Raw genomic sequence first — 70,322 nt, forward strand, 5'->3', positions numbered from 1 at the left:
GAAAAGGTTGCAAGATGTAAATTACTTTTCCCTCGCCTACTCACTCCTCCCAGAGGCCCTCCTTAGCCTCTGGCAAGCCCCTGCTCCTTTTTGTGGTGATACAACTGAACTCTAGGAAATACACACCAGAGGCACTTTTTTTTTTTTTTTGGTCCAAGGAAGCTCTCAGTGCCGATTCTAGTCTCCAGAACTTAATTATCTCCACCTGGGATCTCTGCTTATCCCACCGAGCCCTGAGGCCCAGGTCGAGAGCCGCCCCTTCCTGTATGACAGTCCCTCACTCCGGCTCCCTCCAGCCTGACAAGTCTTCTTGGCACCGGAGGCCACCCCACCCTGCTTCCACCCTCCTCATATTCTGAAAACAAGCACAGCCTAGATGTGCCCGCGCCAAGCCAGGCCACCAGAGGAGACAAGCCCAGGTCTGGATCAGGTTCCTAGTACTTTCTGAAACCTGGGGTATGAGTTACCTGGGAAGTAGAGAGGAAAAGAGGTTATAAACTTTACATTCTTTCCACTGAAGGAGAAGGGGGGCTAGAAAGGAAATGGCCAGGGATGAAGAGGGTTGCATTTCTAGTTTCTTGGGTCCAGAGGTTCATGTGAATTCAGCTATGTCCCCATGGGGCCTTGCAGTCAACTACTTTCTTGGCAGAAAGAAAAAGATCATTGGACTCATTTGAGTGATGCCCAGAGAGAGCCCAAAACTAAGCCCTTAAATAGCAGTAGCCAGACTGCTTTCCATTTCGCAGACCTGGTTACTCGGCTACCTCCAGTGCTGATCGGTAAATCCCTGTCACAGGATCTCCGCGCTGACCAGTTCTTTTCCAATTAAAGGCACACTGGCCTAGCATCCCACAAGGCCACCACCCCAGGCAGGGTCAAAGGTAACGCTGACCTTACAACGAGGACTTGGGCCACGGCGTGGAGCTGCTTCACGGGGACATTTTAGCTCCTCTGAATGCCACAAAGCCCTCATACCGCAGGGTTTGGATGTCTGGATCACACCCTCCAGAGTGGTTAACAAGATGCCCATCTTTAAGAGGCACTGAGAGGGCCTCATCCTTCTTGAAAGTGAAAAGAAATCAGGCCAGGAGCTCAGAGACACATGAACATAATTTATTAAATTCACCACACAAAGAAGATAGCGCAGGAGAAAGATAACTGGACAGGCCCATGGAAATCAACCAGTCTGAACCCCTGATTTGTTTTATTTATTTATTTTAAAATGTTTTTATTGTTGTTTTAGAGAGAGAGGAAGGGAGAGGGAGAGATGATAGAAACAGTGATGACACAGAAGCACTGATCGGCTGCCTCCTGCACTGGGGATCGAGCCCACCACTCGGGCATATGCCCTGACCGGGAATCAAACCAGCAACCTCTTGGTGCATGGGATGACACTCAATCCACTGAACCAGGGCTCAACCCCTGGTTTTACTACTGAGGAAACTGCACGAAGAAACCACAACACCAATATAGACAAAGCCAGAACGACACAAAAGCAACACCAGACTTGGGCTTCTGGTCTTGAACCACACAGAACCTAAAGACTTCATCTACGTTTGTTTTTTATTTTTCTGTGCCCTGTGGTACCACTGAGGCTTTTCTCCCTCTTGATGCTACAGGAGGAGCCCTAAACAAAACACTAGAGTGGCAGGGTCGTTCAGAGCCAGGACAACAGACCCACATGAAGCAGAGAGGCGTAGAGGGGATCCGGGAAGAATTCAATTCCTCCCCAAGAGTCCTGATCACCCTCTCCCCCCAAACATACATCCAGACCTGAGTCCTCAGGGTGAATATACTTGCCTTCCTGAGGTACCGATCAGGTGTGGTGGGGAAGGAGGAAGAAGCCGGTAGAGGAAAGAGAAAGATTTATAACAATGTCGTTCTGAAATGAAGTCCAGTGGGAACACTTTCCCCAGTGTCGAGCCCATCCAAGCATCGCAAGAGAAGGCTGTAGAACTCAGTTACAGAACCAGTTGTGAGATATAAGCAAAAACACCAATAACTTAGCAAAATAAATACAATGAGAGTCTCGCTGAGATGGATGTAACCCAGTGAAAACAGATTTTCAGCTCTGAGTCAGTCAAGATGACTGAGGTGTACCTCGTACCACATCTTAGGGGAATCCCTAAGACATTTTGGGAGTCTTCGAAGCAGAGAAGTCACACGTAACTGTCTGTGGCCCTACACAATCCTTCTGCTCAAAGCTACACCCTGAGTGCACATCCCCTTCTCCCCAGAAAGTCAGGCTGGCCCGTCGAGGCTGAAGGAGACCCGGGTCAGCATGAGCCGAGGGTGGAACCGGTAGAAAAACAGTTTGTTGCTAAGAACTGCGCTGTGTTTTGCGAGGAACTGGGTTCCCCGGGGACACTCTCCAACATCTGTGTGTCCATCTTCTAGAGCTGAGGCAAATCTTGTCATCTCTTCACTTCTCCCGACTGGCTGAGGGCCCGGGGTAGCTGAACCCCAGTCTACAACAGAAGGGAGGCTCTGCTAAGAGAAAAACAGTAACTACAGGGATGAGGGTACCGCCCTGGCTCCTGCCGGCAGGATACGGTCCGCCAAGGGCTGCAGTGTCCAGAGGAGGCGCTCATCCTCTATCCACCCAGCATACCGAGGACAGGAGCTCAGAAACGGGGCCACAGCCCCAAGCCCCGCGGGCAGCCAGGGAACGGGCAGGAAGTCAAAGTCAGTGCTAGGCCAACAGGGGTGGCGAGTTTCTCCACAGGCGAGAGGCAGCAGCGACAGCATCCTCCTCCTCCTCCTCCGCTCATGTTTCCACCACTCGGATGAGAGGCATGGGCTTAGGGCTGGGGGGCTTGGCTATCCTAACGCTGAAAAGGAAATTGGAAACACTGAGTCCAGTGTTGTTGCCCACCCCTCACTGAGCTGCCCTTCCACCTTCGTCTCTGGAATTCTACGCTTCAGCGCCGGCTGAGCTCTTGGGTTCCAAATGCGTTGAAACAGTCACTGTCAGTGACAACTAAGGGAAGACTTGGGGTGGGACTTTGGTCTGGTGGCAGGGGTGACGAAGAGAGAGGGGGCAGCTAAACAGCTGAGAGGTGGGTATAGCTGTGATTCTTGATTTTTTTTTTTCCCAAAGTCTAGGACTTTTTTTGCACATCCTTTGAGGGGAAAAAAGGCCCTCTCCCTGGAAATATGCACATATTACACATATGCATTGCTGCATACGATTTCAGAGGGTTCAGACACCTCCATTAGCTATCCGTCAGCCTCCCGGGGGTCTTGGTAGCTCTATGCTAACCTGGTCAGAAAATGGTGCCGGTGGAGAATGGGTCCGATCGGAGACGGAGAGAACACACTGGGATTTGAAAGAGCCTTGTCCTTGCCTTCGCACTGCAGCTCTGTCACAGCTCTGCCCCTCTTTCCTTCACTTCCTCCCTGGGCCCCACGCCACGACGCCCACTCACCTGCCCAGATTCTCGGTCTTGGCCCAGGTCTGGGTGCTGAAGTTGGCGTGACTGACCTGCTTCTCTATCAGGTGTTCCATCCGGTCGTGCATCTCTAAATTCTGTGCCACAAGTTATGAGGTTAGAATTCGCCGGCTTCTGGATTGCCATTCACCGCTTAACCCGCTCGTTCTGGTCTCTCCACCTCTGTGTCGGTGCTGCCGTCGCCCCCACCCCCGCCATGGTGCCGCCACCAGGGTGACCCAATCCAGATCGCTCTCGTCCTCCAGGGATGACTCCAGCCCGCTTCCCTGAGGAGTGTTCTCTTAATAGCTCTGTGCCACACTGACCATTTCCTGGATCTCCTCCCTGTACATTTCCTGTACATAACTTCCTGGAGTCAGTTGAGATCTCTACTCGCCCTTGTTGATAATGTTATTCCATAAAGTATTCTTAGGTCTTTTTTAAAAAATTGTATTCTATCTCTAACTCTAGACTGCAAACTCTCTGAAATCAACAACCCTGTCTCCCATGTCTTTTTATCTCCGGCGCCACAAGGGAATTTCACCCGGTGGCTGCAAAGCAACCTTCAGGCAGTCGATGGACAGGGAAGGCTCGGGTAAGGCGGAAGTCAGACCAGGGAGCACTCATTAGCTAATCGAGCCCGTCACCTTGGCCATGGAGAGACTCCCCCTAGAATGCCTCCTCCTGCAAAGCCCAGCTCTGCTGTCAGCTCCGCTGCTGAGCCCACAGGCAGAATGAAGGGCTTGCCTCCCCGCTGCCAGGACGCGGGGCTTGTACCATGATGACAGCTCTTCGGAGTGGGGACGGGTCTTCCCACCGATTCCCGGAAGGTTCTCAGAAATTGCTTTCTGAGCTGAACCTGCCATCCCACATACTCGCCTCCGAGCGGCAGCTGGACGAGACCCCCGACCCCCAGCACCTCCCCCTCCCGGGGGCTGCCCAGTGCACGCACCTCTGCTTCCAGGTAGGCCATTTTCTCCTTGAGCTCCTGGATGCTGGTGTCCTTTGACTGGATCACAGCTTTGGAATTCTGGAGCTGCAAAGAGGTGGGAGACACTGGAGCTCATTTCAAAATGACTCCTTCCACACTCATCGAACTTCACCCCGCCGCCAGGGGAGTAGTCTATGGCAGTCACGTGACTTGCTTGGTTTTTCTATAAAAGCCTCATTTTAGTCAATATTAAACTCTGGATTACCCCAGGTGTAGGGGTAGGGGGTGTGAGGGGGACACCACCCTGACAACCCCAAATAATGGATGATTCCAAAACCATTCCATTTGCCTTTGGGAAATACAACTTCTTTATTCATTTAAGAAGTATTTATTGAGTGCTTACTATACGGTAGGCTCCATTGTAGACAGCGGGGAACAGCGGGGAACAAAGCAGAAAGAGCCTGGCCCTCATGGAGCCGACGTGCAGCAAACATGTCCGGCCACGTAGGGCTCTTAAGTTCGCAAAACAATTCTGCAGATCGGCATATGCTGAGTATGCCACCCTCCAGCTCAGGTGGGGGAGGCAGAGAGTCTGCCAAGAGGTACAGGTTTGATACTCTGCACACAGATGAGCGAGTTTATTGTGACTTGGGAGCATAAATGTGTTCTATGGAATACTTACGAATCTAAGCCAAGCTCCCCAGGAGAATGAATGAATGAATGAATGAATGAATGAATAAATACATAAAAGCGTGGGCTTGACAGGCAAGCAGGGCTAGACTCAATGCAGTGACTTCCAGAGGGAGTAGCCCACAGCAGGGAGGTCCGACCCTGCTTACCTGCTCTATCATTTGCCGGACTTTCCGCTGCTGGCTCTTAAGCATGTCATCCAAGTGGTGGATCTTCTCCCGCAACCCGGCCACTTCCTTTTCCAGGTTAGCAGCCCTGGGGATAGAGAGCAGAAGGCTGAGGCAAGGCGGAATGATCCTTTGTCCACCCAGTCCCAGGAAGAGCCTTGGACTCAGGGTTTCCATCTGGTGTGATTCCCTCTGCCCGACTCCGCAGTGGTCTGCCCTAAGGAGTGGGTGGGGGGACATCACATTGGCAGCATCACTAGAGATCATGTAGCCCAAATGAGGAAACTGAGGCTCAGAAAGGTGAGAAGTGGCAAGTCATTCTGGATAGTTCTAGAGGGCAAAACCAGAACCAGTAGATAGGTGTCCCAAGGGAGCAGTTCTTGTGTAAACGCAGAAAAGACTTTCTCGGTATTAAAGCTGCCAGAAGTGGACAGCCTTGTACGTAGTGAGCGCCTCATTCCTGGAAGGAATCAAGCAGGAGCTGGGACTGTGACACCCAACACCATCACGCTGGTGGCAGGCATTCTCTATCAAGAGGGAGAACAGACTTGAGGCTCCTCAAAGCCTCTTCAGACAAGTCTGTTTCTAAGTCTCCCGATTCCTAGACACTGCTGTTGCCTTTGCATCTTCTAAGCCAGTGGTCGGCAAACTCATTAGTCAACAGAGCCAAATATCAACAGTACAACAACTGAAATTTCTTTTGAGAGACAAATTTTTAAACTTAAACTTCTTCTAACGCCACTTCTTCAAAACAGACTCACCCAGGCCGTGGTATTTTGTGGAAGAGCCACACTCAAGGGGCCAAAGAGCCACATGTGGCTCGAGAGCCGCAGTTTGCCGATCATGGTTTTAAGCAAACTGGGCCAAGATCCCCAAGGTCAGGCGGCTGGGGAGAGTATCTCAGAGCTTAGCCCTCTAAAACATTCTGGTGCCTTCTCTCCGGTTTTGCCAGAGGAAGCAGACAAGTGCCTGCTGTTAGAAGGAGAGCAGTTATGGGGGTGGAGTGCAATGCAATCGGAGCCCCCAACATCCTTCCTAATTTCAAACATTCCAAGCTTCCACCCTCAGCTCTCCAGTTTCCACCCTCTCCGTAGCCTTCCATGGTTGTCCTAAAGGAGAGAAAATGCCCCAGCAGACAGAGGTGTCCAAGAAGGCAAGGATCGTGTCTCTTAATCCTGGAATTCCTTAGAAGGCCTTTCAGGTCATGTCTGTTGAACTTAAAAAGGTCCAACTCATACAATAAAGATCAGACCCAATATGCTGATGCTAAGTTTGATCTACTATTGGAGATCTTACTCATCAATTGCCAACAGCATAAAGAATTTCCAACTCCTTGAAAGTCCAGAATGGCCCAATATTTTCTCTGTAGGTTTCCCTGGTCTGAGACCTCCAATTCTCTCTGATCAGAGGGAATATGCAAACCCCTCTAACCCCGAAGTGGAATGGATCTCAGAAATCCCCTATGTTGTCTTTTTCGAGGTTACACAGTCAGTTGTTGAGGAAACTGGTGTAAAAACCCCCCATCCACATCCAGGGAAACAGCCTGTGGGAGAATGTGCTGCAATGGCAGACGAGTTTCCAGCTCTTGACCTTGGCTCTCAAAATAAAACCCTTTTTGAGGTTATCATTCCATGGAGAATGAGCTCCCCGGAGATGGCAGCTTCCCACACAGTATCTCCCTGGGCGGGGCCCACCTGAGCTGGCACTCGGTGAGTCAGAGCTGGAAGGTCTGACGTCAGCACCAGCCTCTTCCCCAGGTCTGGCCACCCCGGGAGCTCCAGGCTGCACGGCCCGCCCTCCCCTCCCCGCACCCCAGCTTACGGTGAACAGGGCCCTTACTTTTCCTGTTCTGCTCGGCAGTCAGCATTCTTGCTCCGAAGCTCCTCCAGGGCCGCCTCCCCTTCCCTGACCTTCTCCAGTAAGGCCTGATGCTCCTGGAGGGGCCAAAGGGAAGGAAGTCTAGGATGAGGAGATGGCAGCAGATTCTGCATTTGGGGTGAGATGGCCACGAGGGCTGAGGCTCAGCCCCTACTGCAGCTGGGACAGTGCCAAAGAGCAGCAGGCCAAGCTGGTTTGATGGGGTACCCTCCACTGCCAGGGAGAAGCCTTCCCACCCTCAGCACACAGAAACTTCCCAGCCTCACCCAGCTGCCGGAGGGAGAGCCTGGCCCTCACTCTCCAGGCCCACCTGCCAGCGGTGGCTGCCAATCCCTCAGAAACCAGGCCACCGGGCTCCTTAAGAACGAGCTTCCAAAGCCCATAAGGCAGCTGTACAAGAACCCAGCTCCATGGAAATGGGCTCAACTCTAGCCAGCAAGGGCTGAGGTTAGATGCGAAAAAGGCCTTTCCTACTCCAACGCTAAAGGACACTCCGCAAGGCTCCCAGTTACCGTCTCCATCCCGAGCAAGCGCCTCTGCAGCTCTCTGATTTCCACCTCTTTCTGCTCCGCTCTGTCCTCTGCTCTCTGAAGGGCCACGTGACTCTGCTCGGCTTCTCTCTGGTATCGGCTGAGTGTGACCTAAGACACAGGATGGGGATGTATAACAGTTGGGGGGGGGGGGTGCGGGGGGGACCAAACGTGGATAAAAGCCTTAGAAAAGAACCTAGGAACTTGGGTGTGGTGACAGGAGAAGGGGGCAACTCTGATGAGCACGTGGTCACTGTTCTAGGACCACTTGGGAGACTAGCAGATTAACTCCAGGGTCCATTGGCACGTCGTTGGTCAAGGTCTTCAGAGTAACACGTGGCAGTAAGCACCACTTTCCAAAGGCTAACTTCTTCAACATGCCCACACGTCCTCCACTGCCCCCCAGTCACCCAACACTGACTCCCCCACTAACGCAAACACAGAGGACCCAGGGGAGCATTTCTCCACGTCCTCCCTTCTGTTCCCCAACTCGTCCTCACCCTCACTTCAAGCCACACTGCAGTCTACATATGAAGACCGAAGACTACTCAGCACCAGGAAGAATTTGTTTTTTTATCTAAGATGATAAAGTAATTTTAAAGAATGCAAGCACAGTTTTAGGGTGAAAAGTAAAGTAGGAACTTGCTTCCTTTCCTCCCACATGCATTTTGCCAACCCCTAGTTATCCTTCCGGGCTCAGCTTAGACAGCCCTGCTTCCAGGGAGCCTCCAAGCCTGGACGAGACGCCACAGGACGCAGGGCCCCTCCCTCTTAGAGCACGGAGCAGATTTTGCCAGTCACTCATGTGTACCCCCCAGGAGACCATCAGCTTTATGATGGCAGAGATGGAGACCATTACATTTCCAGAGCTCAGCACGGTATCCACCAGTCACTGCTCGATCAAATCACAAATGGAACTGATGCTCCTCATCTAGCCCAACCCTCTCCTTTCCCAACTAAAGGTCAAATGACTTAGTCGAGGTTACACAGCTAGAACCCTGTTACTTCATCACCCATTTCAATGCACCCAGTTACCCCACACTGACCCCCCACTCAGTTACTAAGAGAACCTCGGTAATCTCGGGAGAGCCTAACCAGCCCTGGGAAAACAGAACACCGGAAGCCAGTTTGTCCAGCTCCTCCCCAAGTCAGAACCAGGGAGGAGAAGGCAGAGCCCAGGAGGGTGGGTGACAGGACGTGTCCACGCTGCACACCAGCCCCGTCCAGAGCAGACTCACTGCAAATCCCTCCTGACAGCGAGCAGCCAGTAGAACGAGAAGCCAGGCTTAATGGCAGGTTGTTCTCATGGCCATTGACAACCTTGCCCTTCCTACCCCCGGGTTCAGCAAAGTAGACCAGAGTCCAGTTCATTAGTGGAGACTGAGAATACCCGACATTAGCTGGGAGCAGGCCAGCCCCATGGGCAGGAACCTAAAACAAGGCCTCTCATTTCTGTACTCAGGGACTGACCCTCCTACCCACTGTAGGATCACAAAGGAGAAGGAGAACCACACTGCCCTGCTACATCTTCCTGTAACTCCAAACAGCCCTGCCCTAAAGCAGTGGTCGGCAAACTGCGGCTCGCGAGCCACAGGCGGCTCTTTGGCCCCTTGAGTGCGGCTCTTCCACAAAATACCACGGCCTGGGCGGTCTATTTTGAAGAAGTGGCGTTAGAAGAAGTTTAAGTTTAAAAAATTTGGCTCTCAAGAGAAATTTCAATCGTTGTACTGTTGATATTTAGCTCTGTTGACTAATGAGTTTGCCGACCACGGCCCTAAAGGAACCTCTTCATCATAAGAGTGTGCCAACCTCCCCCCGCGGGAGGACCAACCCAAGGAGTACCCGCTGTTCGCAGGTGGGTGCTATGTACCATGGGGTTAAAGGGCAGCCCCTCCTGAGAAGCCATGGGCATGCGGCTATAGCTCAAGCTTTGAAACCCAGGGCGAACACAGCCCTCCAGGTGTGGCCCACACCGACAAGTACTTCCCAAAGCGGATCGCTAAGAAAAATACAGGGTATCTTACATTTCTAAACCCTTTAGAGTGATCAATATATTTACATATAGTATCAGACTCAAGCCACACGTCAAACATATTTCACGACCACTTTTTTTACAAAAGTTGAAACTGATGCTTAGGGAGGTCAATCCCTTACACAAATAACACGTCAGCTACTGCAGAGGCAGCCGGTCATTCTCAGTGACCGTCTTCCTCCCCCTCAACCCCCCCAAACCCTCAGGCTCAGGAAAGAGAACAGTTGGGTGGCCTTCCCCTTTCCACCAGCTCTCAGCACGTCTGGGCAGGGCGTAATTCTGTCATTACATATTTATGACATAAATGCCTCACATGTGGATGAACAGCAGCAGGTAACAGATGGCAATCTCACACAGAGCAGTTAGAAAAACTGTCCAGCATTTGCCCACTTGGGGAAGGTATGGAAGAACTCACAGCCTTTTAATAGTGGGGGGCTTTCACTTCCATCTATAGACTTGTATTTTTTAAATCTTCTATGATAACCTAGTATAACTTTTATAACAATAATTGAGATATTCGTTCAAGATGACAAAGCTCCACATAGTAAAGCCCAAAGTCCCTGACTCCCTGAGCACAGTTCTTTCTATGCCCACAAAGGTTTATCCGCTCATCTAGTCCACACGAGGCGCCCATCCTACGCCAGGTGCTGTGCCAGGTGCTGGGGATGCAGTGGTGAACTTGGCAGCAACTGTCCTTGCCTACGTGGTGCCGGGAGCCCAGGAACTCTTACCATGGTACTTAGTGAAACAATGTCTGAATTACCTGCTATCCCAGACCAGCACCACCGCTCAACTTCAGTAGAGCAGAGAAAGAGCTGACCTTTGAACTCTGGGCTAGTCTTGGACAGCAAGAACTCTAAGCATTCAGGAGAGGGAAAAGCAGACAGAAGTGCCCCAGGCCTCCAGGCCTAGCCTTTCCAGTTGATGGCACCAGCCAGAAAGACATGAAGTCCACATGGAGAAAGTCGCTGGTACCTGCACCCAGCAGCCCAACCCTTGGGGCACCTTCTCCCCAAATCCCAAATCTCACCTCAAAAGCCACACGGTCTGCCTGGTGCTGCTGCTCAGCCTCCTGCAGCTTGGCCAGCAAGTCCCGCACGGTCTTCCTCAAGCTCTCGGCATCTTCATTCATATAGGTGTCCACCTATAGCCAGAGCAGGGAAGGGACGGTAAAGCCACTATGCTTGCGACTTGGTAAGAGAAGGTTCCCCCAACACACTCGTTTGGACCATCTTGTCCAGACCACCTTCACAAAGGCATCCTCATCACGCAACGAGTGAGCTAGTCTCAGGCAGCCAGGAGTTCTGAGTCATTCAAATGAAAACACTCTCTTCATACCCTACGAACTCAACTAGCTTCCTATCATCCGATTAATTTAGGACAGAGTCATTTTCATACATACATGGATCAACTGACTGACAGGTATGTCTATGCCGTCCTCATGTGTGTGTCCTGTTTCTATCAGACAAGCTCTCTGAGAGCAGGGATGTTGTGTCCTTTGGACAACAGTTCCCCTAGGACAGGGACTGGGCCACACCCATCACAGGGGAGAGTCCCAAGGCTCATCTTTCACTGTCCTCTGCACCCAGCACAGAGATCAGTATATAAAGGGTTGCTGATGGACGGGCAGATTTAGGGCAAAAGCTCCCAATAAGCCCAGGGACCTGAATCCATGTAGGAAAAGGTCTCATTGATTTTACTGAGTCTCCTGCAGACACACCCAATCATGAGTTGGTGTTCGGGCTGAGCTGGCGTGTAGGGTCTCGCCCCCACCTCTGCAGCACAAGCAGCAGACACCCCATTGACCAGCTCCCTGGGAGTCTGACAGACAAACCCCTCCGTCTTGCACAGTCGGGAGCAGCAACATCTTCAAATCAAAGCACAGCTGGGAGGAGGGGGGACAGGGTCCTGGCCACTGCATCAGTACTTAGTCCTGTGGGCCTTCATTTCTCTAGCTGTGAATCAGCCAGGAGACTCCTTACCTCGCCCTGCCTTACAGGCTGCCTCAAAAACAAGATAATATCTGGTAGGGCTTGGAGCTCATGAGAAGAAAGAGGCTGAACAGATAATGTCATGTGTCATTGTAACTTGTTGCCAATAGCATATTTACCAACTATGGTGATTCAGGTGGAGAGAGAAATCCAAGCTCACCTCTGAGGTGAGTGCTGGAATCAACATTCCAAATCAAGCCTTCCGTAAGTTACCCGGTCAGTTCCCCATATCTGGACCTACGCTGCTGGGCTGGTGAGAACAATTTAAACGGCTCCTGGAGCCGAATTATTATGAGTTTAGTTCAAATGGCATCCTCGGGCCCTGGAGGTTTTGGCTCAATGGTTACAGCATCGGACCAAAGGGTCACAGGTTCGATTCCTGGTCCAGGGCACATACCTAGTTGGGGCATGTGTAGGAGGCAACCAATCAATGTGTCTCACGTTGATGTTTTTTTTCTCTCTCTCTCCCCTCCTCCTCTCTCCTCTCCACTCTCTAAAAAATAGAAAACAATCAATGGAAAAAATACCCTTGGGTGAGGATTAAAAAAAATAAACAAACAAACAAATGGTGTTCTCAGAAGACTAATGACATGGAAAATTTCACGAAGAGAAAAGGGGAGTTAGAAACTTCACATGTTGGAGTTGGAAACAGCCAACAACCAACTAGATTTTAACTAAGCAACGTAAATAGATCTAAACACATGGTATTGGATAAAAAGGAAAACACAGAAAAAGCTCAAGTCCATTATGAAAATCGAAAACACATTTACTAGGCATATTTATTTATTTATTTATTTTTAAAATATATTTTATTGATTTTTTACAGAGAGGAAGGGAGAGGGATAGAGAGCTAGAAACATCGATGAGAGAGAAACATCGACCAGCTGCCTCCTGCACACACCCCACTGGGGATGTGCCCGCAACCAAGGTACATGCCCTTGACCGGAATCGAACCTGGGACCCTTCAGTCCGCAGGCCGACGCTCTATCCACTGAGCTAAACCGGTTTCGGCTACTAGGCATATTTTAAATCATATGTTGAATATATTAGAGTACAGCCACAGAAGGAATTACTACACTGTTATTCAAAAGCATAAGGTAGATCTACATGTACTGTCATAGAAAGAGGGCTATACTATATATACTCTTCAGTTTAAAATAAAAAATAAAAAAGCAAGTAAGGAACAATCATTTACCACAACCCTGTATTTGTAAAAAGAATATGTATGTTATATACATACATTTATACATGTATATTTGTTACATGTGTATATAACAATATATACACATGCATACATACACAGGATATTTAAATATGGTTGCCTATATTTTTTACTAGTAAACACTCTAGAACACAGGTACTCACCTTTGGCTAAACATTACAATAACCTGAAGAGCTTTTAAAAGTCCTGATGTGCCCTGGCCGGTTTGGCTCAGTGGATAGAACGTCGGCCTGCGGACTCAAGGGTCCCGGGTTCGGTTCTGGTCAAGGGCATGTACCTTGGTTGCAGGCACATCCCCAGAAGGGGGTGTGCAGGAGGCAGCTGATGGATGTTTCTCTCTCACTGATGTTTCTAACTCTCTATCCCTCTCCCTTCCTCTCTGTAAAATATCAATAAAATGTATTTTTTTTTTTAAATTAAAAAAATAAAAGTCCTGATGCCCAGGCCACATCTCAGGCCAATTAAATTACAATCTATAGGAAAGGCATACAGGCAACCTGCCCTTTAAAGCTCCCAAGGTCATTCCCAAAGGACAGCAAAGGCCAAGAAGCACTGTTCTAGCAGGATCCACCCATTTCAATCTGTTAACAGTGGATACTTCCAAGGAGTGGGATTAGGGAAAGAGAATTTCTGTTTTATATGTTTGAATTTTTATAGCAAGTTAGTTCTACTCTTACATATGGTGCAGAGTGCGAGAGAAAGCACTAATGAAAGGGGCCAGGGAGGAGGATAGCCTGCCTCCTGGCTAAGCAGCAGTGACCACTGTTTTCCTTGTCACCTACCTCAGGTGGGCTGCTATACAGCGTCGTGGGACTTTGACTAAAACCATTTGGCCTCTCTAGCACCACCTGTTCAAAAGGAAAAACCAAAAACTGGTAGTTAGAACAGTCCCAAGCAACAAACTTCAAAACATTATTCTTCTAAGATCTCAAATCTTAGATAGACAGAGATAGATAGATAGATAGATAAGGAGAATGAGGAGGAGGGAGAAGAGGAAGAGAAGGGAGGGGAGAGGAGGGGAAGGGAGAGGAAGGGCAGGGAAGGGAAGGGGAGAGGGAAGAGAAGGGAAGGGGGAAGGGAATGGAATGGAATGGAATGGAAGGGAGACCAGTGCTATGTGGGAAAATGGAAAGGAGAGAAGTGGAGAAAGGTGTGCTACCTTGAGAGGGAATACTCTAGCCTGGTAGGGAGGATGCAGGAAACCTCAGGCTAACACCTCTCAACAGACTGGAAAACATGCAGGTCCGTGCCTGGCAGCCCAGGGAATACAAGCAGCTGCCTGCCACAAACCATTGCCCTTGCCCCTTAGGGATCCTGACAAGGTTTGACAAATCACAAACCTTAAGGGGAAGGAGCATTAGCTGCCATTCTTTCCAGCCCCAAACCTGATCCTTCATCACATGACTGCTGGCTGTGCAAACAAGGGGCCCGGACTTCCGGGCCAGTCTCTGAGCACTTATGTTCTTCAGTCACCTGACGGAGGCCCTCCCAGAAACAGACGTGAGCTCAGGCAGCCAAAGTCCTACCTTCAGCCAAAGCAAAATGCCTTAGGAGGAATCGGCCACACAGCCAGTGCACGCCCAAGCCAAAGAGGAACTCAGCTGGCACTAGCTTCTAGGTCACGATTCCCCTCAGGAGAATGAGGGCAGGGGCTGCCGAAGAAAGACCACCCCGCCCAAACCAAATGCAAGGGAAGGAGGGACAGGCCAGAATCTAACGTGTGTGTGTGTGTGTGTGTGTGTGTGTGTGTGTGTGTGTGTGAGAGAGAGAGAGAGAGAGAGAGAGAGAAGTCTGCTTCCTGAGGACATTTCTACCCTCAAATTTGAGAAAAGCTGAAAAGCAGGATCCCAGGAGTATCTATCCCAAAAGGCCTCTCCAATTAGTGCAATTGAACAAACATTTACCGATGACCTTCTGCATCCCAGCCCCTGGGCAGGGTGAGGGGAGTGGAGACAGAGGTAAACCCTAACCTTGAGGAGCTTCCCCTCAAGGACAGAGGTAGCGACATACACAGATGAGTAACAGACAAGGAGTCACCCGAATTGAGCAAGAGCAATTTATCAGCTTGGATTTATAGGTGACTATCTGCTTTATCAGACTCTGTATGACAGGAAGACAGATCACAGAATCCTTAGAGGTAAGAGCTTTTGCCAACAAGTTAACAATAATTTTATTGAAATCAGTCCAATTTAGGGGCAGTGTCTTAGGAACAGGGGCACTGATACAGGGGCTGAGATGTGCCTTACCAAGGCTGGGCGTGCTCGGGGAAGCCAGCATCACCTACACTCTCTCCTTTGCTGGCAGTGGTGTTAGCACCCACGGGACAAATGGTAAATGGGACTGCCTGGCACCACCCCGCCTCCTCCGTGGGGACCCAACCCCGGACCATTTCCCTTTACCTGTATCTCCTGTCGGTGGTGAGACTCGCCTGGATCTCTGTCGAGCTTGCTGCTTATATCCTCCCGCAGCTTCTGCAGACAGCTCCTGGCCTGGGAGGGGAGGACAAGGAGTGAGCTTCAGCCTTGGGTTAGAGAAAGAGAGCACCCCACTCACCCACCTTTGCGCCCATCCCCCACTGCACCCCTAGGAGTCAGGCCGGGGGAAGGAGAGTCTCTAGCTAAGTGGGGCTCCAGCCCAGTGCCTCCTACACAAACAACAAAATTAGCAAAACCCCTGCCCCGGGAGCTCACATTCTGGCTGGGGAGGCACGCAACACAAAAGCCAAACAAGTGATATGGAGACGGGGTGAAGGTGAGGAAAAGCTGGGAGAGCAAAGCTGGCAATTCCAGATGGAATGGCTGGGGGTAATGCTAGGCACAGAGCATTTATTAAGTATTTGTTGACTAATAGAAGGGTCAGAAGTGATATTTAACATATGACTGGGCATGGTGGCACTTTAGAGATATGCAGGGAGCAGAAGGGAGAAAATCAGAACCCACAAAAGAGCCAAAAAGTGTGAGATTTAGAGAAATGACCATGGTCATCTCCCCGAGAGAAGGGGTGCCCACCTCCTGGATGTACTGGACCTCACTCTTCAGCTGGTTGATATTCTTCTCGTGGATCATCTTGTCTCCAGACCGCCCCTTCAGGTACACCTGAAACAGAGAACCACGCCGCTTAGTTAAGAAGCCTCAGTTACATCAGTTCCCAGGCGGCCTCACTCAGACACGGCTGGTGGGAGGGTAAACTGTTACACCTTGCAGGCTGGCAGTGTGGTGATTCCGATCAGAAGACTTACAACTGTATTTACTCTTCCGCCTATCAAACCTACTCCTGGAAATTCAGCCTAATGAAATAAATTTAGCCAAACTGGCATAAACATTCATATATAAATTCATGGAAAGAGGGTTGTAAAGGGAATTTACACGTTTTTCTCTACATAACATGCTTGAATACTTTACAATTGAGAAAATGTTTATTACTTGTGTTATATAAGACATACAATTTAATAACATGTTTGGCAAAATACTGTTTATGGTTGCAAAAATATAAACAGACAAATGTCTAACAATGGGAAATTACATAAATAAATTATGGTATCTTAACAGAATACCATGCAGCCATTAGAATACCAGATATTTACATTTATGGACACGAAGATGGTATAAACTACAATTAAATTGGCGGGGGGGGGGGAGGAGGCAAGCAAATTGTAAAATAAAGTATATAATACAATTCTGTTTTGTTGTTGTTTTAATCCTCACCAAAGGGTATTTTTCCATTGACTTTTAGAGAGAGAGAGAGAAAGACAGTGAGAAACATCGATTGGTTGCCTCCTGCACACACCCTGACCAGGGCCAGGGCCGGGGAGGAGCCTGCAACCAAGGTACGTGCCCTTGACCAGAATCGAACCCAGGATCCTTCAGTCAGCAGGCTGACGCTCTATCCACTGAGCCAAACCGGCTAGAGTCAATTCTATGCTTGTTAACAACGATTACATTGATAGAATTATAGGGTAGTTTTACTTTCTTTAAGGGCCATGCATAACTTTAACATATTGACATAAGTTACAACATGGCTAAACTTTAAAAATATGCCAAGTGAAAGAAGCCAGGCTCAAAAGGCCACCTGTTGTATTATTCCATGAAATGTCTAGAAGAGGCAAATCCATCAAGACAGAAAGTAGATTAGTGATTGCCAGGAGCTGGAAGGAGTGATCTGGTATTAATAGTCATGTTGGTTGCTCAACTCTGTGAATATATTAAAAACCGCTGAACACTTTAAATTGATTGTATGATATGTGAACTGTATCTCAAAAAGCTGTTTTATGAAAAGGAATCTAAGTCCTGGCCAGTGCGGCTCAGTTGGAGCATCGTCCTGTACACAGAAAGATGGTGGGTTCGATTCCTGGTTAGGGCACATACCCCGGTTGTGGGCTAGATTCCCAGTTGGGGCATGTTTGGGAGGCAACTGATCAATGTTTCTCTCTCCATCAAATCAATTTTTAAAAACTTTTCTTAAATAAAAAGAAATCACAAAAATTGTTTTAATTTTTAAAACTAAGTTCCATAAACACACCTCCCACTTGTCTCCATCCTCCAACCCTAAATACGGTCAGTAGACAGACACGAAGGAAGGTCATCCCATCCATCCCCATGTCGGGGCCAGCTGCATCAGTCACTACAGACTGACTGGTCTCCTGGTGTTAATTAAGATTTTTCCAGGAGATGATCAGGAGCTAGCATCACAGGTCCGGTTCTTCCTAGTCACACCAGAAGTTCCCTTTGGCAAAGTCAGCCACTGCTGCCTCTCACATGCAGTAGGGAGAAAGGATGGAGGGAGAAAGTGGAGGGTGAACTGAGCTTACCTTAATGATCTCCTCATGTCCATCGTTGGACTCCACCAGTTCTGAGGCCAGAGAATGACTGGGTGAGTGGCCAGACACCATGGCATAGGTCTTCCTGCCCGCCTGAGAGAGAGAGAGAGAGAGAGAGAGAGAAAGAGAGAGAGAGAGAGAGGTGGCTCAGAAACTATATGGCAAGCCCAGAACTTCTGCACCTTGGCCAATGCAGACAACCTGCTCCTCCAGAGACTTGGAGGGTTAGTCTGACTTTCCCTCCAAACATTCATTCCAGAACCTCTACCAGAAGCCACACAGCAGCAAGAACACCAGACGGAGAAAATTAGTAGAAACTGCAGGTTAGTTTCCGTTTTAGTGGGGGTCTCCCCATCCTCCAAAGCAGCACGTGCTGAGGGACGCTGGGTGTGCCGGAAAGGAAGCGCTCCCAGGCAGCGGCAGGGGTGCCCTGAGGCAGCACTGGAATGCGGGGTCATCGGCAAGGGAGGACTGGCCGAGGGGAGGAGGCCTCACCCCACCAGAGACCTCCATACCTTCTGGGCTATGTGTTCAAGTTCATCTCCTGTCAGTTCACTCTGGAGAGTCAGCCTGAGAATGTCCACGCTGCCCTAATAATGACAATGACAGCAACATCAACCTTTATCTTCGGTCTACGACGGGCCCAGGTGCACTTTTGCCAGCCCTGTGGGGTGGGCCTTATTATCGCCATTTCACAGACGAGGAAAGCTGAGGTCTGGAGAGGTGACATCAGCTTGCCCAGGATCAGGCCACCTCAGTGTGGCAGGCTGCCCCTGGGACTTCTGACAGCACTCTGTACCCCACACAGCACACGGCCCCATGCAGCGCCAGAGGGGCCACCCTGGTCCTCAGATTACAGGAAGCGCATTGCATGGACTCCCTTTTCCCTGAAGAGGGCATCCCTGGATTGGTCATCCCCGATCCAGATTTTCTGCACCTGGCAGCCAACCAAGAAGTTATTGATATATTTTACAAGACCAGGATATCTTTCCTGAACCAAACTCCTGCTTCTATGGGCCACACAGAAATTATCCAAATGAAAGAAGGCAAGACAATAGGTATTTACCTGGAGATCAGCCTCATTTCAAAGGAAGAAGCAGATTCCTGCCTGTACACCAAATCTACCATGGTTGTGTAAGACGTTAAGATTAGGGAAAACTGGGTGAAAAACATACAAGAATTCCCTGTACTATCTTTGTAATTTTTCTGTAAATATAAAATAATTTCACATTTTTTTAAAAAATATTTAAAAGAAGAAAGAAAGGGGTGGGGAGGGAAGGAGAGAAAGAGGGAGAGAGTGCCCAACAGAAAAATGGGCAAAACAACTTAATAAACACATCACATAGGAGGATATCCAAATGGTCAATGAAAAAAGGATTCACCCTCATTAGTCATCATCATCAAAGAACCAGAACCATAAGATAATAGTACAAATTACCCATAAGAATGAAAACAAACAAAAAAATCCAAACGGTGGGGGATTTGGAATAATTGAAACTCTCAAACACTGGCAGTGGGATTGCTCATTGTCACAATCACTTTGGGAAATCCACCAAAGATGAACATAAGCCTACCCTATAACAGAGCAACTCCACACCTAGTTATCCTCCCAACAGAAATGCCTGCATATGTTCCCCATAAAAACATATACTAGTATCTTCATAACGGCATTTTAATAGGCAAAAACTAGAAATTACCCTAATAGTCATCAAGAGTAGAATGGATGATTTTGACATAGCCATACAATGGAACAGTATACAAGAGAAAGAATGAAGTAGACCTAGCCGGTTTGGCTCAGTGGATAGAGCATCGGCCTGTGAACTGAAAGGTCCCAGGTTCGATTCCGGTCAAGGGCACATGCCCGGGTTGTGGGCTCGATCCCCAGTGGGGGACGTGCAGAAGGCAGCCGATCCATGATTCTTTCTCATCATGGATGTTTCTATCTCTCTCTCCTCTTCCTTCCTCTCTGAAATCAATAAAAAAAATATATTTTAAAAGCAACTGATTTCTTAAAAAAAAAAAAAGAATGAAGTACTGTACATGCAACATGGATAAACCTCACAGTAATATATATATTTTTTAATTTCTTAATTGATTAAGGTGTCACATATTTGTCCTCATCCCTCCATTCCCATCCCACATCCCTCCCCACGGATGCCCCAACCCCCTGTTGAACTTAACCGTTGGATAGGCTCATATGCATGCACACAAGTCCTTTGGTTGATCTCTCCCCCCTCCTCCCAACCTCCCCTATCCTCCCTCTGAGGCCCGATAGTCCGATCGATGCCTCCTTGTTTCTGGTTCTGTTCTTGTTCCTCAGTCTATGTTGTTCATCATTTCCCCTAGATGAGCGAGATCATATGTCACTAGATATATACTTATAAGAACTGAATGTGAGACGAGCAATAATAGTTATGCTGACAGGCAAATGAATCAGTCTGTAGTGAGTTTCTTTCTGGACCAACAGTTCTTTTGAGACCCAATTTCAATGTCCACCAGTTCCTTATGTGTACATGTCAGCACTGACCCCTCAGCTCTGGATGGTGGACAAATGGTGGTAACGGAGGTCCGACTCCCTCTGGTTTGGTCTCGGCCGGACCCAGGGGCACGGCAACCTCACAGTAATATTAACAAAAGAATCCAGACACCAAAGTATACCTCATGACTCCACTAAAATAAAAAGTATAAAAACAAGCAAAATGAATATATGCTTTAGAAGTCAGGATAGTAGTTACCTTCAGGGTGCAGAGTAGTTAATGCCGATAAAGGGACATGAGGAACACTTCTGTAGTTGCTGGTAATGACTTGTTTCTTATCTGGGTGCTGGTTAGAGGAGTGTGTCCAGTTTGTGAAAATTGCTTGACTGTACATTTAGGACATATGCACTTTTATGGGTGTATGTTATTGTTAAATAGAATGCTTTAAAAAAAAAAAGGCAAACAAAAATGAAATACCCTTACTGTGGCATTAAAATCACCTCATGATGGGGCCTATCACTGTCTATAGCACATAACGCCTTGGCTCCCACCGGTACCCCACCTGTACCCCACACTCTAACCTCCCCAAACTTTCCCAATCCAAGTGTAGAAAGGCGTCCAATCCAAAGCTCTCCTTCTCCTGGTCAGTCTTCTAATGCAGCACACGCTCCCACCTCCCCACAGGTGCACGCATTGTTTTCTCCTCCTGGGTCACCCTCCTTTCTCTCGCCTCCTTGGAAAATTCCCACTCAGCCTTCATAGCTCAGCCTGGTGTCCTTTCTCTGAAGGTCCTACCCCAGCACTCCTCAGCCAGAGCCTGCTCCCTGCACACTACACATCCCACACTGTTCACACGGACCCACCTCATTCCTTCGTTAACTACGTATTCAGTCATCTTCCCCAGTAAAATCCCAAGTTCCTTGACAAGGAGAGCTTATTTTTAGCACAATGCCTGGCTAGACCGGTACTTGAAAGATGTGTTCCAGGCGGGAAGCTCGGAGCCCTCAGTTTATTTTTCTTTTTTCATATATTTTATTGATTTTTTACAGAGAGGAAGAGAGAGGGATAGAGAGTTAGAAACATCGATGAGAGAGAAACATTGATCAGCTGCCTCTTGCACACCCCCTACTGGGGATGTGCCCGCAACCAAGGTACATGCCCTTGCCCGGAATCGAACCTGGGACCCTTGAGTCCGCAGGCCGACGCTCTATCCACTGAGCCAAACCGGTTTTGGCTCGGAGCCCTCAGTTTAGAGAAGCAGTATGAAGTACTGGGGAAAGCGGGCACTAAGAGGAGGGGGAAGTTAAGGGGAGAAATGAGCAAAGGCTAAGAAAGGCAGCTCTCCGAAGAAATAAGAGACCAATGGATATGTAGAAGATGCTCCACCTTACTAGTAGTCAAGAAACTGCAAGTTAAAACACCAGTGTTACCGACTTACGGACTGAGGAAGGGCCAAAATAAGATGTGTGCAAGTGTGCTCACAGCAGCATGCTTGCAATGGCAAAACACTGGAAGCAACCCGGATGGTCCACTGATAAGCAAATGCATGAATCAGCTCTGGGTGTATTAGTACAATGACATTCAGCTGTGAAAATACATGAAGTACAGCTACCTCTATCGACATGAATGAATTTCAAAATTAATTTTAAGTGAAAAAGTGAGCTATAGAATATAAAGGAGCAACAAAAATGTACTTGTGCAGCACTCCTATAATTAAATAGATTTTTTTTAAAAAGAGAGAGAGGAGGGCCAGTACCGAACTTGGAGTCAGAGGTAAGGTCTGAGTCCCACTGACGGCTATTCATCCTTCAGCAAATCACTTTCTTTCTCTGGGCCTCAGTTTCCTATCTGCAAAATGGGAATGATAATACCTACCCTGCCTTTAGGCAGGCAGGGACATGTGTAGACACAGTGTGAAAGTGCTTTGCCAACCATAAATCACAGCCTTACTTTCCCAAGGAGCTCTGGAAAGACTGCAAGGGAGGAGGGCCAGGGCGGGGGGGGGGGGGGGGGGGGGGGGAGGGAATGAGAGGGGGAAGAGCAGGGGAGGAGGAAAGAGTGAGACAAACTGTCTAAATGGAGCCTGTGAATAAATCTAGGGTTCCTGGCACCTCATCCTCCAAAATCAGAGAACCCAGGCAGCAAGGTCACAGACCTCACCGCACAACCCCAATCCAGAGTCCAGGAGGGAACCCGGGCCCCTCTGCTTGGTGGCCCTGGCTGTTTTCTGGAGCTAGAGTGACCTCAGGGCTTTCAGTGGCTCCGGGACTTTAGGAATGCCCCCTAATGTCTAGCAGGGTGGTCCCCACTGGGGATTCTCTGAAGGGCAGGACACAGTGGAGCATTCTTCTCCAGGGGAAACAGGAACAGAGCTAATCACAAGGTAAGCAGCCTCGAACCTCATAAACAGGCCTGGGGAGGCCCAGCCACCTTCAAATTACAGGCGGCCTCTCGCTCTGTTCAAACAAATCTCCTGCTGTGACTCACTGCTCGGAGCGGGAGGGAGGGGTAAACACACAGCTGAGGGGTTAGAGATCTAGACGCTGGGAGATAAATAGCGAGGACCCAGAGGTTCTCACTCTCAGGCTCATGTGAACAGGGAAAGATCTATGGGAAAATCTAGGTTTCCCCCAACCCCACTCCCCAGGCTTCTAGGCGGGCCATGCGGACTGAGGGGTGGGTGAGGGTCAAGGGTCTTTCTAAGAGGAAGTAAGGGAAGTGCAGACTGCCCCTGAGCTGGAAATCAGCGTCCTTAATTCATCTTCACCCTGTAACCCGCTACTCCATTGCGTTGTTCCTCAACCGTCCCTTCTTCCACCCAAATGTATGTGGTCTCTCAAATGACTGCAGTCACAGCCACCTCAGTTGTCCCGCTCTGAGAAATGGGCATAGCTCGCCCCTTGAAATACTGACTCCCAAGAGGCCAGGGTGAGGAAAGCCCCACTAAAATCAAAGAAGAGGGCCAGATGGGGGCCTATCCCCTCTCTGCGGAGGCTCCCAACCCACTCAGCTGGCAGGTGTCAGGTGTCCTTGGTCCTGCCCTCTGAGAGCTCTCTGGGCCAGAAGTGGCCCTTTATTGAGTCTGACACAAGGAGTCATTCCCACTCCTCCCCACAGACGAGCCCACAAAGCAGGTGTCTGCTTTCTGTCTGGCTACCTGCCCAATACCATGGGCTGGAAAACCTCTATTCAGAGGGCTAACGGGTGAGTGGGAGGTGGGATGAGAAAAAGGGACTTAGGATGGGGCAGCCCTTCTCACTACCTGGAGCCCTGGCACGGGACAAGCTGGGCCCTAGCAAGGAGAGTGTTCACATAGAGGAAGGTGGGCTGCCAAGCTCTCAGCTCCGAAGGACATGCCCTTTTGCTGAGCCAGTCTCTCTCCAGGAACCTGCCCAAGTGCCCAGCCAATGTCGATGAAGGCGTGGTTCCTCAGTGCCCCCTCCCCTCAAAGGGCTGGCACCAGTGACCCTGCCCTCTTTAGTCTCTGACTACCTTTTGTCTGTGGTTTTTTTCCCCTTTTGTGACCCCCATTTCCTCTTTCTTCCTTCATCTACCCACTCCAATCCTACCCTATATTTTCTTCTCCTCTTCCGGTCCCTGCTGAGGCCAAGCTTAAATCTGGGCCACTAGCCTCCCTGGCACATACCCATTTCTCCAACTAAACCTCCCCACCCCAGGAAACAAAGGTATTTCACAAGACTCTGTATAACCCAAAGAGGCATATACCAGAATTACCAGCAGGCAGGGAAGCTTGTCCCACCTGCTCTGAGCACACGTGCCTGGAACCGGTGCCTGGAACCGAAACCATCTGGGCGCACACACACACCCACCCTGGAGAAATATGGGCCAATGCTGGTGCCAACTGCATGGTGATTGAGTAAGCCTCCTCTCCCAGATCCTCTGGCAGAGGATTCCCCAAATTCCTGGTTGACCTGGACACCTCAGCTGTAATGCTCCTGAACGTTAAGACTCTGGCAATGAATGAAGGAGATGAAATGGTGTGAGGAGGAATTTATGGCTTGAGCTTGGGGCAGGTGTCATCATGAGTGGAAGGAAGAGTCAGTCACCAAACTTGAAAGGTGCCTCTGCCCAGGAGTTTCTTCCCCACCCAGGTGTCACACAGCCAGGGCTTCCATCATTTTAGAATTCATTCATTCATTCCTTTAGAGTAAGCATCAAGGACTCCAAAGGAATCCGACTTTAAAATGCAAATATTCTGGCCCAGCAATTCCACTTCTAGGTATTTCTCTCCAAGAGAAATTAAAACAAAGGTCAACACAAAAATGTGTCAACAAATGTTTATGGCAGCATTATTCATAGACAAAAAGTAGAAGCAACCCAAATGCCCACCAACATTTATCCAAGATGAACACGTGATAATATAGTCACATGATGGAATATTACTCACCCATAAAAAGGAATGAAGTACTGATTCATGTTACAACATGGATCAACCTTAAAAACATCATGCTAACTGAAAGAAATCAGCCACAAAGAATTGCATACATAACTATGATTACATTTATATAAAACATCTAGAATAGGCAAATCCATAAAGAAAGTAGACTGGTGGTTGTCTATGGCTTGAAGTGGGAGATGGGCATGAGTGATGCTAATGAATCAGTGTTTCTTCATGGGGGGGGGGATGAATGTTCTAAAATTGATTGTCTTGACTGTACAACTCTGAAAATACTGAAAACCACTGTACACTTTAAAGGAATGATTTTTGCAGTATGTAAATTATATCTCAATAAAGCTGTCATAATAAAATGAAGCCCATGGTAAGCCTTCAATAAATCACAACTTTAGTTATATATGCTAGAGGCCCATTGCACAAAATTTATGCATGGGTAGGGTCCCTAGGCCTGGCTGGCTATCAGGGCCAATCAGGGCCTTCCAGCTGCCAGCCGGGGGCTCCCTTCCACGGCTGCCAGCTGTCAGCCAGGGCCTTCCTTCGTTCCGCACCGCCCCCTGGTGGTCAGCATACATCATAGCGAGCGATCGATCTCCCGGTGGAACTCCCATGGGGATAATTTGCATATTAGGCTTTTATATAGAGAGATTTTTTTTTAGAAGAGTGGGGCTCACCCAGCCAGTGTTGCTCAGTAGTTGAACATTGACCCATGAAGCAAGAGGTCACGGTTCCATTTCCGGTCAGGGCACATGCCGGGTTGCAGGCTTGATCCCCAGTAGGGGGCAGCCAATCAAAGTTCCTCTCTTATCATTGTTTCTATCTCTCTACCCCCCTCCCTCCCCCTCTCTTTAAAACAATCAATAAAAACATAAAGTAAAAAGTTAAAAAAAAAAGAATGGGCTCAGGAAAGACTTGGTAGTAAACAAATTCAGCTTTCTGAGGTCCTAAAGGAATGACACCTATTCCAGGGTAAAGACAAAGGTGCAGCAGATGAAAAAAATTCCAAATTCACCAGGGCATCGAGAAAACCTCTCTGATCAAGACTAATCAAGATACAAAATTAGAAGATGAAAAATATGCAAATATCTAAGGAAGGGTAACACTGACGGATTCTTTAAAGGGAATCACCTGTCACAGAGCCCATCATGCGACACCAGCTGCCTCTCCCATGGAGAAGGAAAGGGGCCCAGAGGGGGATGCCAAAATGTGAACCTCGACCATCACTCTGTCTAAGCCAGTCCTGGCTGAGCTGGGACTAGCAGAGGTCACCCAGGTCTTCACCCTGGGTCTACCTACAGGCCCTTCTTATCTTCAGGTGTCTCCTTCCTCCCCTGGCAGAGGAAAGGGGAAAGGAACAGAGAAGAACCAACATAATGAGAAGGAGCAAACACGGACCAGACCAGACAGTTCCTCTATGCCTTGGCCAAGGGTCTCTGGGGAGGCACAGCAGTCTAGTCTAAGCCAGGGAGTAGCAAACAGAAAATAAAACTAATATCTGAGCATTAACCATGTGCCAGGCACTGTGGCTTCCTATGCATTACCTTACTTAATCCTTACAACCTTAGGAGAAGGGTGCAATTATTATCCCTGTTTTACCGATGAGGAAAACGAGACTGACGAGATTAAGTAATTTACCGACGTGATCTTGAGCAAAACAAATATTGAAGCCCTGATAGCCCACTAGGTCAGATTCCCAAAACCAGGCTCTTAACCACATGCTATTAACAGAAATCACAAAAATCATAGTCTAGCCAAGAACTGTGATGCAATTACCTTAAGAGAATGGGAGAAGAAAAAGAGAGGGTGTAAGGGGTGGGAGTATAAACTTTCCTGTAATCCCCACAGCAGGTAATCAATAGATGTCTAAAACTAACAGATCAAAAAGCATCACTATAAACACATTATTTAGAAACATGAGGTAAACACCAGACAAAGGAGTTAAAAGAGTTGAAAGTGGAGAGGACTTGAGGCAGGGAACTACTTGCTATTTTTCTTTTTGTTGTTGTTAATCCTCACCCCGGGGATATTTTTTCCATTGTTTTTTTTTAGAAAGAGTGGAATGGAGAGGGAGAGGGGAAGGGGGAGGAGGAGGGAGAAACTTCGATGTAAGAGAGATAAGTGGACTGGGGCTGGGGCTGGTGCTGGAACCTGCAACCCAGGTACGTGCCCTTGACCAGGAATCGAACCCGTGATCTCTTTGGTCGGCAGTCCTATGAGCCAAACCACTGAGCCAAACCAGCCAGGGCCTTGCTATTTTCTTTTAAAAGCCTTTTGCTATTATTAGATCTTTTAAAAATCATGCATATTTTTTCCTTTGAAAAAAAGATTTTATTTTTTTAAGATTTTTTAAATTGATTTTTAGACAGAGGGGAAAGGAGAGGGAAAGAAACATCAGCTGCCTCCTGCATGCCCCCTGTGGGGATCAAGCCGGCAACCTGGGCATGTGCCCTGAACAGGAGGGATTCGAACTGCAACCTTTGGATGCATGGGATGACGTCCAACCAGCACTGAAAAATTATCTTAAAAGAAAAAGAAAGAAAGTCAGAGATAAGCCAACCATAATCTAATGCAGCGAACACTTGCTGCGTTTGCCACACAACTTCCATCTTCCACTGGTAGAAGCACTTGGGTTTTGCTTTGGAGAATCTCCCTCCTGTCAATCAAGGATGGGCCTGTCATCAAGGAACCCCGTGCCCTAGCCAAGGAGGTCACAGGGCCAACGGCACCCACTTCCTGGAATCTTGAGCAGAATGGCAAAAATACTTAAAACAGCTAGAACCAATCCACCTAGAAGTAATAACCCTCCATTAGCTCCTTCCACCTACATAGGCCCCCGGACTCCCTAGGTTCAGACTTTTTAAGCTTCCCCTTAAATTTTTTGAGCTACCCATTTCCTTCTAATAAATTCCTCTCCTGCTTAAGTTAGGTGGAGTCACTCTGTTGCTTATAACCAAAGAAACTTAATGGGAATATCTAATGTTTGAGGTTGATTTGTGCTTTCATTTGCCAATGTAACTTACTACAGTTGTTTACAAACTTTTGACCTAAAAAATACATTTTACATCACAAGCCAATACACACACACATAATATGTACATATATATATATATATATATATATAACTGAAACAAAATTTTTGCCAAAAACATCTATCCTAACACTCTGAGAGTGTTCATTCTATTTCCTTTTTTAAGACTGTTTTGGTTTTTTTTTAGAGCAGTTTTAAGGTTTAAAACAAAATTAATGGGAAGGTACAAAGATTTCCCATATACCTACTTTTTTTTTTTTTTTTTTAACCAAGGATGAACCTACACTGACACATCATAACCACCCAAAGTTGATATTTCACCTTAGGGTTCACTTTAATGAAGTGAATGGTGTTATGGATTCTATAGGTTTGGGCAATCATTATTTCATACAGAGTATTTTCACTGCCCTAAAAAACCCTCTGTGCTCTATCTATTAATCATCTCCTCACCCCCCAAAACTCCTGGAAACTACTGATCATTTTTATTGTCTCCATAGTTTTGTCTTTGCCATAATGTCATATAGTTGGAATCTATTTCTTTTCTAATACTGGTTCTAACCCACTAAGTTGATTTCAGACCTACTAGTGGTTATGATCTGCAGTTTGAAACATACTGGCTCCTTATATCGGCTGCTTCTACCTCCAACAATTAAAAACAGCCCAGAGAGCCTATGAGCCATATTTCCATGTCCATGTGTGGCGCACTGAGGCACATGGCCTGGCTGGTGGGGAATCGCCAAGAAGAGTCCCAAGGTCCTGACCCTCACCAGGGCACACCAATTGGTTAAACTACAATTGGTGTGCCAACTGATGTCTACACTGCTGACATCAGAAGAAACACCTGTTCATTTACTCACTCATGTGCTCATGCACTGAGCACTCACTCAATGGGGTGCATATATGACAGTTTCTGGGGGCTGTTCAGAGCCATAAATTCTATCTGCAGGCTCGCTCAGAGGAGAGGAATCCAGGACAAAGCCTGTGCCATGATGGAGGGAATGTTTATCATCCCCTCCTGCTTAAGAGCTCAGGAATGTCTCCAAGATCAGATCTAGGCAATGATTATTTCATTCCCAGCTTTGAAGTAAATAACTCCCAACTCCAACCTAGAAAGAAGGAATAAAAGTGATTTTCTGTCTCCCCTTGCTCTGGAGGTCTCTGGTTAGCTTCAAACTATGGTTAGAATTCTTTGTTCATGGTTTTCCTACCAACTTGCTGCCCTACTGGACAAGCAGCAAAACATCAAGGGATGGAAGAGGGTGTCAATTCATTCTCAACACTGCCAATGCCTTAGTCTTAAGACCTTTCTGGATCTGTTCCACAGCAAGCAAAAAGAAGCACAAACACCCCTCTCCTTTTTTTCCTCATGCCCATCGAGCTGCCTCAACCATACCAAAACAGTGAGCAAGAGCAAGCATGGTGGAGGACTTGGAGCTGAGACACAATAGGAAACGGATTTTTTCCATCTCTGCAGCACCCCATAGCTGGGGAGTGGCAGGCTACAGAGACCAGGGATGGGGGTAGGGGGTGGGAGAGAGACTGGGGTGCAGCAGCAGCAAGATCTGTATTGTAAGGTGGTAGAAACAAAGCCTGGGCAGAAACGGAGGGGGACTGTGAACAGTGATCGCCTCTACCCTAACTTGAAATGAGCAACTATTCCGTAAATATTCTTTGAAGAAGAGCCAATCCGGGTGCAGCTGGGTTAGCTAGCTACCTCAGGAGCTTGCTGAGACAGGAAGAGGGGAAGGGAATCAGATACAGAGTGCAGGGTGGGGGGAGGGAGGGAGGGATACAAACTCCCCATGAGGTTGGCTCCCATTTCACTCTCACCCACAATAGCTTGGAAATCGATGAAATAGTACACACCTATTCCGGATTAAGTTCCCCCAGCCGAGCCTAGAAACCCTCAGCCACCAGTTACCTTTCCTCTGCCTCTCGGAGGGGAAAAAAAAAAACATATGGTCAGCCGGGGTAGGGAGAGGACAGGGACAGGGAGCCAGGGAGTGAGGGGAGCGAGGCAGATCGGTGAGCCTTGGAGAACTCCCTTCTCTCCCGCACCCTCAGTCCGTACAGAGACCCTCGCATTAAGTCCCTTCCCTTCCCTTCTCACCCCAGGTTCCGGCATCTTCTCGCCCTAGGCTAGGATGCTGGAGAAGGAAGCAAAACCAATAAACCGCCCCAGGAAGCGATCGGTTGGCCGATTGGGGGAAGGGAGCAGAAAAACTTGCCAGGGGGGAGAAGAAACCCCAGCAGAGAGGTGACCCCCAAGCGGCCAGTGCTATCCCTGCTAGCGAGAGCGTTCCCGGCCTCCCTCGGCGCACCTGGAGTCAGTCCTACAGGCCCCCACCCTCCAGTCTAAGCCCTGGGATTCCACTCTCTACCCTTTGTTACCGATCACCCAAAGCACCGAAAAGTTCTTTGAAGGGCCGCTGAAGTCACTAGGATCCGCAGAAAAGCCTAACCTCCTCCCTCGTGGGGCCCTCAAGTCCAAAAGAGCACAGGGATCTGGTCCCTGGATCTCATTCTCCTACAACCCGATCTACCGCCGACAGGACGCCTGAGGAGCGCGCACCGGAGACCAGCGCCGGACCACGGGCAGGAGCCGCAGTGTCCTCCCCAAGGGCAGGACCTCCTGGAGTCCTCGAGCCTCCGAAGAGTCTCCATCCCGCGACTTCCCAAGAACCCCACTGCCCGCCGCGGGGCGGGAGAAGAGAGACAGAGAAACGCGGCGGCGAGGAGCTGACCGAGCACCGAGCGCGGCACCAGGTGATGTCAGCGAACTCGCCGCGGGGCGCGAGAGCGGCGGAACCGGGAGCCAAAATATAACCGAGCTGAGGAGACGGTGCGGCCTCTTTTTCTTACCGCGGTCTGCTCCTCCGGGTGCACGTCCACCAGGGTACACCAGCCCCGCGTCCCGTTCATCTTCTTCGTGCGGGGGGTGGGGGTCGCCGCACTCAGCCTACAGCACTGCGGTCCGGCGCCTACTGGGCGGGCGCGCGCGGAACCGCCCCCTTGTATAGGCGCGTCGGGGGCGGGGCCTGGCGACAGGACACGCCCCGGAGGCGTCGATCGCCCAACGAGTGGGCGAAAGCGTGAGGTGGGCGTGGCTTCGAGGTTTCAGGGCACGCCCCTCTGCGCTAGCTCAGATTTCCATAAAGGTGGGGTTTGGGCGCTACCAGGAGCTGTTTAACTCAAGTTTTGTCTAACACGTGTGGTTGTACCTTAAGCCGTTCTCCCTTAGTTTTGCTGTCTCCTCCTTTCAACTCGAAGATCAATGTGGGTCAGAGGCAATCACCTTGCCTACCCCTAGAGAATGAATTTTTTAAAAGCTTCCAGACATTCTCTTCTCCCTACTTATAGGCCAGCCTGTAGGCTTTGTGAAGCTGAGCAAATTTCCTCCGCCATAGAAATGCAAGCATCAGGGGCCAGCTCATTCAGACTGGCCTAAGCCAGTCTGGCAGGTGCCCTTCCCTGGCAAGGCGCCCAGGCCAAAGTCAAAGCCAGCTTGGCTCTGGGTGGGGCTTGTTTTGCAGAAGCTATTATAACCAAAGCTGTCCTTATATGGTTGGGAGAGGTGGGACGTGTCCTTAAAAGGAGTTTGTATTCTTAAGAAAGGATGAGCCTCAATTTCTCCAGTGGCATTTGCTCCCCAAGCCCAGGTGAGCATCTTAAGGATCTGAAAGAGAGCATGGCCAAGCAGGACCTTGGAGCCTCTTCCCAGCCCAGCTGCTCTCTGCAGGTGGCTGCTCCACTGGTCTATGGTCCACATGGAAGTAGGCAGGAGAAGGTCTGATCCACTCTTGATTGGCAGTGCTCTGGTGAACAGCTAGCTCCCTCTTCAAGGCCATACAAGGGCAGGGTCCCATGCCAGGTAGGGATGGAAGTATGTCTTTGTACCTGGGAGGTGAATGCCGGGGATATCCCTATGCCCCAAGGGAATAAAACTCAGTTCTGGTGTCTCCTCAAACCCTTCAAAGAAGGCATTTACTGGCCTTGCTATTCCCAGAACTTATTTAGGAGAAAATGAAGGTGCTATAATCCTCCAGTTCCCTAGGTTCCATCTGATCTGTTGTAGAGGGCCTCTAAAAACTGAGGTCAAGAAAACCCCAGCTTCAGCCTCTAAACTGTGCAGTTAAAATGGTTTCTCCATATGTGGGGCCCTCCAAGTAAGCGAGGAAAAAGAATGAGAAAACACACCAAGGGTTTCAGGATAGATATATAATTTTAATAGTTAATTTAAAATAAAAATCAAGGCTAGATTGGTTTGGGAGAAAATATCTGATTTGCAGAACATTTTTTTAAATCATGAAATTACAAGTCATTGGTGAAAACAGCCTTCTTCTTCCCCCAGGCTCCTCACAGAGCCTACTTAGGAAATGAGGTGAATCATCTCCCTTACTCCTCTCCACTAGGGCTTGGCTCTCCTCAAAACCCAAAGGAGAAATAAGTCCTCCATTGCCTCTTCCCATTTCTGCCAAGAGTCGGCCTCTAGCCCATTGGGAAGCCCTGTATCGGGTCCAAGCTCCTGAGACAAGGGTCCTTCGGTTCCCCAGTAAGGATGGGCACATCTGGTCAGAGAAGCCACAAGAAAGGCCACATGGAAGGACTGAAACCTTTTGTCAACTTGTGTAGATAGTTGTCAGTGTTCCCAGGTATGACCATCTTATAAACATGTCCGTAGTCACAGAGGGAGAGGAGGGAGGATGGAAACCCTGAGCAGAACCAGGCCCCATCTCATCATGGCGCCACCAAAGTCCCTCTCAGAGGGGCTCATTGGCAGAGAAGCCAGTAGCTCTCTTGACCAGTTACTGGGGCCATAGGAAAGATAAGGGCCCCGGACGGAAAAAGGCTGGTCCTTGGAGAGGTATGAATGTGCAGGTATAAAAGGCAAGAAGAGCATCCTTATCTCCTCGCTGTGGCTAAGGCACTGAGAAGAAAGAAGGAATTTGGGAATGAAGATGGAAAGGGGAGGAGAGAGGCTCTTCTGGACCCATTTGCTTAGGGAAGATAAAAAATAGGACTGGGAGGTGGGGTTGGGAGGGGGGTCTACCACATGGGCCCCATGACTGTGCAAAGAGGAGCATCGAGGAGCAGGTAGAGCCACGCCAGCGTGTCCATTACCCATAAGGTTCCCCACACCCTGCTCCAGAGTGGGAGGAAAGCAGGTTACAGGAATCAAAGTAGCAGGGTATTTGATTAGGGTATTTCCCTGAGCCTGAGGATTAAGGGCTAAAATAATAAAGCTTTATATACATGGCAATTTCTCTCCCTTCCTGTCCTGCTCAATCCCCCTCAAGCTATCTGCTGACCATCCTGCCGCTGAAAGGGCTCGGCACTTAAGGGCTCAGGTGGCCTAAGATACCCACTCCTCTAGAAGAAAAGGAACGTCTGTCTACCACCTTAGCACTGCTACGCTTTTATCACCACCACTCCCTGTCTCAGGTCGGAATGATTGTGTCCCCCGAAGGAATGAGGACTCTGAGGCAGGGCAAAGCAGGGCTGGCCAGGATAGGCCCCAAGCGTGCTCTCTGGGCCTTGGGACCGCGAGCTAACAGGAGCTGGTCTGCAGGTTGCTCTCCGTAAGCAGCGATGCGATGGACGAAGGATCGTACACACTGTCGAATTCCTCATCTGAGCTCAGCCCTTCGTGTTGGAGGGCTGACTCAGCAGCAGCTGTGCGGGAAGCTTTGCGCCTGAGTCAAAGAGAGGAATGCTGGTAATGGAGGGAGGTAGAAAGATTGAGACAGCTACCCTTTCCACGCTAAAGAGACTCCCAATTCTTCTAAGACCTAAAGCTACTCCCAAGATCCCCCACTAAGCAGAGATGTGGGGCGATGGGGTGTGGAATAGAGGCTGAGATCCTAAAAGGTAATCATACTGGCGTCCAGCCAGGAATAAGTGACTTCAAAGTCCCATCTGAGAGATCCTCTTCTCCCTAAAGGTCGGCCAGGAGAGCCCACCCCCTTCCTGCTCCACTATCCCGATGGGGCAGGGGCAGTGACGCAGCCATTACCAGGAGTCCTTCTCCAGAGCCTTGATCCGGGTCTGGAGCTGTTCATTGACCTCATGCTGCTCCTCCAGCTCACGCTGGGCCTTCTTCCTCAGGCCGTCCAGTCGCTCAATTTCCTCTTCAGCTTCATCCACCTGCCTCTTCAAAGCCTTCACCTTCAGGCTGAGCTGGGAAGGAGACCAAGTCCCCGCATTAGAAAAGCATCTGCTGCCACCATGGCCTGGGACCCTCCCCTGCAGCAATCTTGACGAGGGGTCAGTGCCCCTAGGAAAATGTTGAGCAAGTTCCCAAAGCTCACAGGTTTGTCCTGGGGATTAAATGAGTTAATACGTGTGTAATGCTTAGAAAGAGAAGCTAGCACATCAGAGGCACTGAACACACGTGCTTCCTAGAACTCTTATAATCCAACCCTTCCAGTCAAGTCTCTGCGTTGATACAAGAAAAGTCTAACTTTGGAAGACCCATGAGATGGGACCAACCTTGGCCTTCAAGCGAACGCAGTATGTATTGGCCGCATCGTTGCTAGGCCCCGGCTATGGTCCTTACCTGGTCTTTCTGGTCATTCACATGCTGCCGCTCATCATCAATCTGGATGGACAGCTCTTTAACCTTCCGCTCCAGTTTTCGGTTGGTGGACTGCAGAACCGTCTTCTCCCTAAGACGGCGGGGTAGGGGGGTGTCTATGGCAGTCACCATTTCTAAATTAACCCCAATTTGGCCTTCCTAGTGCCTCCACAGACTCCTCTCCGTCATGAGCCCCACCATTAGACCGGGGAGGATCCAGGGCAGATCCAAAGAACTGGGGAGATAGACATCATCCCCATTTTAGAATTTCTGCAACTCTCTCTCTCTCTGTGTTCTCTATCAAGAAAGAAGGTCTCCCAAAAGATCAGGCCAGATGGGCCACGTCTGAGGTAGAAAATGGAGGGAGCAGCAGAGGAGGAAAGTCCAGAGGGAGAGAGGAAATATGGGTCCATCTCACCTCTCTTCAGCCTGCAGCCGCTCCTGCAACTCCCGATTCTGGGATTCAAGCTGAGAGAGGCTGGTGTGGGGCTTCTGGAAGCTTTCGGAGCTGGCCAACCGGCTCTTCAAGTCCTTGTTCTGAGAGGGACAGGAAGCCTCCACAGTTAGCACTCTTCTGATCCCTTCCACGGTCATCCTACTGCCTCCTGTGATCCATCCCCAAGACTCCCCCTCACCTGTCTCTCCAGGGAGATTTTGTCACACTCCAGGTCCTGCCGAGCAGACCTCTCCTGCATGAGCTCTGTCCTTAGCTGGTCTACCTAGGGGATGGGTGAGAGGAACCAGACTTGGGGAAAGCTGACGGTGAACCACCAAGCTGAGCCAAGTGAGGCAGAGTGACCGTAGGATGCTCCCTGGACTGAGTCCAAAGATTCAGCTCAGAGGTAGACACCGATGCAGAGTAAGGAAGGGGTTACCTGGTCCCGGCCGCGATTCACCCTGTCGGTCAGCAGCTCCACGGTGTTCCTCTCCTCATCCAGCTCTGCCTCCAGCCGGGAGACTTTTTCCTGTGGTGGAGGGACAACAGGATGCCAATCAGGACCTTCTCAAAGCCCAGCCTGCAGACTTTTCTCTCTCTCACAGCACCATAACCTGTTGGGCTCTGCCTCTGCCCAGAGCCACCACGGGGCTTGTGCCCTCTGCTGACCAGGTGTGGCATCAAGGGGCAAGAGTGGGGCCTGCTCTGGCCTTGGCCCCTTAGCAGAATGACAAACCTCAGAATCTGCCGCTCAGTGGGGCAGCCCTATTACCCTATTGGGAAAACAGAGAAACCACCGATCTCCCGTCTGTGCCAGGTCCCAGGCCCCCTTCTTTCCACCCCCCTCCCACCACCACAAGGCCACCGCACAATGTCCCCACCTCAAGGCCCTTGAATTGCCGGGTCCTGTCATCCTGGGAGCGCTTCTTGTTCTGGGCCTCTTGCTCCAGCTCCTTCAGCCGCTGGGCCAGCAGCTCCTTGTCCAGACGGGCTGTGTCCCGATCAGCCTGGGAATCCTGCAGGGCCTGCCGCAGCCTCTGGGTCTGGGCAGAAGGGAAAATGCAACAGCTCAGAGAAGTAAGGTGGGGATGGAGGGATGGGAGCAGTCCAGTTTTTTAGGATTGCCAGTGTATGGTGATAATAAAAAGCAGAATGATTTTTAGTCCCTTTTGTTTCTTCTTTAAAAACTTCCTGCACGGACTGGAATCACCTGAGGAGTTTTTAGACTACTGATCCCCAAGGATTATGATTTAAATGGTACAGGATGCAGCTTGAACATTGGAATTTTTTAAAAATCTTCCCAGGTGACTCTAATATCCATCTGAGTTTGAAAATCCCTGCTCTACAGACAATGCATCCCCTATTGTCTGTACCTACGGTAGACCACTCCTTCCACCCTCCCCCACCTTGGTATGTCACTCTAAATGGTTAGACACTAAACCCGGGTCTCCCAGGATTCCTGGGCCACAGGTTTAGTTAAGAGGCAATGACCTTCAAACCAAGGACACTGGAAGGGTTCCCACCCTCCTGCCACTTAAGCTCCTACCTCATCCTGAAGCCGGTTCAGCCCCCCAGAGGTCTTCTCAGCTTCATTGGCCCACTCCTTGGCCTGGCGCTGGGCGTCTGCCACCTCCCGCCGGGCCTTGTCCTTGTAATCCTCCAGCTGGGCCTGGAGCTGCTGCAGGGCTTGCTTAGAGTCATCCCCCATCTGCTCCAGCTGGGACACACAGAACAGAGCATTCTCAGGACCCAATTCTTCTCTGGGTCCAAGCTCTCAAGACTCTCCCAGAGCTTCCTTCCTGCTGAAGCAGCCCTTTCTTGCTCTGTCCTGGGCCTAGGACTCTGGTATGGCTACTAGTAATGTATAGATTGCCTGGGTTCAAATCCTGGCTCTCGCACTTACTAGCTATGTGACCACAGGCAAGTTACTTATCCTCTCTGGATCTCAGTTCCCCATCTGTAAAGTGGAATAATAATAGTACCTACATCACAAGGTTGTTGGGGGAGTTATATTAGTTAATTATGTAAATACATACAACAGTGCCTGATATACAATAAACCTTAAATGACCTTATTTCAGCAAACCCAAAATTCCAAGGGTGTGCCACTAAGAAAAATTTGCCAATTGAACTACGACATACCATCAGTTATAAGCCAAAACTCAACTTCAGAGATAATAAAATGTGCATTTCAGAACTGAGGAACTATACTAGGTGTTTGCTCTAGTTTTATAATGTAAGAGATTAGGAGGACAACCTTAGCTTGAAAACAATTTACAGGCCAGAGCGCGTGGTAGTCCTCCCCCTAGAGGTGGGCTCCCGCCTGGCCCCCAATATTCTCAAATTTAAAAAAAACAAAAAAACCAATTTATTTCTTTTTCTTCCTTCCTCCTTCTGCTACCCCAAATATAAAATTCCCCCACTGAAGATTCTTACATTTAGGTCTTCTAGAGTTCTAATGGAGAATTCCAGGAGACAATTCCAAGGATCAAGACCATAAAGGAATGGAGTGTGGGGAGAAGGGCAAAAGCACTGAGGGGAGGTAGGAAGGATGCCACTCTCTGAAGATTTGACCTTGGCCTCCCCAACAATGAACTTGAGGAAAGCAAACAGCACACATTCTGACCCACGTTCCCGTCCCCCCGGTCCCCCCAGGCAAGCTTCTGACTGAGCTGGGCCTCTTCCAGAGTCCAGGCGCCCCCTGCCCCACCTCCTTGTTCAGTCGGTCCACAGTCCTGTCCAGCAGGCGCTTCTGCTCTTCCAGCTCAGCCTTGCCCCTCCGCAGCGCCTCCCGCTGCTTCGCCTCCTCCTCCAGGGCCCGGCTCAGTGCCTGCTGCTCCTGCCCCATGCGGGCCAGCCCACGCTGGGCCTCGTCCAGCCGCACCTCCAGTGCCCGCTTGGCTGCTGCCAGGCTCCCTTCCTCTTCCTGGGCTGCATTCAGGGCCTCCTCAAGCCGCTGCTTCTCTGCCTGGGGCGGGGGGATTGGACCAAGAGAAGGCAAAGCTTGGGCTCTAGCCATTTGGAGGTGAGTACCGTATTTCCCGGCGTAGAAGACGACTTTTTAACCCAGAAAAATCTTCTCAAAAGTCGGGGGTCTTATACGCCGGGAAAATATGGTAGGTTAGGAAAATCTCTGACAATGTATAGCAGATTGCTTAAAACCCAAATACGTAGATGGGAGAGAAGAGGAGGAAAAGGGTGAGCCATGAAAACAGGCTCAGATGGAGTAGGGGAAAAAAATAAATAAATCAAGACACAGAACATGCAAAGGTTGGGAGATAAGAGATAAAAATGCCAGTGTGAAGACTGGGACGTTCACACCAAAACACACTCCAGGGAATAAGGCAAGGTGGCCAGAGAGCTGGGAGGCCAAGGGACACACACTAAAGGCAGAATAAAAGCGATGGCTGAGCCCTGGCGGGTTTGGCTCAGTGGATAGAGCGTCGGCCTGCAGACTGAAGGGTCCCAGGTTCGATTCCGGTCAAGGGCACATGCCTTGGTTGCGGGCTCGATCTCCAGTGGGGGGTGTGCAAGAGGCAGCTGGTCGATGTTTCTCTCTCATGGATGTTTCTAACTCTCTATCCCTCTTTCTTCCTCACTGTAATAAATCAATAAAATATATTTAAAAAAAAAAAAAAAAAAAAAAAAGCAATGGCTGAGCCCTGGCGGGTTTGGCTCAGTGGATAGAGCATCGGCCTGCAGACTGAAGGGTCCCAGGTTCGATTCCGGTCAAGGGCACATGCCTGGGTTGCGGGCTCGATCTCCAGTGGGGGGCGTGCAAGAGGCAGCCGATCAGTGATTCTCTCTCAACATTGATGTTTCTATCTCTCTCCCCCTCTCCCTTCTTCTCTGAAATCAATAAAAATATATTTAAAAAATAAAAAATAAAAGCGATGGCTGAGTCGTCAGCCGGGGACTGGAGGAGAAAGGGCCGACGAGGTCACCGGAGGCACTGACCTCCAGCCGCTGCACCTTGTCCCGGAGCCGCGCCTCCGCCACTTCCCCGCCCTCCGCCAGGCCCCGCGCCTCCTTCAGCTGCTGCTCCAGACCCAGGATGCGCCTTCGGAATTCGTCGTTCTCCTCCTGGGTCTCCCGAAGCGTCGTCTCCACCGCTGCCCGACGCTGCCCCAGCACTGCTGCCTCTGCCTCCGCTGCCATCTGAGCCTGCGGCCGCGCAGAGGGGCGGCTCAGACCCCATGGCTCAAGGCTCCTGCCCACCCCCAGGGAAAGCTCCCCACAAAGAGGCCGCGAGACCTGGACTTCCAGGAGGGCCGTGCCGCCCGCCAGGGGCTTCCCTGAGAAACCCACCCCTACGGAGACGCCGAGGGAGTCGCCAGGGACAGCCCGGCCTCCCCTCCCCGGGCCCAAATCCTGGCGGCTCCCACCACACACACCTAGGACCCGGGAGCTGGTCGGTACGTACCCATGCCAGGTAACTTGGCACGCCCTCGGGCTCCTCAGCCCTCCAGACCCCTCCGCCTCCACCTCCTAAGCCCTGTGCCCACTCCCCTTGCCTTGGAAGCCTCTTCACAGTCCTGTCTCAATTGCTGGAGGGTCTTTTGCAGCTGGACGTTCTGCTGCTCCAGGCCCCGGCCTCGGTCGGCCTCGACCCTCAGCTGCTTCTCCAACTCCCGCTCCCGGTGGCGCCCGGCCACCTCCTGGCTCTGCCGCTCCGCCCGCAGCTCCTTAAGTTCCTCCTGTGTCCGGCGCAGCTCCTAGGAGGGCAGGGGCGTGGCAATGGGACCAGAAGGCCAGCCGGGATACCGGCAGGTGGGGGACCTGGACTCCCATACATTGCTGGAGGGAGTGCAACATGGTGTGGCTGCCCGGGAAAGTGGTTTGTAGTTTCTCAGAAAGGGAACCATGGAGTTACCATGGGACCCGGCAACTGAAAACACGCGCACAGGGGTGTGGCAAAAGCAGGCTCACGGTTGTATGTGCAACCCCAGAGTTTATTCTTGCATCATTGTTTACCAATCATTGTATTCTTTTCCGTAAGAACAACTGGAAACCTACTTTTGCCACACCCTGTGTATGCCCAAGAGCATCGAAAACACGTTCATTAAAAATGTGTACATGGCCCTAACCGGTCTGGCTCAGTGGACTCAAGGGTCCCAGGTTCGATTCCAGTCAGGGGCATGTACCTTGGTTGCAGGCACATCCCCAGTAGGAGGTGTGCAGGAGGCAGCTGATTGATGTTTCTCTCTCATCGATGTTTCTAGCTCTCTATCCCTCTCCCTTCCTCTCTGTAAAAAAATCAATAAAATATATATTTTTTAAAAAATGTGTACATGAGTGTGCGTAGCAGCACTATTCCTTATAGCTAAAATGGAGGAAAGACCCAAATGTCCATCAGCGGGTGAACAGATAAACAAATGTGGTATATCCATGCAGTGGAACATTATTCAGCCATCAAAAGTAAAGTACTGATCATTGCTACAACATGAGTAAACCTTGAAAAACATTACACTGGGTGAAAGAAAGCAGACATAAAAAAAAGCCACATGTTCTAGGGATCCATTTAAATGTAATGTCCGGATGGGCAGTCACCAGGGACGGCCCGGCCTCCCCCAGGCCAAATCCTGGCGGCTCCCACCACACACCTAGGACCCAGTAGACTAGTGGTTGCCAGGGGTGGGAGAGGGACTGCTCATGGATATAGGGGTCTTTTGGGGGGTAATGAAAATGTCCTGTAATTCGATAGTGGTGATGGTTGTACAACTTTGTGAATATACTTAAAACCACTAAATTATACACTGTGTAAGGGTGAATTTTATGACATATGGAAGAAATCTCCATTAAAAAATTATGTGGAGCCATAACCGGTATGGCTCAGTGGATAAGAGCATCGGCCTGCGGACTGAAGGGTCCCGGGTTCGATTCTGGTCAAGGGCATGTACCTTGGTTGCGGGCACATCCCCAGTGGGGGGTGTGCAGGAGGCAGCTGATCGATGTTTCTCTCTCATCGATGTTTCTGACTCTCTATCCCTCTCCCTTCCTCTCTGTAAAAAATCAATAAAATGTATTTTTAAAAAAATTATGTGGAATGAGACTAGATGAGGGTAAGGACAAAAAAGGATTCGCTGTTAAAAAATACTTTGAAAACCAAAATATGTGGCACAATACATACTGGTGCTGCCCTGATTTCTTTTTAAAAAAATTAAAACATGATCTCTGGTTCTAATTCGTTAGCTACTAGCGACTTCTGAAATTCAGACAGTACCGTAATTAGGCTAGAAGGTTATATAACACATGGTAAGTCTTCAATGTGAGAAACCAGCAAAACTAATTACAAAGAAAAAGAAAAATAGCACGTTGTCTGGTGTATATTGGACTGGGTCAGTCTGTTTTCCTAATGTATACTTTGTTTATTGGCTACCTACTTGATAAAATATACTTAATGTATAAGTTAAATACTAGGTATTACTTTTTAGCTTTATCTAGCATAAATGTATCAACTGAGAGTATCCAGAGGAATGCCCAGGTTCACTATGTCAACTAATATAGTGAACAGATTTCAGAACATCCTTGATACTTGTTTACTTCATAGCAATATTTTACTTTTTTAAAATATATTTTATTGATTTTTTTTACAGAGAGGAAGGGAGAGGGATAGAGAGTTAGAAACATCAATGAGAGAGAAACATCGATCAGCTGCCTCCTGCACACCCCCCACTGGGGATGTGCCCGCAACCAAGGCACATGCCCTTGACCGGAATCGAACCTGGGACTCTTCAGTCCGCAGGCCGATGCTCTATCCACTGAGTCAAACCAGTTAGGGCCATAACAATATTTTAAATTAAATATCTTAAAAATTTAAGAGTACTTTTGATTTCATAACCACCAAATATATTTGGTTAACCTTTATTATATTTTTCTCCACCAAATATTTTGTGGTAAGCTCAGGCATTTATGTACCTGGAAAATCATCATTTAAAAATATGATTACCTTGATTACAATTAGGCAGTCTTATAGTAAAGGCATGATACGTAAGCATTGATTAATTAATACTTATTAACTGAGCACCTGCTATGTATAGCATTTGAAACCAACATAGTGAATCAAAGAAATGCAGACCTACAAGGAAACTCAGGAGGCCATAAATGTCAGTTCCCTAAAATTAATGAAAATATTTTCTAAGTTTCTAAATCACCCAAAACAATTAGTTGCTTTCTTGTTCTTTATAAACTGGAATATGAAAAAATTATTTGTGTGTTCACTTCAATTTTATGCCCTTAACTTTTATAAAATATCCATGTATGATAAAACATTTAATTTTACGCCTAGATTCTATACTCTCTACGCAGCTTTCAGATTACCACGTGGCTTCCCATTTAGGTCAGCTGGCCGTGCCAATGGAAATATTCCAGTCCAGTCCTCTCATTGTAAGTCAATAAACGGATGCTCTGAGGTTTGTTTCACAAATATAGTTAATGAGTACTCTCTGAGAGACAGAGCAGCTCTTGCTATGTGACCAAGTTAGGTTTCCAAACTTGCAAAAAAATGACCCTGAAGTTTCGCAAATCCACCTAAATGCCGCTACGCATGAGGTCTCTTGGGAAGCAGCCAGCAGCCTCTTGATATATTATTCAACCTGGCCACTGAGAGCCCTTTCCACTAGAAACTTCTATACGCAGTGAGACCAGCCAGCCCTGCTGGGTCAAAGACTGTGCTGGGACGAAATAAGGCTGGGCAGGCAGGGTGGGGCCTGAAAACCAAGCACGAGGGAGATAGCCACATTCATGTGGGGACCCTCGTGGATAGGTGAGGCAGGCTCCTAACACCCCAACCCTCCCTTCTGCCCCCAACGCCCAAATACCTTCTTGAGCTCCTCCGCCTGGCGAGAATCTCCAGCACCGGCTCGGGCCTGCCCTAATTCCCTTTGCAAGGCATCTATCTTCTCCCCGAGCTCCTCTTCCATCTCCTCCTTCTCCATCCGCAGCTGCATGAGTCTGAGCCCAGACAGGTGAATTGAAAGGGAAAAGGGACAGGGTCAGGCCACCTGCCTGGGAGAGGTTAGCAGGACAGCAGGACAATGAAAACCACCTCCCTGGAGGCTAACACACTGAGTACCCAGTCTCAGGAGGGAGGAAGCTGGATATATAAAAAAAAAAAAATAGCAGTTTGAGAAGCAGAGAGCGCAGCATGAGTGGAAAGGAAGTGGGATATGGATGAGAATCATGGATATGTATTCCTGGGAGCAGGGCACGGTCCTTACTCTTGCTTGGTGGCTCTAAGCTCCTCTTTGTTCTTCTGAAACATGCTCTGCCAATGCCCTGTCTCCTCTGAGGTCTCCTCCAGCTCCCTCTGCAGCCCCCGCACCAGGGCCGACATCCTCTGCTTCTCGGCCTCTAACGCTGCATGGTCCTAAGGAAGGGGAGCGTCAGAGGACCAGAAGGCTTAGACGGGAGAGCTCACTTCAAACCAGTGAGTATGCAGAAGGGCAGGCTCAGGCCCAGAGGGCATCCGGTGCACACCCTGACACCCGGTGAAACCTGGTGCAGTGCTAAGGGAAGGTTCTCCCCCCAGGTCATTATCTACACCCCTCCATTATCTACAGCAGGGGTGTGGAACCATTTTTCTGACAATAACTATTTGGATATTTATAACATCATTCACGGGCCATACAAAACTATCAACTTAAAAATTAGCCTGCTAAATATTTGGTCAAACGTTTAATTAACTCACCCCTAATACCTCGGCAGGGCCAGACCAAATGATTTTGCAGGCCTTACATGGCCCACGGGCCGGACGTACCCCATCCCTGATCTACAGGAAGCCTCCTCCCATTATTTCCCCGTGGGGTTTTGGCTACACACACACCCTCTGGTACTTCCAACCTGCACACCCGCCTCTGCCACTCTAGGCTTCCTGACCAAGGTTTTCATCACATCTCACATGTGTCTTTTTAGAGGGAGTCCCATGACATCCATGCAAAGTCCCAAAATACCAAGACCTCCGGGTAGCCCCCTTCCCGGTCCCTGCTCTCGTCACGTGCCTGAGTTGCATCCTGCATGCTCCGGCGAAGCTGCTCCGCGTCTCTCTGGCACTGCTGCCGGACATTCTCCACCTCCTGGTCCCGGGAGGCCACCTCCTCCTTCAGGGCCCCCTTCAGGGCCGTCAGTTCCCGTTCCCTCAGCCTCAGCTGCTCCTCTACCCGCTGTTTCCCCTCCAGGACCTCCTCAAGAAGCTCCCGGGTCTCTAACAAGTCCTGGGGAAAGTGAAAAGTGCAAGTACAGAGGTGACCACCTGTTTAGGACCCACCTAATGAATGCCCAGACATTCATTCAGCCCATCCAAACGTTTTTTACTAAGTGCCTATCATCTGTTAGGCACGGTCCCAGGTGCTCTGTGACCTCCAAGGTGCTTAAGGGAAACCCACCATTCTGGGCTCTATTAGGTCTGCCTACTAAGCACACTGAGGAGTACTCCCCTACTTGGAGGATGCTCTAGCTGAAAGGAAGCAGGGGCTGGGGTCCCCGGCCCACCTCCCTACCTTCATGAGCACTTCCTTCGCAGGCTCAGGACCTTGGGCCTGTTTCAGCTTGTCCTGCAGCTCCACCACCTGGGTCTCCAGCCCGTGCCGTACCCTTTCACCCTGGTCCAGGAGGAGCTTCATGTTCTGGAGCCTAATCGTGAACAACAGGCCACATTATTGAGCACTACGTGTCAGAAGAGAGTTTTCTAAACACTTTACATATATTATTTCATTTAAACCTCCAAGTCTTTGTTCAAACCTTAATAAGAACTCCCCTAGCCCTGGCCGGTGTGCACAATGGTTAGTGTTGGCCTGCATACTGAAGGGTTCCATTCCCAGTCAAGGACATGGACCTGGGTTACAGGTTCAATTCCTGGCCCGGTTGGGGCATGTGTGGGAGGCCATCAACCGAGGTGTCTCTCTCACATTGATGTTTCTCTCTCCCTCTCTCCCTCCCTCCATCCACTCTCTCTAAAAAAATCAATGGAAAAAATATCCTCAGGTGAGGATTAACAACAACAACAACAAATACCTCCCCTAAATACCTTATTTAATACTGTAACCTACTCCCCCATAACCTGGCCCTTCTGATCTGCTATAACTTACTCTACTTCTTACATATGAAAATTTTACTTAAGAATATATTTATTGCCCTATCCCGTTTCGCTCAGTGGATAGAGCGTCGGCCTGTGGACTGAAGGGTCCCAGGTTCGATTCCGGTCAAGGGCATGTACCTTGGTTACGGGCACATAGCCAGTAGGGGGTGTGCAGGAGGCAGCTGATCAGATGTTTCTCTCTCATCGATGTTTCTAACTCTCTATCCCTCTCCCTTCCTCTCTGTAAAAAAAAAAATAAAATAAAATATATATATATATTTTTTTTTAAAATAATATATTTATTGTTTACAGTCTGTTACCTCTCACTAGAAACTGCTTCTGAAGAGCAGGGCTCTTCCTCTCTATGGCTCTCTGATGTACCTCAGGACTCTAGATCAGTGCATCACACGGCATTCATTGCAAAAACATCTGTTGAATGAATGTCTGAATCCTCACAACGATCCTGAGAGGTACTATCATTAACCCCATTTTACAGATGAAAAACCTGAGGCAGAGAGGCAAACCAGGTAACCTAACCCATGCGCCATCACCGTTACTGATAGAGAAGGTAAAGAAAGAGGTCCTACCTGTCTTTACACCATCTCTGCCAGCCCCTTTCAGCTTCTGGAGAATTCCCTGTCTCCCTTTGCCCACAGGCAACCTCGAACTCCAACCTCGGCCCCTTGCAGCCTCGCCACAGCCCCGCCCATGTACCATCAGCTGCACTCACTCCTTGGTGCTCTGCTGGGCCTCCGCCGTCCTCCTCTCCAGGAGCTCCTGCAGGCGGCTGCACTCTTCCGCCTTCTCCTCCAGCTGCCGCTCCAGCCCAGCCCGGGAGGGCTCCAGTTTCTGCCGTTTCTGAAAAGGAAAGGAAAGCAGGTGCAGAGCAGGGAAAGCCTCTGAGAAGGACCGGGAATAATGGGAAGTCCAACATTTATTGACACTCACTGTATAACAGGCTCTGTACCAGGGAACTTACGCAGATTATCTGCACTTAATCCTCACAATAAGCCTTGGTATCTGTGATGGCTTAAAACACATCCGCAATTTTTTTTTTACATTCCTTTCAAAAAGGGAAGCCTCTGGCCTTGAGTATGGGCTGGACTTAGGGACTCTCTTCTAACAAGTAGAAAAAGGGGGGAATGACAAGTAGTTTCTGAGACTAGGTCATAAAAAGGCATTGCCGCTTCCTTCTCTCTTATTTCACTCGCTCCGGGGGAAGGTAGTTGCCATTTTGTAGGGACCCTCAAGCAACCCTGTGAAGAGATCCACACAGCAAGGAACGGAGGCCTCCAACCAACAGCCATAGAATAAGCCATTTTAGAAGCAGCTCCTCCAGTTCCTGTCAACTCTTCCAATAACTGTAGCTCCAGTCAATACCTTGAATGGAACCTCATAAAAGACCCTGAGCCAGAGCTGCCCAGCTAAGCTGCTCCCAAATTCTGGGCCCTCAGACACCGGGAGATGTTTGCATTAAGCTGTTCAGCTTTGAGGTAACTTGTTACACAGCAGTAGATAACTAATACAGTCCAATTATGATCCCCACTTCACAGTCAAGGCAACGGAGGCTCAGAACAGTTAAAGAACTTGCCCAAGGTGTTACAAAGCCCAACACCTGAGGGTGCCGGGATTCGAACTGTTGGTTTGACTCTCAGCTCACCATTTAACTACGACACTAAACCGGAAACAAAGGGAGCTACAATCCACCACTCACTGAGCACCAACAGCACACAGGCCATACTGAAAAGGTTGGAAGCAGTATTTTAAGGGAGGGAGGGGGAGGGGAGAGGGAAGTACACAGACGTTAGAATAAATTAACTTGAGATTTTTAAATGTCTTCTCCGCAACTGACTACCTTGAGCAATTCACTTAACCTCTTTGACCTTCAATTTTCTCGTCATAAAAAGAAGTCCAGGATGCCTACTTTACAGGGTCACTATAATTATTACATAGTATCCAGGAGAGCACCTACTACAAAAATTATACTTAATAAATGACAGCTACTATTACCACCGTCATTATGATGATGATGAAAAGAACTGAGGTAAGTAATTTGCTCAAGATTTATACAGCCAGTAAGTGGCAGGGCCAGGATGGCAACTGCCAAAAAACTCCCGATGAATGCGTGCTTCCTGTCTAAGCTCTAGGGGAGCCCAGAAGTCCTTGCTGGGACTACCACACCCTCTTTTTTTTTTTTTTTCTTTAATATATTTTATTGATTTTTTTTTTACAGAGCGGAAGGGAGAGGGAGAGAGAGTTAGAAACATTGATGAGAGAGAAACATCTATCAGCTGCCTCCTGCACACCCCTTATTGGGGATGTGCCTGCAACCAAGGTACATGCCCTTGACCAGAATCGAACCTGGGACCCTTCAGTCCGCAGGCCGACGCTCTATCCGCTGAGCTAGACCGGTGAGGGCTAGCACACACTCTTGTCTCGCAGGACACATGAGCGCTTGTCCCATGACGTGGAGGAGCCAGCCCAGGTTGAGGTTTTCCCCTCCGTGGTTCTTCCTCCCCGCTGTGCCTCTAGCCTGTCCTCACCTTCACCTCTTCATCCAGCTTTTGCTGTAGCTCCTCCACTTTTCGGGTGAGTTCCCCCTGCCCTGCCAGGGACTTGGCAGAACCAGGAGCAGCCATCTGCCAGAGACACGGTGGGGAAGGAAGTGAGCCCACGTCCAGATCCCGAGGCCCAAAAGGCCCTGACCCTGACCCTTGCTCCCACCAGGACAAGGCCACTCACCACCAGAGGCTGCATCTGCTCCAGCACCAAACTGACCTTCCTCCTCACAGATGTTTCACTTTCTGAGCTCCTTGGGGGATAAAAGGGCAGACGCAAAGGTTAGGGGAGGGAAGAGGTAGCCGAGACGAGGGGAGTTAGGATAAAGAGCATGGGGGGTGGGAAAGGAAGCTCGAAGGAAAAGAAGGGAGGAACCACTCACCCCTCCCTCAGGATGCCGTAGATGGTGGCCTTCACATGGTCCACGCCGCCTGGCGGGGTTGCCTCCTGCTGGTCTCGAAGAAGGTCTGGAGTTGATTTGAACTGCAAAAAAAGGAAACCCAGAGAAATAGGAATATTAGGCCAGGAGCCGGTGGGCCAGAAGTGGCCATTAGGAGACAAGGCCCTTCGAGCATGAACAAGCCTGAAGTCAGGGGAAGAGGCAGCACGACCACTGAGGCCTGAGCCACAGACCAGGGCGAGGGCCAAGCAGGATACACCTCTCGCTACTGTTGCAAACCAGCTTTTCCTCAACAGGCAGATCTCAGCCGGCTGTGAGCTGTATCACAAGTAATTCTGCACTAATGACAGTTAGCGTATCAGCGTTTGTCAATGGTTTACTATTAGAATGGGCTTCCCTTTGTCTCAGGGTAAGATCACTCCCCCACTCATGTGCATTCCTGAGTGGCAGACAACGATGGGAGTTTTGGCGAGAGCACCGGGGAGCTGCTCCTATCCTCCGAGCCTGCCTCATGCACCCGCCGGTCCTAGCGAATGCCAGTGACCGAGGCACGGGAGGTCACGATCCGTGCTTGTGAATGGTGATGTCACAGGTAGCTCTGTTTCCTTTCTCATTGTGCCCACGGCCATCTGTCCACGTGGATGGAACAAGTGGAAGACAAAAGGCAGAAACTTCCCGCCCTCGGTCATTTGAACCAGCAAAGGGGTCCCAGGGCATGGGTCAGGGCTGACGAGAAGGGGCCAGGGTTTGGGAGCAGGGAGGTGGGGGTCCGACCTGCAGCATGGCAGGGTCCTGTGTTCTCCCTCGAGGCTCCTCAAAGCTCTGAAGGACCCAGTCCTGGGTCTGACGGGAACGGCTGAACCCGCTGGGAGCGTGCTGGCTCTGGGGCGGCGGTTTCAAGCTGCCCACGTGGTCGTCGTGCTTTCTGCTGGGGCTCCAGTGGCTGGGGGACCTGCGTTCCCGCTCCTCCAGGGTGTCCCGTGGGAGCCGGTTGTCCAGGCTCTGGCTCCGCTTGCGCTGCTCAGGGGGCATCGAACGCATGCGGCGGCCGGTCCGGCCCCGGGCCTGGCCCCCGTGGCGACTGTCAAACTTGCTGATGAGTGAGTCCACGGAAGACAGAGGAGCAGTGTCAATGGTGCTCCCTGGGGGAGCTCCGTGGGGGGCCAGCTCCAGCAGGCTGGTGCTCCTGTGGCCCGGACCCATAGGGGCAGGGCCTGTCAGCGAGGCCTGGGACTGGGAGCGGAGGAGCCGTCCGTTCCAGGGGGCCCCCGGCTCCTCATCAGACATGCTGTCCTGCAAGCGGCCAGACAGCTCCTTGGCCCGAGGGTAGGAGCTCTCAGGGAATTCCGCGTCGGAGCTCAGAGCTCCCGGGGCCCCTCGGCTGTTGGCTCCCTTGATCTGGACCCCAAAAGAGTCGCCACCTTTCTCCCCGCTGTTGAGCACCACGAAGGGCTGTCCAGCGATGCCCTGCACACGCACGGCGACCCCGTAGCTGCTGGCTCTGGCATCCTTAGCTGGGCGTCGCCCCCCATGACGCAGGGTGCCCATCTCTGGGGTGCCCACGGGCTCTGTGATGAAGCGAATCTGGACTCCGTGGTCCACAGGGCTCCGGGGCTCGGCCATGGTGAAGGCCGGCTCCATGGGCAGGAAGGGTCCTAGAAGACGAAGAAAAGCATGTCAGCAGACACCCAGAAACCTCCTCTCCCCGGTTTTTGTCAGGGTGACGGTCCTGTCAGCTCCTTCTGTGTAAAACAGTGGTTTTCTTACTTGACCTGAGCAGCAGAAGCATCCCAGAGGCCTATGAAAACACACACTGCTGGACCCACTCCCAGAGTTTCTGACTCCGTAGGTCTGGAGTGAGGCCTGAAGATTTCCATTTCTAACAAGCCCTGCCTAACAGACACCTCCGTCCCAATGGAACAGGGGGGCCTCCAGTCCTACAGCTCATTTCAAATGCAGGAGAACCCCAAGGTATTCTAGCCCGTTTCTGGGATGCCTAAGCTGACAGCAGTGATGTGTCTGGATTGGGGGGGTACTGAGAGCTAGGGACAGGGATGGGTACGATGGCTTTCTATTGTGCATCTCTCTTTCTCCCTTTTGAGTTTGGAACCATGCAGATGTGTTGCCTATTCAAGAAAAAAATACATAAATAACATGTGAGAGTGCCAGTCCAAGGGGCCCCAGGACAGGCAGACCTGTCCTGCCTGATGGCCAGAGCCCAGCCCGCCCACAGGCCAGCTCCCCGTCCACATTGCCCAGGCTCAGAGTCAGCAAATGGAATGTCCTGCAGGTAGGTGTGCTCTGGCTCCCGGAACTTGGGGAGGAGCCGTTCTCCTCCGAGTGAGTAAGAACTCCAGCTTCTGCTAATCTCCACCAGAGCCTTGCACCAAACTGGAGGAGGGGCCTCTAACGTGCCAGACAAAGACACAAACATTCCCAGCTCCACCTCCCAGTGGAGCTCTGGGCCAAGGAAACTTGGCAAGGGCTCTTCTGGGAATGGCAGAAATGCTGGGAAGCCCAGGACACTGGTGAGAGGAGAAGGTCGGGCCAAACTCCAGGTGAGGAAGGGCTTGGTGGGAGGGAGTCTCCTGCAGAAGGAAGAGCATTCCTAGTATTCCAGGCCCTTCCCCTCCAGAGAAAGGAACAGGGAGGGAGGAGCCCCTTATTGGGGGGGGGGGGGGAGACCTCAACACCTTTTTCAGTGTTGAGACTTCATTAGAGAACATAATGAAAGCAATACCCTATCCTCCTGCCCGCCCCCAGGAGACAGCCCACCCAAACTTTACCACAGAATCTCAAGAGGTTCACATAAACACCTTCAAGTCCACCAACGAGCCCAAGGGCCCCTGTCTTCCACTCTTCAGGCATCAGGGAAGACCTTAACCAAGCTCTTATCTGACTCAGATACCCTACACAGCAGGCTCTTTAGTGGTCAGGGCCCTATGTTGGAATTCAAGTAAGAAATGGAATCAGAGAAGAAGCCACAAGGCAAAGGGATACGTTTTCCAAACCACTCATCCAGTAGGAAAGGCAGTGGACTAGAGTCAGAATCTGGCCTGGAATCCTAGCTCTGCTCTTCACCTGAGGTACATAACCTTGGGCCAATCACAACTTTTCCGAGTCTCAGTTTCCTCATCTTTAAAACGGGTATAGCGATAATACCGCATGAGGTACTTACCTGTGAGAATTAGACAATAACTACATAGGTGTATACAACTGTAAAAACGTATCGTTACACACTCACTATTTTTGCACTTTATTTACTTAGGTTCTGCTTGAATAAAAACGTCAAGATATTAAACATGAGTTCACCTCATAGCAGCATATGCCTGTCACGAAGCTGACAACACAGTACCCTGCACACGCGCTGCTCCTTCCAACAGGACTTCCTGGCGTCACCTGGTTCATAGATGGATGTCACTTCCTCAGAGCAGCCTTCCCTAACCACTCCTCACAAACTAGGTCAGAACCATGCTATATGCTCCACCGTTGTCCTTCGGTGAGTCCGCCTCAGCTTATTTTTATATATTTATCACAGCGATTCATTGTTTCCCGTCTGTCCCCCCCCCCCCCCCACTAGACTGTGAGCTCCTAGAAGGCAAAAGAACGTGGCTCTGAGCTGACTCCTGTGTCCCCAGGATCTGGCACATGGTAGATGTGGGTAACTACTCGTTCAAGGTTGTACCTTGAACCAAGGCAGCCTCCCATAGCAGTGGGATTTGCCCAAAGATTCCTCAGAGCCATTTCTCGTCTGCCCCAGGAACAAGACCTCTGCCTGGCCTGGACTCCTCGCCCGACTCCGTCATCATTTTGGAACCAGATGTGCCTAGACGGCAAGCTCTCAGGAGTCACATTATTTATTCATCATACAGCTCTATCCTGCCAGGACATCTCCTGATCTTCAAGATCCAGGTCACGAAGTTCCCAGGCTTGGCTCAACAGAGTGCACCCCCCGCTTGCTGCTCACCCAAGAGCAGCCAGTTGTTGGGAGGCAGCCTGGACCGCACCCTCAGGTCCCAGTGTCTCCCTAACCTCACGCACCTTCAGTCCCAGGACAGGTGGGTCAGGGGCCAGGAGGGCTGAAGGAATCTCTGGGGTGGGTCAGAAAGCAGGGCTCTAAATGATTCAACATGGAAAACCCGAAACCTATCCGCCTTCAGTTACAGAGGACAGCGGGGCGGGGCCAGGGAGCAGGGCAGCTCCAAAGCCTTGCGTAAGCCCCAGAGGCAGGTAAACAGTGATCCAGCGCCAGGCAACATGGATGGAGTGCAGAGCCTTCACTCTCACCAGATGCCTGACCCTGCTTTCCCCGCCCCTGGCCTGTGCCCAAGGCGTTCCCCACCAACTGACCAGGCCTCAAGCCTCATCTGTCTGCCTCTGTCCTTCCGGTCTGCACTGGTCCCAAACAGCCACTTCCCCTGAGTTACTCATTAGCCTGCCCTGCCCCAATTCCAGCCCCTCTGGCCCAGCCATAGAGTCTGGCTCCCAACTAGGAGTGACAGGGTCTCTGCACTACTGGCAGGAAGTGGGGGCGGGGTGGTTTGTGCTGGGCTGGGCGGAAGAACCGATATACCAGGGCTGGGGGATAAGCTAGACGCTACATAGTTGGCACATTTAGAAAACGGGAGAACTGGAATAGAGATTAGACTCCCCTCAGAAGTAACAAGGAAAGCAAATGGTCAAAACAGCAAAGGACAGCTCCGTGACCTTGATCATTCAGCTCCTACGTTCTCCTGGTTTTATGCGAAGAGATAAGAAGGTTCCCTGTGAATCCCGCCAGTGGACTCCTGGCTCGGTCCACTAAAAAAAGCCGAAACCTGAGAGCCAGGCTAGAGCTGCTTGGCCAGTGGGGGGAAAAAAAAAACACAACGAGGAACTGGGCCCCTGCAAACTGGCTGGACTGGTTTGAGAGGCAAGGGGAAAGGGAGGGCCAGGGAGACTCCACTGGCAGCTAGTAAGGCAGGCCTGAGTTATCCCACACCACAGAGGAGGCTGAGGGGCAAAGCCCACGGGCAGGGACTCTGTCTAGCAGAGACGCCAAGGCAAAGGCTCTGAAGGAGGAGGCAGAAGGTAGAGAGGGAAGAGGCGGGAGGAGCAGATGCACAAAACACCTGGCGAAGGACGGGCCCGTGTGTGGCAGGAAGACTGCCTTTCTCTACTCCTCCCTCTCAGGTCCCCAAGGAGGCATTCCTGACCCCACGTTTACCTTGGCCACCTCCCTGGACCTTAGTTCTCCCCTCCCCCACCCGAGGAAAACCAGCCCTATCCCCTGCTGACCTCCCATAGAGGTGAAGGCATGCAGGTCCGCCTGCCGGAGGAAGGAAGGGTTCTAGGACGCCAGAATACTCTCAGGGTCCGGCAGATCTCTGGGTTATCAATCAGTCCCCTAGCGCCAGCCCCCTAACTCCCCAATATCCAGGATGAAAAAAGGGGTGCAGAGGCACGTGCAGGCAACATAGCGGTTGCTAATTATTTCCCAATTACAACAACTCTCCTCAGGCAGGGCATCAAAGGGGCCCAGCGGAGGCTGGCTCTGGCTCTGGCTCTGGCTCCCCGTTCCTGCCGGAGGCAAGGGAATCTGCCTCTGAAGTCTTGTCCGGGCCCCCATGTGCACCTCTCATCCAGCTGGAGACCTGGAGGTGCTAACTCCCCCTCGTCTCATGGTCCCCTGAAGAGCCCTGTCTGTTTCCGGCGTCACTAGTGCCTACTGCCAGTCTAAGAGCCATCCTGGTCTGGGAGTCAGGGATGTCAGGTGTGGTTCCAGGGAGGAACGGGACTCTTCCGAGAGGCATCCAGGAGACTGGTTAGGCTCCCAAACATCACCCCATGGCCCCTCTAAAAGTACAGGAGAAGGTACCTGTGCTGGGGGGGGGGGAGGGTTTGATTGGTCCCCGGAGAGAGGCCTCATGAGAAAGAAACAGTTCTAGGTATTCTGTAGGCCTGAGGATCTTGCTTCCTCATATCCCTTTCTAGGAGGGCACTCTTTCAAGAGGAAGAAGGAAAAATTCTCCCTGCCATGAAAGCACGGAGGACAGAAACAGAAAGCCTTAAAGAGTTTCACACCAGCCCAGAGAATGGGGGGCCCTCCTTGGTCCGCCCCTCAGTGTCGCTTCTTTGCGACCGTCTTCACCTGCGGGTGCCTCGTTAGAGAAAGTGCCCCACCTCAGAGCCATCCCAAAGTCAGGGGGTGTCAGCACCAGCCACCCTGCCCGTCCCGGGGCACAGCCTCGGGGAAGCAGCACCCTCCCAGGCCCTCCCCCCTTCCGTCTCCGAGCCCTTGGCCCAGCGAAGACGAACTCCTTCCCCTCCAGCAGCCCAGGCTCCCCCAGAAAGTCTGCCGCTGGGACCGGGCGTCGGATCTGCAGAGAGATCCTGGCTCTGAAACGCCTTTCTGTCCCGGGAATAACCTTCGCCTCAGGCGCCCCTCCCTCACCTGGCGCCCTCCCAGGCACCTGCCTCTTGCACCCCAGAGTGGGGACCAGCGGTGAATCAGTGCTCCCACCTTACCTGGACCCCCTCTCCCGTGCCCAGCTCAGCACCTGTGCCCCGGAGGGAGGGAGGGAGCGCCGATCGCCACGACCCCCGCCCCCCGGGAATACACCTGAGGCCCGCTGGCCTCTCAGGTGCCCTTGTCCCGACCCGGTTCACTCACCCCAGCCGAGCTCGGCGCTCCCGGGCCCGGGCTCGGCTCGGCTCGGGCTCGGGCAGAGCTGCGCTCCTGGTTCTGGGCCCCCCCCTCGCCCCTCAATCGCTGGACGCTCCCTCCTCTTCACCCCCCTTCCCACCAACCTGTTACTCCCCTCCGGGCTCCACCCCCATTGGCCGTCACCACACGCCCCGCCCTCCCCTGCCTCCGGTTGGTCCGTGTCCCGCGGGGGGCGGGGCCGCCGCCAGCACCCCGACCCGGGGTCGCCAGCCAGGGTGGGCGGGAGGTGCGGGCTGGGTCACGTGGGCCGGCGGGGGGGGGGGCGGCGAGGGGCCGCAGGAGGCCATTTTGCGGGGGGGTCCCCGCCCACCCCCCCGGCCAAGAGCGCCCCATCCCGGGTTCCTTCCCGGGAGCCTCGGGCCAGAGCATCTTCTGGGCTCAGCTGGAAACTAGCTCCCGGCCTCCCACGTTCTCAGCCGCAACCGCTGTCCAAACCCCTTTCTGCCCTGCACCCACCTTCGCCGAAACCAGACGACGCTTCCGTCGCTTCTGCAGAAAATACGCCCCGGCCCCCTCCAACGTCGGAGCCTCCTTCACTCTGCTCGCCTCCCTTTCCCCCAGCCTGCGCCAGAGCCCAGGCTCGAACGTTCTTCCCCGTCCCCTGGGCCTCCACAAAGCCTTTTCCCGCCTTGTACCTTTTTCACCATCGTATTTGCCACCTTCCAAATTATGTCACTCCGTCTCAGAAATCACAGTCATCATTTATCCTTTGTCCTGCAGTAAACCCCACCAGAGCGAGGCTCTCTGGTTTTGGTGCATATTAAAGCTTAATGCACATCTGTGGAATGAATGGGAACGGGGCGTGGAGTTTGCATTGAAGAGGGGTGTAAGTTTACATTGAAGAGGAAAGATCCTCATTCTAAATGGAAGGGGACTCAACCCCAGATTGCAAACCCACTGTTTAAAAAGTGGGGGAGTTGGACCCCGCCCCCAGGAGGGTAAAGTCAGGGGGTGCTCAGCAGACTAGAGGCACTGCCAATGCACCAGCTGTGGTTGAACAGCACGGCTGTCGAGGTCGGCCTCCCAGAGGGTAACCACTGAGACGTGTGGAAAAGAGAGCGAGTTAGCTTACGTCGCTGGGCTCTGGATAGGGTCCTCGCCTTTTTTATTCACCAAATATGTGTTGTGAACGCATTTAGGGTTACAGAGGAGTCTGAACTGCAGCTGACAGTCCGGTTTGTTCAGGGAAGCTCTTTCCTCCCCCTCCCCCCAGGCTGCGGAAGCTGGCTCGGTGTGGGTCGTGGAGGGTAAAGTCCATCCACCAGTGGCTTAGCTGGGATGCAAAGTCCCTGCATTCCAAAGGAAGCTTTAGGAAAGGTTAGAGTCATCAGACCGGCCCCAGCCCTGGAAGGAACAGCGGGAAACGGTGTGGGGGTGGGGACCCGGACCGCCTTCCTCTCCTGATGAGGGTGGTGGGTGGGGGAGGTGTTAAACGGGGTGTGTGTGTGTGTGTGTGTGTGTGTGTGTTGTTGTTGAATGGACCCAGATACTTAGCGTATCTGCAGTAAATAAAAAGTAAGGGTGGACCAGAAACAAGGAGGCATCCATCGGACTATCGGGCCTCAGAGGGAGGATAGGGGAGGGTGGGGGGAGGGGGGAGAGATCAACCAAAGGACTTGTGTGCGTGCATATGAGCCTATCCAACGGTTAAGTTCAACAGGGTGTTGGGGCATCCGTGGGGAGGGGTGTGGGATGGGAATGGGGGGATGAGGACAAATATGTGACACCTTAATCAATAAAGAAATTAAAAAAAAAAGTAAGGGTGGGAAAGGAGACGCCCACCCCAGCACTCTGAACGTAGACTAGTAGGAAAACCCAGGAGTGCTCTGAGTCACCATCGTGTCATCTGTTCCTCAAGGAAGTACTCAGTCCCAGGACACCATCAGGCACAGGTGGGGAAGGTGACACCAAGGTCTCTTTCCAGAGTTTGCGGTCCCTCTTCGTTTCCGTTTTTAATTTTTTTTTTTAAATTTATTTCTGAGAGGAAGGGAGAGGGAGAGAGAAACATCAATGATGAGAGAGAATCACTGCACGCCCCCTACTGGGGATGGAGCCAGCAACCCAGGCATATGCCCTGACCTGGAATCAAACCGGTGACCTCTTGGTTCCTGGGTCGAAGCTCAACCACTGAGCCACAGGAGCCGGGCTGTGCTCCCTCTTCTTAATACATGTTACAATTTGCCAAAACTGGCCAGTTTATAAATATGGCAAAGGTAGAACATTAGAGAAAATACAATATTCAGAAAGAAGAAAAATATAACCTTGACATTCAAGAGGGCAATTTTACTTTTGTGAAACAGTGTAAGAAAACCCATGCTAGGTAAATTGGAGGTTTCATCGAAGGAGTGAATTTGGAGCCAAATTCCTGTTTTACAATTCTTTCCTGAGTTCTCCAAAGACTATCACCAGGACCACTAACAACTCGACTGAAATCATCTCCAAGACCACCTGTCAATCTGTGGCCGGTTCCTAAACGGAGCAGCAGGGAAGATTACACAGGAAACTTAATTAAAGATAAATAACCAAAAGAAGGTGATGCCACCCTGGCCAGGTGGCTCGGTTGGGTGGAGCATCGTCCCATACACCAAAAGGTTTCGGGTTTGATTCCCTGGCAGGGCACATACCTAGGTTTCAGGTTCCATCCCAGGTCGGTTGGGGCACATTTGGGAGGCAACTGACCGATGTTTCTCTCTCTCTCTCTCAAATTAATTTTTAAAACAAACAACAACAAAAAACCACATGTTCTTGGGTAAGGATTAAAAAAAAAAAGTGGTGCCCTAACCGGTTTGGCTCAGTGGCTAGAGCATCGGCCTGCGGACTCAAGGGTCCCAGGTTCGATTCTGGTCAAGGGCATGTACCTTGGTTGCCGGCACATCCCCAGTGGGGAGTGTGCAGGAGGCAGCTGATCGATGTTTCTCTCTCATTGATGTTTCTAGCTCTCTATCCCTCTCCCTTCCTCTCTGTAAAAAAATCAATAAAATATATTATTTTTAAAAAGTGGCTGAGATTGAAAGTGTTACCAGCGAGAAGAGACTTACCTTGGTACTTGTCTTCTTGAAGGAAAGATTTCAGTCAAGAGACAAAGTGTAGCAAAGTAAGAATTTATTGGCTGCAGCAAAAACACATTGAGGACAGTAAAATAAGGAAGGTCACATTTTCTTCTTTTTTTTAAGCCTTTTTTATGGCTACATAGTATCCTATTGTGTAAATGTATCAATTTTTTTTCAGATGTATACATGTTTGTGTAGTTTGAGTCTTCTTTTCATTTTATTTTGTCCAGTTTTGTCTTTAGCTATGCTTATTGACTTTTCATTTTTGGAGGTTTTGCTCTTTGCCCTGTGGGGGTCAAGAACACTGACCTAATTTTAATAAATTAATTTTTATTATTAAAACTGACTGTTGTCCAAAGTGTTTAAAAAAAAGAAAGAAAGAAAGGGTATAGAAGAAGCAACAGAAGAGTGTTGGCGGGGCTGCTGTGGCTTACTGAGGAGTCGGAGAAAAGGGGGCCGTGGAGACAGGCTCAGGGGCTTAGCCTGGGACGAGTGTCTGCTGCCCACTGCTCCCCTGGTCGCAAGTCTCCTGGGGAGGGACCCTCAGAGGAAAGAAGGGGGGAAGGGAAATGGCACGGGAGTGCTCTCCTGGGGGAGAATGCACATCGGTTCCTTTGTGTTGAAGTATTTCTCTCTCTCTCTTGCAGGTGGGAATCTCAGGGGATGGTTTTAATGGAGCCAGGGCTGGGGGTCATCAGTCAATACAGCTGGTCCTGAGACAGCCACAGCATCACCTCTGGTTTTCCTGCTTTTCTGGGCTTGGAGCTGACATACAGCTGAGACCTAGATGTTATCTTTAGGGGGGAAAAGTCAGGGGGGCCCAAACCACATGACCTGAGATAGCTAGGGGAGGAAAGTTTACCCTGGAGGCAAGGTTCTTGTTTTCCCAGTTTTGACTGTTGCTAAGCATCCGGGGCTTTCTGCCCGGGTGAGTTTCTGTACCTGGCCCATCTTCCTTGCTCTGCTCATGTCTGTCTAACTGCCAATAACAACAGGACTGGAGATAGAAGGGTTTGGGGAGGGTCCAGAGAATGAAGAAGAATATAATAAATTAACTTTGGGACCTGCCATTTTGGAGAAAGAGGTGGGATACACACACACACACACACACACACACACACACACACACACACACAGTCTAGCAAACAACTGGAAATGAAGCTTAAAAGAGAATTTAGGGGTAGAGACAGATCTAAAAATTATCCTCATAAATGTGAAAATTTGCAAAGAGGACCAAAGAATAAACCTTGAGAAACCTTGAGACAGATGGAGAAAAAAAAGTGACAAAGCATTCAGAGAGATAGATGAAAAAGTCCATGAAAGGTAAGGGTTCCCGTAGAAGATACTGGAATTTGGCATTTGGAAGTTATGCTTGACCTTCCAGATGTCAGTTTCAGATCGTCTGCTTGCCTGCATTAACAGAAGTACATCAAGAAAAGAGGAAAAAGAAAAAGAAAGAAAAGAGGAGAGCCCTACCCAGTTTGGCTCAGTGGATAGCGCATCGGCCTGCGGACTGAAAGGTCCCAGGTTCGATTCCGGTCAAGGGCAGGTATCTTGGTTGCAGGCACATCCCCAGTAGGGAGTGTGCAGGAGGCAGCTGATTGATGTTTCTCTCACATCGATGTTTCTAACTCTCTATCCCTCTCTGTAAAAAATCAATAAAATATATTTTTTAAAAAAAAGAGGAGAAAGGGTACCTTCACTTAAAGAAGAACAGGGTGAAAGGAAGGGGAAGTTGTTGGCGTGTGTTTTTTTAATATTTTTATTGATTTCAGAGAGGAAGGGAGAGGGAGAGAGAGATAGAAATATCAATGATGAGAATCATTGATTGGCTGCCTCCTGCACGCCCCCTACTGGGGATCGAGCCCAAAACCGGGGCACGTGCCCTTGACCGGAATCAAACCCCGGATCCTTTGGTCTGCAGGCCAACGCTCTATCCACTTAGCAAAACCACCTAGGGCAAAATGGGAAGTTTTATATATTTATTTTGTTTTTAGGAAGGAGAGCCTTGGTTATATTTTGAGAATACTCCAGAAGAATGAGCAAGAGTCAAGAAATAGGAAGGAGGAAGGGAGGGAGAGAGGGAGGGAAGTCAAAGCCTGGACCTACAGGAAAAGGTAAAGTCTGTGTTCTAGAACTTAAGTTGGAAGACGAGGCATGAAGGAGTGGTGAGTTGAAGAAGATGAGTCAGATAAACTTTAGTTCACTGGATTGCTGGACCTGCCAAGGATAAGTGATTCCGAGGGCTGAAGGCTGTAAACAAGTTTGGAGCTGGTGGAATTGCCTTCCATAAGGATATGATAAATGCTCAAGGAATGGTAAAAATGAAATGTTACCAGAAAGTCTCCCTTTAGATAGAATAGGGTGGTGTCTAATCTGGACCCTGAAAAAAAACAGGTAATTGAAAGCAAAGGAGGAATGAAGTCAAGGAAGCATGTAAAGGTTCTTGGGACCCGAGAGTATAATGTCTGTTGTGGGAAATGGAAGGAGCACCTACAGGCTGAGCAAAGGGACAGGGGAGGAGTGGAAACCAAGACTGGGAAGGCAGGATCTGGGATAGATTGGGCAAGGCCTTGACTATCAGGATAAAGAATGTGGACTTCTTGGGTAGGTAATGGAGAGCCATTGAAGGCTATAGAGCCAGAAGGTGGTTACTTCCGGAGGTTAATCTAGGTCAATATGATAATGTAATGGCCAGGTGAGGTGGTGGCCAAGGGAAGGGAAAGAAAGGCACCATTCACCCTGATGTCCTTTTAGCACATTACTCACCATTTCTTTCTCAAGCTTTGTTTACAAATACTTTGCTCTTCAACAGCAATAATAATATGTAATTATACTATTGCTTGGGGCTTTTCCTGGTCAACTAAAATTGCTATTATAGGTGTTGTTAGGGAAGATAATAAGAAATGGCCACTTTATATACTCATTTGATAGACTTTATAGACTCACTTGATCCTTGGTTCAGGATCTGATTTTATTTTGAGGAAACCTATAATGCTGAACAAGTGTCTGAAAATCCTTGGAACTCAGTTTCCTTTGAGAAATTAAGAAGATGACCCCAGATTTCACAATTATATTGTTTCATTTGGGCTTCTTGGTGGGGGGAAAGGTCAGGTTCTGTCTTCCGGCTCCTCCTTTTATCATCAGCTAGGAACATGAGTACATGTAACCATATCTGGTACACACTGGGTGACTGTTTAGGACAAAGAATTCCAAGCAACCTTTTTAGCCTAATCAGTCACTCTCTGACAAGGAAAAGACTCATCCCCAAGCTCCTCAAGTCTCCCCACAGCCTCTAACTCCTTTACCATCCTAGCTGACCCACCTCTAATACTCGGAGCAACTAAATTCCAGTATTTTCAATATCTCCAGCAAACATTCAAAATAAGAATATCATTTAAAAGGGGGGGAAAAAAAGTACCCGGCCGGCGTGGCTCTGTGGTTGCGAGTCGACCTAGGAACCAGGGGGTCCCAGGTTCCATTCCCGGCCCGGTTGCGAGCTCCATCCCCAGTGTGGGGCGTGCAGGAGGCAGCCGATCCATGATTGTCTCTCATCATGGATGTTTCTATCTCTCCCCCCTCTTCTCTGAAATCAATAAAAGTATTAAAAAAAAAAGGAAAAAAAAGTCCGAATGGTGGACTCAGTGATTGAGCATTGACCCATGAACCAAGAGGTTACTGGTTCGATTCCCTTGATCCCCAGTAGGGGGCGTACAGGAGGCAGCCTATTGATGATGTTCCTCTCCTTTTGGTGTTTCTATCTCTCTATGCCTCTCACTTCCTCTCTTTCTAAAGATCAAGAAAAACATATTTTTAAAAGGGGGGAGGGGAATAAGAAGGCCACATATTTCCGATTCCAAGGGATATTACAAGGGTCAGATTCCTTCATACTTTTCCTCCCTGAGTTGTTAAAACTCCATTCTGAGGAGAGAGCCAGCTTTCTTGCACACACCCAAACAACAGCTGACTCCACCTCCCACCTCACTTTCCTTTCCTCAGCAGTGAAGGAGGCAGAAGCTTGGCAGCTTAAACATATACACACGTTCCCAGAGCCTCACATTCTCTCGCAGGCCACTGTGGCAAAGAGTGTCCGCAGTCCCACTAACTGTTTGATTTCCTTAGCTGCTTTATCTGAATTTTTTTTTTTCAAAGTAATGTCTCAAATACAGGAGGAAGGTGATATATGGACTTAGCACTGGACTCAAAGACAAAATACCTGATATGGCAGCCATGGAGACGTGCAGCTCAGATCTCCTTTAAGAAAGACTCTGCCATTCAACTGCCAAAGTGCACTTAGCTTTCCGCCTCCAGCTACATCACCTCTGAGATCCATTACAGTGTAAGGCGTCACTCTCCCCGGGTGGCCCCTATAGCTTGTGACAGGCACAGGGTGGGTATTAGGGCCTGGCCGTGTCGGCCCCCGGTTGGACTCCTCTACAGTACACTCTGTGCTAATCTCAAGCTTTCCCTTGGGTTGCTTGCCACTTGAAAAGGATCTGCATCACAGCGTGAGGCTATCCTTGTCCAGTTTGGCTCCCTATTCTTTCTTTTCCGGGGGATCAAACCTGCATCGCTATCTGAAGGCGTTCCCTACCCACTCCTGCTTCCTTCCCCTTGACCCTTCTCAGGCATTCCCACCCAAGGAACCTCTTGCACTCCTCATTTCTTCTCAGCATCTGTTCCCCAGATTGCCCGAATGGACTCAGTTTATTTCCAGGAGCCGTCAGCAAGAGCAGGCAATCAGATAGGGTTTGAGGTCTCATTACTCACCACCTGGCTTGTCGTAAGAACCACTCCTGGGTAGTATGTGGGGTACAGACAGTCTCTGGGACAAGACAGGGACCCAGTTGCAAAGTGGGACAATGTTCCTATGGTGCAACCATTCAGGCATATTGAGTAGGCGGAGGGGGAGCAGTGAGTACAGGGACAGTGGAATTGACTGGCTGTTGCGATGCACTGAGCCCTGCCAAGAGATAATGAAAGGCTGAGAGCAGTTACCAAACATTGAGCATGAACTGTGAAGGCCAGAGAGCCTCTTTGATGAGTTACAAAGAGGCTCCTATCTACAGCAGTGGGAGAGCAAAAATAGCTGAAGACCAAACTCAGTTCCAGGAGGCAGATCTGCAATCAAGGTCAAGGCCTCAGGTTTGGGAAACTCAGAAATCTGACACACGGAATGGAAATCTAGGTGGTGCCCCCAAAGATTTTTGGCTCCCTATACTCCTCTGTACCCTCAGAACTTAAGAGGGGCCCACCCCTCCCTATTAAGAGCTAGCACTCCCTACTTGTGGGAAGACACTCTAGGAGCCTCTTCCCCTCAGAATCTGTCTTCACCTCCTCTCCTGATTGCCAGGATCTTTTTTTTTTTTTTTTTTTTTTAGAGAGAGAGGAAGGGAGAGGGAGAAGGAGAGGGAGAGAGAGAGAAACATCAACGATGAGAGAGAACCCCAATCAGCTGCCTCCCACATGCCCCACACACCCCACCCTACAGTGGGGATCGAGCCCGCAACCCAGGCATGTGCCCCCACCAGGAATCAAACCATGATCTTCTGGTTCACAGGTCAACACTCAACCTCTGAACCATGCCGTCTGGGCCTGCTAGGATCTTAATTAGGGTTAAGTTACAGCAGAGTCCAGAGAAAATGTGCTGGTCCTGACGAGGGACCCAAAGTAGCTGCAAGAACTAACCAACAGGTACTGGTAAGAGTTGGGGAGTATCTGTGGGATTGGATATGATGGTGCTTAATCAAGGGGCAGAAATACAAGCCTGGGTAAGGGAGAGTTTATTGACTGGGGCTCACTGTCTAGGAATAGAATTTAACTCCTGGTAAGGACCTGCCCCAGTGACTCCTAAAACATGGAGGAAATGATAACCTTTGCTGAGTGAAGTTCAACTACCTGAATTGCCAAGGCATTTGGGGGAAGAAAGGATTACATGGCTCAGTGACGTAGGCAAGCTAAAGTCCATGATAAGAGGCCAGAAGCCCTATCAAAGGATGCTCCACAAAAGGTCTAGAGCAGTGGTTCTCAACCTTCCTAATGCCGCGACCCTTTAATACGGTTCCTCATGTTGTGGTGACCCCCAACCATAAAATTATTTTCGTTGCTACTTCATAACTGTAATTTTGCTACTGTTAATGAATCATAATGTAAATATCTGTGTTTTCCGATGGTCTTAGGCAACCCTGCTAGCGGTTCTCAACCTAAGGCTGTAGAGCCTAAGACCATCGGAAAACACAGATATTTACATTATGATTCATTAACAGTAGCAAAATTACAGTTATGAAGTAGCAACGAAAATAATTTTATGGACCAAACCAGAGAGGGTCGGACCTGCATTACCACAATTTGTCCACCATCCAGAACTGAAATATCATTGCTGTTATGTACACATAAACAACTGTTGGACATAGAAATCGGAACTCAAAAGAACTGTTGGCCCAGAAAGAAACTCACTATAGACTGATTCATTTGCCTCTCAGCATAACCATTATTGCTTGTCTCATTTTCAGTTCCTATAAGTGTATTCCTAGTATCACATGAGCTCACTCATCTAGGGGAAAAGATGAACAACATAGACTGAAGAACAAGAACAGCATTGATCAGACTGTCAGACCTCAGAGGGAAGGTAGGAGAGGGTGGGGACAAGGGAGATAGATCAACCAAAGGACTTGTGTGCTTGCATATGAGCCTAACCAGTGATCACGGACAACAGGGGGATGGGGGCATGCATGTGGGGGGGTTTGGGATGGGACTGTGTGTGTGGGGGGGGGAATTGATGACAAATATGTGATACCTTAATCAATAAAGTACTTAAAAAAAGAAAAGAAAAGAATTTTATGGTTGGGGGTCACCACAACATGAGGAACCGTATTAAAGGGTCGCGGCATTAGGAAGGTTGAGGACCACTGGTCTAGACTAAGGAACCCCATTTATCAAGGCCATCAGGAATGTGCTGCTGAGAGACTTTCTTCTGTAAGCCGGAGCTAACAATGAGAGGAGATGCTGTCACAGCTTGGCTCTTTTATAGCAACAGGGATAAGTGGCAATAGGGGCCAGGTGGCAGCACTTAACTGCCGGGAGCCTGGGGGTTACAATGATCAGAATAACTGGCAAGGTCAGAGGGACAGCTCAGGGAGCTTGGCACAAAGAGTTGTGTGGATGGTTAGTAGAACATGGAATACCTCAGGGCAAAACAGATGCCCAGTCAAAACAAGAGTATTGCTGAAACAAAACAAATGAAGAAGCAAACCCACAACAACAAACAGAGTGTTGCTGAATATATGTAACCAAAAGAAAGCAAAGATAGATGAGCAGGAACCCAAGGATGGATTCCTCGTAAAAAATCACGATCCTTTATCCTGAGGCAGTCCCCCAACCTGAGTCAGTTTTTAGACCCAAACTTCATCGATTAAAGAGAAGGCCAGGCCCTTACTGGTTTGGCTCAGTGGATAGAGCGTCGGCCTGTGGACCAAAGGGTCCCAGGATCGATTCTGGTCAAGGGCACACGCCTGGATTTCGGACTCGGTCCAATGTGCAGGAGGCAGCCAGTCAATGATTCTCTCTCATCATTGATGTTTCTATCTCTCTCTTCCTCTCCCTTCCTCTCTGAAATCAATACAAATATATATATTAGAGGCCCGGTTCACGAATTCGTGCATGGGTGGGGTCCGGCCAGCCTGGCCAGGGGGAGGGGACATGGACGGTTGGCCGGCCTGCCTGCTGGTCAAACTCCTGGTGGAGGGGACAATTTGCATATTAGCCTTTTATTATATAGGATATACACTGAGTGGTCAGATTATTATGCGTTCAGGGATCATAAGAATCTGGCCACTCAGTGTAGATGTAAAAAAAAAAAAAAAAAAAGAGGCCAGGTTTCCAGGTAAGACTGGCAACACCGTGGTAAGTATATACTGTAATGATTCCCTACTTCTTCCACAAAGAGATAACTATTCACTCAGCTGACTGTAAATAGAGGAGAGGAGGACACCAGGCGTTTTAAGGACTGTTGGGGACAGAATCAGAGTTGACATTGATATCTGCAGACTCAAAGCACACTCCTCACACATCTATTTTGCCCTTGGTGGAGTGGGAGCGTATGTGGGCAGGTAATAAATCGAGTCCTAGTCAAAGTCCAGCTTACAGTGGTTCCACCCCATCCAATCAGAAGCAGTCTGGACTGTTTGGACATCGTGCAGAACATCCCTTTGACCCATTCCATTGATGACATCATGATGATCCGCCAGGATGAGGAAGAACTGTTAGCAGATTAGAAGCCTTGGTAGGACACACGTGCTCCGGTGTGGACGATAATCCCTACGAAGCAAGTTTCAGGGGCCTGGCACATCCGTAAAGTTTGTAGGGGTCCAGTGTTTAAGAGACTTGCTGAGACACCCCTTCCCAAGTGAAAGACAAATTGCTGCATCTCCCATCCTTACCACAAAGAAGGAGTCACAGTACCCAGGAGGCCTCTTCGGTGTGTGAAGGCAATACTGTCCACACTAGGAACACTGCTGGGGCCCGTACACGAAGTGACACAAAAGACTGCCATCTCCGAGTGCGGCCTGACCAGGAAAGGAGTAGCACCACTATCTTAGCTCCTGCTGCTGTCGTAAACTACCACTGCCTGGGTAGCTTTCACACAGCAGACATTTATTTCTCACAGTTCTGGAGGCTGGGAAGCCCACGATCATGGTGCCTGCAAATTTGGTGTTTGGTACAGGCTTCCTGGTTGCCTTTAACTGTGTCCTCACATGGCAGAGGGAGGGAGAAATCTCTCTGGGGCCTCTTTTACAAGGACGCTATAACCCCATTCATGAGGGCTCCACCCTCATGACCTAATCACCTCCTGAAGGCCCCACGACCTAAATATTGGGCATTAGGATTTCAACCTATAAATTTCGGAGGGACACAAACATTCAGACCGTAGCAACAACCTACCATCATCCTCAGTGACCCACAGGGGAACTTTGTGCTTCCTGTTCCTGCAACTCTGGGCTCTGCAGGGTTAGAACTTCTAGTCCCCAAAGGGGCATGCTCTTCCCACAGGGTCCCATTAAGTCACATACTAATGGCAGCCAATTGGGCACTTTGGACTTCCTGTATACAGGGAGCAGCAGGCAAGAAGAGAAATGACCATGTTGTCAAGAGTAGTTGACCCTGATCAGAGAAGAACTGGGACTGCTGTTACACAGTTGGGGCTGGGAGGAATGTGTGTGATGATGCACCTGGGCACCTCTTGGTACTCCCTTGCCTGGACAAGCGCAGCAACTCTGAAGCCTGAAGGCAATTACTGGCACCCGTGGCTCTGTTTCCCCTACAGTCCTTTGGAGATTTTGGTAAATTTGGGGCCTGTTAGTTCAGGAAGTGAGTTGACTATTACACTTCCCTCTTATGAATGAGCTCTATTAAGCAGACCAGTTCCAACTCACACAGTGAATATTGATTCGTTACCACCACCCCAGGAATGTTAGTCTCTTGTCTTTCTGGATTTCAAGTCAAGGTCAAGAACCAACCTTGTCTCTTTAGGATTAAGAACAGCACCTGGCACCGTGTCATGCATGTTGTCCGGCATAAAAACCCTTAAGAGTGAGACCAAATTGGGAGGGATTTAAATCCTTCGTCATTAAATTTAAATCCTTTGGAAATAATTTGCAAAATATTTTCAGAAAAGTTCAAAGGGGACTGGCCTTGGCAAGGGTCTGGTTTGTTGCTGCGTCCGGGGGGCAGGGAAACCAGACCCTGGGTCCATCCATCGGGTGAGGTGAACTGGTATCTCTCAAGTTTTGTAGCACATCAAGAAGACAAAGATCCTAGGACCAGCAGAACGGCCGAGCAAATGGCTTCCCTAAAAGAAAGCCATCTTTCTCTCCAGGCTATGAAAGGGAGGACAGGGAGAGAGTCCGCCAGCTAAGTAAGGAACTACACTAAGCTGACAAAAAGGATACAACCTTCTCACCCAGCTAACCAAAGACTATCTCCCCTTCGGTTCCCCTGCAGGAGAGGGTGTGGCTAATTTACCCTGGTGTGTGTCTGGGAGTCCTACAATGAAGCGCTTGTATTTTGTCTGCCTGGGTTGTCCTTTGTTTTCCCCAAAATCGTTTTTATTTTATTTCAAAACGACTTTTTCTTTGATTGTAAAGATAAATGAGAACAATTTGCATATGCAAGTGAGCATCTATAAATTAAATACCCAAATTATGAGAGTATAAATATTTTACATATAACATTCTTTTTTTTCCTTTTTCTTTTTTAAAAATATGTTTTATTGTTTTTTTCACAGAGAGGAAGAGAGAGGGATAGAGAGTTAGAAACATCAATGAGAGAGAAACATCGATCAGCTGCCTCCTGCACACCCCCTACTGGGGATGTGCCCACAACCAAGGTACATGACCTTGACCGGAATCGAACCTGGGACCTTTCAATTCACAGGCTGACGCTCTATCCACTGAGCCAAACCGGTTTTGGCTTTTTCCTTTTTTTTAACAGCTTTATTGGGGTATCATTGACAGACGGTCAACTGCACAAATGTAAATGTTCCATATGACAGTTTTGACATACACATACCATAGTTCGTGGTATATACATCCATGAACTACCACAATCAAGATAGTGAACAGAGCGACCCACCGGAAATTGGGGGTAGAGGTGCGGGGAGGATGTGTTCTCCCAGGGTTTTAACTTCTTGTTATCAGCTCACAAATTTGTACTCTGAGTAACGAGACAAGATGAATCATTCGTCAAAAATTTTTGTACAAACGTGGGAAGAAAGAAACACAACCTCCCACGCACTTGGCAGGTGATCAGTAGTTCATTAACCTAAATCATGTCCCTGCACCCTTCCATTCCCTTTCTTCATTGTGCACAAGACTCAGCTGGAATGCAAAAGGGCTGGGAACGTGCCCCGCTGGTGTCTTCGCCAGCTCCTGGCTGCCCTGTATGGGGGGGGGGCAGGAGGGGATTCGGGCTCCTGGCTGCCCTGTATTGGGGGGGGGGCAGGAGGGGATTCGGGCTCCTGGCTGCCCTGTATGGGGGGGGGGGCAGGAGGGGATTCGGGCTCCTGGCTGCCCTGTATGGCGGGGGGGGGGGGGGGGGGGGGGAGGAGGGGATTCGGGCTCCTGGCTGCCCTGTATTGGGGGGGGGGGGGAGGAGGGGATTTGGGCTCCTGGCTGCCCTGTATTGGGGGGGGGGGCAGGAGGGGATTCGGGCTCCTGGCTGCCCTGTATGGGGGAGGGGGCAGGAGGGGATTCAGGCTCCTGGCTGCCCTGTATGGGGGGGGGGCAGGAGGGGATTCGGGCTCCTGGCTGCCCTATATGGCGGGGGGGGGGGGCAGGAGGGGATTCGGGCTCCTGGCTGCCCTGTATGGCGGGGGGGGGGGGGGGGGGGAGGAGGGGATTCGGGCTCCTGGCTGCCCTGTATGGGGGGGAGGGCAGGAGGGGATTCAGGCTCCTGGCTGCCCTGTATGGGGGGGGGGCAGGAGGGGATTCGGGCTCCTGGCTGCCCTGTATTGGGGGGGGGGGGGGAGGAGGGGATTCGGGCTCCTGGCTGCCCTGTATGGGGGGGCAGGAGGGGATTTGGGCTCCTGGCTGCCCTGTATGGGGGCAGGAGGGGATTCAGGCCCTCAGTTCCCTCGCAGGCCTGCCTTCCTGCCGTTCATTCTCACTGGCTACTCATTCAGCCTCGGGGTTCAGGCCTGAGTTCCTTCCCCACCTCCAGCTCCTCACTCTTCCCTGTGGTCTCAAAGAGGTGGTCATTTACCCTTCACTCTAAAGCCAGCCTCTCCTCCTAGACGTAATCATGCCTGCTCTTCTCCACTATCCAGCAATATTTTTTATATTCCCCCCAGGTGACAGGCACTGTCCTGGGCTCCTGGAATACAGCAGAGGTCAAAACAGACAGAAATCCCTGCCTTTGTGAGCTTACATCCCAGTGAAGCGGGGAAACTAAAAGCCAGACCTAACTTCCGCTGGTGTCCCTTTCTTCCCTATCGTCTCCAATAAGTCGCCCTCTGAGTTACGTTCCTTTTGCCCTCAAAGATGCAGAGAACCTCATCCTCATCCGCTTGCAACTTGTAGCTGCTCTACGATTTCTTCCCTTTCTATTCGCCGCTGACGGAGTCAAGCAGTTTGTACCCCATGGTGTCAAGTCCTCTTGTCCCTCCTCCGCAGTTGAGCTCAGAAACGGAAGAACTTTTCCAGGGCTCCCTCCACTGAATGTCCCTCTTGCCTCTGCACCCTAGTTGTTCACACTCTTTCTTCCTTGGGTTTCTGTACCACTGCGGTGTCTATGATCTTCACCAGCTCCAGCCCCTCCCTGTCTCCTCCATGGGTACTTCTTCCCCTTCCCTGACTGTGGACAAGGCTCTTTCTGCCGCCTTCTACTCTTCTCCCTCACTCTCCTGCCACCTCCAACAGCAGACGCCTCTCAGATCTCTATTTAAGCACTGGCCTCTCATTGCTGTACAAAAGCTGTATTTCTAATTTTCTTTGGGACACATACAAGCCAGGTGCGTTAACGTCCCCAGTCCACCAGCTCTCCAACCCAACTTCCTTGTCTCGACAGTAATAGTCCTCAAGCCCTGCAATACCAGAAGGAACTCCTTGCTTGGAATTGTGCCAGGCACTAATTGTCAAGAAAACCAGCCAGCTCCCTGGGTAAAGGGAAAATGTAATCAGTGGATCAGTTTAGTTTAGGGGATAATCTCAACCTCTGGCAAAGAAGGCTAGAAAGCAGCCTTTGGCCCTAGCTGGTTTGGCTCAGTGGATAGAGCGTCAGCCTGCGGACCCAAAGGTTCCAGGTTCAATTCTGGTCAAGGGCACATGCCTGGGTTGCAGGCTCAGTCCAACGTGCAGGAGGCAACCAATCAATGATTCCCGCTCATCATTGATGTTTCTATCTCTCTCCCCCTCTCCCTTCC

The 70,322-nt window shown here is 50.0% G+C and overlaps 2 protein-coding genes across 6 annotated transcripts; both read right to left on the reverse strand.

Moving 5' to 3' along the window:
* Window positions 1–1,198: 1,198 nt before the first annotated feature.
* On the reverse strand, window positions 1,199–30,581 carry TUFT1 (tuftelin 1). Of its 5 annotated transcripts, none has more exons than XM_054711548.1 (13): window positions 30,470–30,581; window positions 18,204–18,278; window positions 17,680–17,781; window positions 15,881–15,967; window positions 15,272–15,361; window positions 13,655–13,720; window positions 10,690–10,803; window positions 7,610–7,738; window positions 7,059–7,153; window positions 5,202–5,307; window positions 4,384–4,467; window positions 3,429–3,529; window positions 1,199–2,468 (listed from the first exon to the last, which is right to left on the reverse strand). In XM_054711548.1, exons 1-13 carry the CDS (start codon window positions 30,527–30,529, stop codon window positions 2,423–2,425), a joined length of 1,155 nt encoding a protein of 384 aa, XP_054567523.1. In that variant the 5' UTR covers window positions 30,530–30,581; the 3' UTR covers window positions 1,199–2,422. The 5 variants fall into 5 exon arrangements, with proteins under 5 accessions (XP_054567523.1, XP_054567524.1, XP_008145502.2 ...); XM_054711549.1 differs by having other exon boundaries at window positions 1,199–2,487; XM_008147280.3 differs by having other exon boundaries at window positions 2,419–2,831.
* A 1,229-nt stretch (window positions 30,582–31,810) lies between these two features.
* CGN (cingulin) lies at window positions 31,811–54,381 on the reverse strand. Its single transcript, XM_008147282.3, has 21 exons — window positions 54,303–54,381; window positions 48,425–49,305; window positions 47,633–47,733; window positions 47,434–47,503; window positions 47,235–47,330; window positions 45,422–45,549; window positions 44,114–44,246; window positions 43,616–43,828; window positions 42,836–42,984; window positions 42,437–42,569; window positions 39,131–39,331; window positions 38,574–38,780; window positions 37,327–37,584; window positions 36,164–36,334; window positions 35,499–35,660; window positions 35,057–35,146; window positions 34,817–34,900; window positions 34,600–34,718; window positions 34,164–34,272; window positions 33,621–33,784; window positions 31,811–33,300 (listed from the first exon to the last, which is right to left on the reverse strand). Exons 2-21 carry the CDS (start codon window positions 49,289–49,291, stop codon window positions 33,156–33,158), a joined length of 3,600 nt encoding a protein of 1,199 aa, XP_008145504.1. The 5' UTR covers window positions 49,292–49,305; window positions 54,303–54,381; the 3' UTR covers window positions 31,811–33,155.
* Between the last annotated feature and the right edge of the window lie 15,941 nt (window positions 54,382–70,322).

This window comes from Eptesicus fuscus, chromosome 22 (genome assembly GCF_027574615.1).
Source record: "Eptesicus fuscus isolate TK198812 chromosome 22, DD_ASM_mEF_20220401, whole genome shotgun sequence".
Classification (NCBI taxonomy): domain Eukaryota; kingdom Metazoa; phylum Chordata; class Mammalia; order Chiroptera; family Vespertilionidae; genus Eptesicus; species Eptesicus fuscus.

Coding starts and splice junctions, on each gene's coding strand:
- TUFT1 (XM_008147280.3), bottom strand. CDS start 30,529: ATGAACGGGACGCGGGGCTGGTGTACCCTGGTGGACGTGCACCCGGAG. Junction 18,279..30,469: donor ACCCGGAGGAGCAGACCGCG/GTAAGAAAAAGA, acceptor TGTCATTATTAG/GGCAGCGTGGACATTCTCAG. Junction 4,468..5,201: donor TCCGGCAAATGATAGAGCAG/GTAAGCAGGGTC, acceptor ACCTCTTTGCAG/CTCCAGAATTCCAAAGCTGT.
- CGN (XM_008147282.3), bottom strand. CDS start 49,291: ATGGAGCCGGCCTTCACCATGGCCGAGCCCCGGAGCCCTGTGGACCAC. Junction 36,335..37,326: donor TGGACCGACTGAACAAGGAG/GTGGGGCAGGGG, acceptor TGTGTGTCCCAG/CTGGAGCAGATGGGGGATGA. Junction 34,273..34,599: donor CGGCTGCAGGCTGAAGAGAG/GTGAGATGGACC, acceptor CCGCCGTCTTAG/GGAGAAGACGGTTCTGCAGT.